At 46.7% G+C, this 72,089-nt stretch overlaps 1 protein-coding gene across 1 annotated transcript; it reads right to left on the bottom strand.

Annotated features, from left to right (window-relative positions):
* Positions 1-15,089: 15,089 nt before the first annotated feature.
* On the bottom strand, positions 15,090-27,681 carry LOC149449818 (vomeronasal type-2 receptor 26-like). The gene is made up of 3 exons (XM_089692713.1): positions 27,439-27,681; positions 25,039-25,162; positions 15,090-15,994 (listed from the first exon to the last, which is right to left on the bottom strand). Exons 1-3 carry the CDS (start codon positions 27,679-27,681, stop codon positions 15,090-15,092), a joined length of 1,272 nt encoding a protein of 423 aa, XP_089548839.1.
* Between the last annotated feature and the right edge of the window lie 44,408 nt (positions 27,682-72,089).

The raw sequence follows: 72,089 nt of genomic DNA, 5'->3' as shown, positions 1-72,089 counted from the left end.
ATTGTTACTCGCACAGACACAGAATTGTTACTCAGGGCCACAGAACTGTTACTTAGGGACAAAGAAACGCTAGTTAGGGCCACAGAATTCATACTCAGGGACAGACAGAATTGTTACGGAGTGCCAGAGAATTGTTACTCAGGGCCACAGAAACTTTACTTAGGGCCACAGAATTTTTACTCAGGGACAGACAGAATTGTTACTGAGTGCCAGAGAATTGTTACTCAGGGACAGACAGAATTGTTACTGAGTGCCAGAGAATTGTTACTTAGGGCCACAGAAACTTTAATTAGGGCCACAGAATTTTTACTCAGGGACAGACAGAATTGTTACTGAGTGCCAGAGAATTGTTGCTCAGGGACAGACAGAATTGTTACGGAGTGCCAGAGAATTGTTACTCAGGGCCACAGAAACTTTACTTAGGGCCACAGAATTTTTACTCAGGGACAGACAGAATTGTTACTGAGTGCCAGAGAATTGTTACTCAGGGACAGACAGAATTGTTACGGAGTGCCAGAGAATTGTTACTCAGGGCCACAGAAACTTTACTTAGGGCCACAGAATTTTTACTCAGGGACAGACAGAATTGTTACTGAGTGCCAGAGAATTGTTACTCAGGGACAGACAGAATTGTTACTGAGTGCCAGATAATTGTTACTTAGGGCCACAGAAACGTTATTAGGGCCACAGAATTGTTACTCAGGGACAGACAGAATTGTTACTGAGTGCCAGAGAATTGTTACTTAGGGCCACAGAAACTTTAGTTAGGGCCACAGAATTGTTACTCAGGGACAGACACAGAATTGTTACTGAGGGCCACAGAACTGTTACTTAGGGCCACAGAATTGTTACTCGCACAGACACAGAATTGTTACTGAGGACCACAGAACTGTTACTTAGGGCCACAGAATTGTTACTCGCACAGACACAGAATTGTTACACAGGGACACAGAACTGTTACTGAGGGCCACAGAACCGTTACTTAGGGCCACAGAATTGTTACTCGCACAGACACAGAATTGTTACTCGCACAGACACAGAATTGTTACTGAGGGCCACAGAACTGTTACTTGGGGCCACAGAAACGTTAATCAGGGACACAGAATTGTTACTGAGGGCCACAGAACTGTTACTTAGGGCCACAGAATTGTTACTTGCACAGACACAGAATTGTTACACAGGGACACAGAACTGTTACTGAGGGCCACAGAACCGTTACTTAGGGCCACAGAATTGTTACTCGCACAGACAGAATTGTTACTCGCACAGACACAGAATTGTTACTCGCACAGACACAGAATTGTTACTCAGGGCCACAGAACTGTTACTGAGGGCCACAGAACTGTTACTTAGGGCCACAGAATTGTTACTCGCACAGACACAGAATTCTTACTCGCACAGACACAGAATTGTTACTCAGGGAAACAGAACTGTTACTGAGGGCCACAGAACTGTTACTTAGGGCCACAGAATTGTTTCTCGCACAGACACAGAATTGTTACTCGCACAGACACAGAATTGTTACTGAGGGCCACAGAACTGTTACTTGGGGCCACAGAAACGTTAATCAGGGACACAGAATTGTTACTGAGGGCCACAGAACTGTTACTTAGGGCCACAGAATTGTTACTCGCACAGACACAGAATTGTTACTCAGGGACACAGAATTGTTACTCAGGGACACATAATCGTTTAATTAAAGAGTATGTCAGACAACATGCAGAGGAGTGGCAGAGGAGGCAATGTTTTAGGAGCGAGCAGACGTGGCAGCAGAGGAAGGGGTCGAGGCAGCACTATTCGCAGCCAGAGGCCAGTGCTCCCGGTGTCATCCAGCAGTCGTGTCTCCACCGACAACCCTGCCGTCGTCGATTGGTTGGCTCGGTCGTCTTCCTCTTCCCAGGTCACCTCTGACACCTACAGCCAACGGTCGGTGGGTACGTCAGACACAACCGTTAGTTGGCATGGCCCGGGACCAAGCCCACTGAAATCACGTGTCCTCTACCTGCCCCTGTCCTTTGGTGTTCCCTCACCAAGCGAAGTATCGCATGCTGTGGGCTCAGCCCCACTGTACAGTGAGGAAGAGCTAACAGAGGGCGGTCAGGAACGGGGGGAGACATCCGCCTTTTCAGCAGCCAGGCGAAGAAGTAGTGGCGAGGAGAGTGGCTCGGTAGCCGGTCTAGAGACAGGTCTGTCTCCTGACCCACACGCAGCCGAGGGGGCTAGTAGTGAGGCGGAGACCCTACTTGATGATGAGGAGGTTGATCGCACTTGGCAGCCTCGTCGTCATCAGGCAATTTCTTCCGCATCATCAGGAGAAGAGGGTGGCAGCTTGGCAGCGAGCAAAACAGTCGGTGGGTTGCCCAGGAGACAGCAGCAGGGTCGCAGCAGTGTCAGTGGAGCCAAACGGCCACGGAGTAGAGCACCAGCTCCACTGCAGCCTACCACCACGGCCAGTAGTGGTGCCGGTGTGCACGGAGGAAGCAGCAGTCAGCCAGTGAGGAGTATCGGGGGCAAAGTTTCCTACTCGGCGGTGTGGCAATTTTTCGTCAAGCCGCCCGAGGAAGTAAACGTAGCCGTATGTCGACTATGTGGGCAGAAAGTCAAGCGTGGCCAGGGGGCCCATGTTGGGACTACAGCGTTGCGGCAGCATATGCAGCGTCGCCATTTGGTGGCCTGGGAAAACCGTGATAAAGATACGGCGGTTCTGCCCGCCCCAGCCCCCGCTCCATCACCCGCTCCGTTACTTGCTCCGCCACCCGACGTCAATCGCCCTCCATCAGCCAGTCAAGGCTCCAACACCTCTGCTGAGGGGAGTTGTCGCTCGTTGGCATCTTCCGCTCGTTCAGATGCTCCTTCTCCTGCTACTCCTCTTCACGGATTCCGTCAGCAGTCTTTCTTGGAATCCGTTTCCAAGAGACAACAGTTTGCGAGCACGCACCCGACGGTGCAAAAGCTGAACGTCCTCCTGTCCAAGTTGCTGGTGCTGCAGTCCCTCCCTTTCCAAGTGGTGGACTCAGCACCTTTCAGAGAAATGATGGCTTGTGCCGCGCCGCGGTGGAGAGTGCCAAGCCGTCATTTCTTCGCCAAAAAGGCAGTGCCAGCCCTGCATTCACATGTAGAAGACATGGTGGGCCAGTCTTTGAGCATGTCGGTCTCTGCCAAAGTGCACGGCAGCGCCGACGTGTGGAGCTGTAACTATGGTCAGGGACAGTACATGTCATTTACGGCCCACTGGGTGAACGTGGTGCCGTCACAGCCGCACCAGCAACTTGGACAGGTCACGCCGCTTTTGCCTCCACGTTTGCACGTCCTTGGTCCGGCAAAGATGTCCGCCTCTACCACCTCTTCTTCCGCCGTGTCCTCAGCCGCCACCCCCGTGCCAAGTCCCATTACCCGACCGGCATATCACATGTGCAGGGCGCAACGGTGTCACGCTGTTCTGCACCTGGTATGCCTTGGCGAACGTAGTCACACAGGGGAGGAACTTCTGAGTGTAATGAACAGAGAAATCGACAGATGGCTGTCTCCGCGCAAACTGAAAATCGGAACCATGTTGACCGACAACGGAAAGAACATGGTGTCTGCTCTGCGTCAAGGAAGGTTGTGCCATGCGCCATGCATGGCTCACGTGTTCAATCTGGTTGTCAAGCGGTTCTTAAAATCCACCATCCCACTGCAAGACATCCTTAAAATGTCACGTAAACTTTGCATGCATTTCAGCCATTCCTACACCGCAAAGCACACCCTCCTTGAGCTGCAGCGGCAGAACGGAATTCCACAGCATCGCCTGATCTGCGACGTTGCAACAAGGTGGAATTCAACCCTACACATGTTAGACCGCCTTTACGAACAGCGAAAGGCCATCACCGATTTCCTGATGTTACAAGCGGATAAAGGTACTCCCCTGTGTAACTTCGATGTCAGCCATTGGCAGCTCATGCGTGACACCTGCCGCTTGCTCAGGCCCTTTGAGGAGGCCACGCTATTCGTGAGTCGGCAGGACTATGGGATGAACGACGTCATTCCTCTGTTGCACGTCCTTGAACAAATGCTGTTAACAATGGCTGGTCAGGGTGCGGTAGACGTGGCGCACAGATCTCAACGCCACATGACCCCTGTGGGGGCAGGACAGGAAGAAGAGGAGGAGGTAGAGGAGGACATTTGTGCTCAGGAATTATTGAGTGAAATGGGTGGTTTTTCCACTCAGCGGACAGGAGTGGAGGAGCAGGAGCATCTGGTAGAGGAGGAGGAGGAGGAGACAGAGGACCCAGACGCACCGTGGCAGTATGCTGTGGAGATGGAGGCAGGGAGTCCCTCGCATTCCTTGGCACAAATGGCCCATAGCATGCTCGGTTGCTTGCGTAGCGACAGCCGAATAATAACCATCAGACAGAGGGATGACTTTTGGCTGTCCACCTTGTTGGACCCTCGCTACCGTTCAAAAATGGTGGCCTTTTTCACACCTGCTGAGAGGGAGGCCAAAATAACGTACTATAAAAACCACCTATGTAGTCAGTTGGTCTCTGCCTTTCTGCGCCAACGTCCATCCTCAGACACTGTGGGCCCTGTGCGCTCGCGTTCCGCTGCCATGGCAGCAGGGGAGGGGTGGGGTGGTAGGAGCAGTGGCAGCTCCACCAGCAGCGGCTGCCTCAGTCTGCAGTCGATGATGAGTAGCTTTCTTCACCAGCGCAGTGAGGAAACTACTAACCAGCCGCAGCAGCAGCAGCAGCATCAGGTGGACCTGGAGCAGGACCTCAAACAACAGGCTTGGGCCTACTTGGACAGCACCCTGCCAACCGAGGTAGACAATCCCCTTGACTACTGGGCAACGAAACTTGACCTTTGGCCCCAACTAGCTGAATTTGCCCTTGAAAGGCTGTCATGCCCGGCCAGTAGCGTGGCATCGGAGCGCGTGTTTAGTGCGGCAGGAGGTATTGTAACTCCGCGGAGGACACGACTGTCCACCCAAAGTGTGGAGAGACTCACGTTTGTGAAAATGAATCAGGCGTGGATTAGTCTGGATTTCAAACCACCAGTTCCTGACACAATTGACTAAATCCGCCATGAATCATGCCTCAAACATATGCCACTTTGAGGTCTCCTCACACACTGCTGGTGTGTTGAATTTTTTGACATAGGGTGCTGGCAGATTATGGGCCTCCTATAGCTGCTGCCAGGCCCCTAATCTGCCATAGGCCCCTATATACCGCTTCCTCATGCTGCTGCCAGGTCCAGAGTCTCTCATGGGTCCCTGTACGGCCTCCCATTGCTGCTGTCTCCATCGCCACACTCTGCCATGTGCCACTTTCAGGTCTCCTCACACACTGCTGGTGTGTTGAATTTTTTGACATAGGGTGCTGGCAGATTACGGGCCTCCTATAGCTGCTGCCAGGCCCCTAATCTGCCATAGGCCCCTATATACCGCCTCCTCATGCTGCTGCCAGGTCCAGAGTCTGTCATGGGTCCCTGTACGGCCTCCCATTGCTGCTGTCTCAATCGCCACACTCTGCCATGTGCCACTTTCAGGTCTCCTCACACACTGCTGGTGTGTAGAATTTTTTGACATAGGGTGCTGGCAGATTACGGGCCTCCCATAGCTGCTGCCAGGCCCCTAATCTGCCATAGGCCCCTATATACCGCCTCCTCATGCTGCTGCCAGGTCCAGAGTCTGTCATGGGTCCCTGTACGGCCTCCCATTGCTGCTGTCTCCATCGCCACACTCTGCCATGTGCCACTTTCAGGTCTCCTTACACTGCTGGTGTGTAGAATTTTTTGACATAGGGTGCTGGCAGATTACGGGCCTCCCATTGCTGCTGCCAGGCCCCTAATCTGCCATGGGCCCCTATACCGCCTCCTCATGCTGCTGCCAAGTCCAGAGTGTGTCATGGGTCCCTGTACGGCCTCCCATTGCTGCTGTCTCCATAGCCACACTCTGCCATGTGCCACTTTCAGGTCTCCTCACACTGCTGGTGTGTTGAATTTTTTGACATAGGGTGCTGGCAGATTACGGGCCTCCCATTGCTGCTGCCAGGCCCCTAATCTGCCATGGGCCCCTATACCGCCTCCTCATGCTGCTGCCAAGTCCAGGGTCTCTCATGGGTCCCTGTACGGCCTCCCATTGCTGCTGTCTCCATCGCCACACTCTGCCATGTGCCACTTTCAGGTCTCCTCACACACTGCTGGTGTGTAGAATTTTTTGACATAGGGTGCTGGCAGATTACGGGCCTCCCATAGCTGCTGCCAGGCCCCTAATCTGCCATAGGCCCCTATATACCACCTCCTCATGCTGCTACCAGGTCCAGAGTCACTCATGGGTCCCTGTACGGCCTCCCATTGCTGCTGTCTCCATCGCCACACTCTGCCATGTGCCACTTTCAGGTCTCCTCACACTGCTGGTGTGTAGAATTTTTTGACATAGGGTGCTGGCAGATTACGGGCCTCCCATTGCTGCTGCCAGGCACGTAATCTGCCATGGGCCCCCGTACCGACTCCTCATGCTGTGACGTTGCAACAAGGTGGAATTCAACCCTACATATGTTAGACCGCCTTTACGAACAGCGAAAGGCCATCACAGATTTCCTGATGTTAAAAGCGGATAAAGGTACTCCCTGTGTAACTTAGATGTCAGCCATTGGCAGCTCATGCGTGACACCTGCGCTTGCTCAGGCCCTTTGAGGAGGCCACGCTATTCGTGAGTCGGCAGGACTATGGGATGAACGACGTCATTCCTCTGTTGCACGTCCTGGAACAAATGCTGTTAACAATGGCTGGTCAGGGTGCGGTAGACGTGGCGCACAGATCTCAACGCCACATGACCCCTGTGGGGGCAGGACAGGAAGAAGAGGAGGAGGTAGAGGAGGACATTGGTGCTCAGGAATTATTGAGTGAAATGGGTGGTTTTTCCACTGAGCGGACAGGAGTGGAGGAGCAGGAGCATCTGGTAGAGGAGGAGGAGGAGGAGGAGACAGAGGACCCAGACGCACCGTGGCAGTATGCTGTGGAGATGGAGGCAGGGAGTCCCTCGCATTCCTTGGCACAAATGGCCCATAGCATGCTCGGTTGCTTGCGTAGCGACAGCCGAATAATAACCATCAGACAGAGGGATGACTTTTGGCTGTCCACCTTGTTGGACCCTCGCTACCGTTCAAAAATGGTGGCCTTTTTCACACCTGCTGAGAGGGAGGCCAAAATAACGTACTATAAAAACCACCTATGTAGTCAGCTGGTCTCTGCCTATCTGCGCCAACGTCCATCCTCAGACACTGTGGGCCCTGTGCACTCGCGTTCCGCTGCCATGGCAGCAGGGGAGGGGTGGGGTGGTAGGATCAGTGGCAGCTCCACCAGCAGTGGCTGCCTCAGTCTGCAGTCGATGATGAGTAGCTTTCTTCACCAGCGCAGTGAGGAAACTACTAACCAGCCGCAGCAGCAGCAGCAGCATCAGGTGGACCTGGAGCAGGACCTCAAACAACAGGCTTAGGCCTACTTGGACAGCACCCTGCCAACCGAGGTAGACAATCCCCTTGACTACTGGGCAACGAAACTTGACCTTTGGCCCCAACTAGCTGAATTTGCCCTTGAAAGGCTGTCATGCCCGGCCAGTAGCGTGGCATCGGAGCGCGTGTTTAGTGCGGCAGGAGGTATTGCAACTCCGCGGAGGACACGACTGTCCACCCAAAGTGTGGAGAGACTGACGTTTGTGAAAATGAATCAGGCGTGGATTAGTCTGGATTTCAAACCACCAGTTCCTGACACAACTGACTAAATCCGCAATGAATCATGCCCCAAACATGTGCCACTTTCAGGTCTCCTCACACTGCTGGTGTGTTCCATTTTTTGTCATAGGGTGCTGGCAGATTACGGGCCTCCCATAGCTGCTGCCAGGCCCCTAATCTGCCATGGGCCCCTATACCGCCTCCTCATGCTGCTGCCAAGTCCAGAGTCTCTCATGGGTCCCTGTACGGCCTCCCATTGCTGCTGTCTCCATCGCCACACTCTGCCATGTGCCACTTTCAGGTCTCCTCACACTGCTGGTGTATTCCATTTTTTGTCATAGGGTGCTGGCAGATTACGGGCCTCCCATAGCTGCTGCCAGGCCCCTAATCTGCCATGGGCCCCTATACCGCCTCCTCATGCTGCTGCCAGGTCCAGAGTCTCTCATGGGTCCCTGTACGGCCTCCCATTGCTGCTGTCTCCATCGCCACACTCTGCCATGTGCCACTTTCAGGTCTCCTCACACTGCTGGTGGGTTCCATTTTTTGTCATAGGGTGCTGGCAGATTACGGGCCTCCCATAGCTGCTGCCAGGCCCCTAATCTGCCATGGGCCCCCGTACCGACTCCTCATGCTGCTGCCAGGCCCGTAATCTGTCATGGGCCCCTGTTGTCGCTTGTTGGCATATTCCGCTCGTTCAGATGCTCCTTCTCCTGCTACTCCTCTTCACGGATTCCATCAGCAGTCTTTCTTGGAATCCGTTTCCAAGAGACAACAGTTTGCGAGCACGCACCAGACGGTGCAGAAGCTGAACGTCCTCCTGTCCAAGTTGCTGCTGCCAGGCTCGTAATCTGTCATGCGCCCCTGTACCGCCTCCTCATGCTGCTGCCAGGTCCAGAGTGTGTCATGGGCCCCCGTACCGACTCCTCATGCTGCTGCCAGGCCCGTAATCTGTCATGGGCCCCTGTACCGCCTCCCCATGCTGCTGCCAGGTCCAGAGTGTGTCATGGGTCCCTGTACCGCCTCCCATTGCTGCTGCCAGGCCCGTAATCTGCCATGGGCCCCCGTACCGACTCCTCATGCTGCTGCCAGGCCCGTAATCTGCCATGGGCCCCTGTACCGCCTCCTCATGCTGCTGCCAGGTCCAGAGTGTGTCATGGGTCCCTGTACGGCCTCCCATTGCTGCTGTCTCTATCGCCACACTCTGCCATGTGCCACTTTCAGGTCTCCTCACACTGCTGGTGGTTTCCATTTTTGTCATAGGGTGCTGTATGGCCTCCCATTGCTGCTGCCTCCACCGCCACACTGTGGCTCCACACTCTGGTTTTGGCCCCGTGACTGCCCAAATGAGTGAAGTGTGCGGTGATTCTAAGATCGACGGCACTCATCTGCATGTCATACTGACTGACAGTATTATTTCTCTTTCCCAGCAGACTCCAAGGGCATTTAAATTAAAGGTACAGTGTTCAGCACTAATATTAAGTCTCTCTGAAGCCTAGAAACACCCTTTTTTAAGTTAAATTCACAGCGAATATATTCGACTCGAATCAAATTTTTTCCACGAATTCGCCGAATCAGTCGAATCGAATTTTTGAATACTTCGCTCATCTCTAATTACGGCCATTAATGACTCTCTCTCATTCCGTATCCTATCACAGACGGCGGACCCACAAGGCCGCTACCATATATTGGTGTGTAAAATAAACGACAAGACCCATACTTTAGTGAATGTCTATGGCCCGAACTGCTAACAGCTACGTTTCTACCGTAGACTCTATAAAGTCATCTCTCCACTTAAACAAGGGAAACTCATCATTGGTGGAGACTTCAACATTGTAGGTAACTCGGACATAGACTCGTCTTCCACCTCGAAATCCACAAAACCGACCCTTAACCAATTTCTTCATGACAATGACTTATATGACATCTGGAGATGTCAGCACGGCTCTGAAAGAGACTATACCTACTACTCTCCCCCACATCTCTCGTACTCACGAATAGACATGTTTATGACGGACAAATGGACATTACCACATGTGACGTCATCCAAAATAGAGACTATAACCTGGTCCGACCATGCCCCAATCCAAATATCACTAGATGATGATCAAAATATGGCGATCCCACCTATTTGGAGACTCAACTCCTCACTCCTAACGTCTCCGGAGAATCAGAAGCATATTCAAGAAGCTCACAAAATCTTTTTTGATACCAATGTCACCCCTGATATATCCATCACCACACTTTGGCCGGCTTACAAGGCCTACATGAGAGGTATCCTCATACAATTAAACTCCCGCACTAAGAGACAACGATCTCAACAAGTCGACCAACTCATGACCTCCATTCGCCTAAATGAACGACTCAATAAACAACATCCAACTCCCTCCATAACCACAACACTAAACTCGGATAGAAATAAATTATGCACCATTTTACTACATACATACGACGCCAATCTGCAAAGATCGAAAGCCAAATTCTATGCACTCGGTAACAAAGCAAACTCGCTTCTTAGCAAGATCATTAAACAAAAACGACTTAAAACCAAAATACCCATAATTCGACACCCTACTTCGCACGTCCCCTTGACAAACCCCCGAGATATAGCCAATGCCTTTGCGACCTACTATCAGACACTATATAACTTAAAAGATGACACTAATACAACCCAACCAACAACACAATTAATAGAACAATTTTTACATAACACTAATCTCCCACGCATAACTCCCTCTCAACTTGAATCTATATTCGTACCGATTTCTCCTGATGAGGTTGGGAAAATCATACGTACCCTTCCTTTAAACAAATCACCAGGGAATGATGGTTTCACAAATGAATACTACAAAACATTTGCCCCAAATCTTAACTCACACTTATCTGTCCTATATAACCATGTCGCCTCCTCCGGGGAATTCCCCCAAGAAATGCTACAGTCAATAATTACTACCATTCTGAAACCTGGTAAAGACCCCCAACTAGTACAAAATTACAGACCAATCTCGCTTCTTAACACGGATATAAAAATATACGCTAAGATAATCGCCCTCAGACTACTCCCCCACCTACCAACCCTAATTCACCCAGACCAAGTGGGATTTATTCCTGGTAGACAGGCGCCTGACGCCACTAGACGCATCATATCCCTAATACACCACCTTGAATCAGATACCCAACCTTCGCTTCTACTATCGCTTGATGCAGAAAAAGCATTTGACCGAATCCATTGGCAGTTTATGTCGCATACACTCCAAAAATTTGGAATATCTGATTGGATGTTATCAGCTATTCTGTCCCTTTACTCTAAACCTTCAGCCAGAGTTCTAACCAATGGCACACTATCTCAACCCTTCTACATCTCCAACGGAACTAGGCAAGCATGCCTGTTATCCCCTATAATTTTTGCCCTACTCATTGAACCACTAGCAACCAACCTTAGAAATGATCCTAATTTCACGGGAATCAAATTTCTAAATTCCGAACACAAGATCAGCCTATTTGCAGATGACATTATCCTAATGGTCACTAATCCATACAATTCCCTCAAGTCGATACGAACGCATATTCAAAATTACTCATCCACATCTTACTACAAGCTCAATGAGCCTAAATCATCCATATTGAACTTACACACGCCTGAGATCACCCAAAGCCTACTCTCTAAACACTTCCCTTTTACTTGGGAAAAACTTAGCATCCCATATTTGGGAATTAAACTTACTGCAAGGACAAACCAACTCTATAATGCTAATTTTAAACCACTACTTGAATCTATTCCGCAAGAGATTAAAGGATTACACACCACTACCCTCTTGACATTAGGTAGAATGGCGACAGTTAAAATGTCTATACTACCCAAGATACTCTACATCTTTCACACTCTCCCTATCCCAGCCCCTCACACTTTCTTCACGAAACTCCAGGCAATATTGAACAAATTCCTTTGGAACTTGAAAAAGCCCAGGTGTGCCACAAACCTTCTAATTCGTCCTCCCTCCAGAGGCGGAACGGGTCTCCCACATGTGAAATCATACTACCATGCCACTCTACTTGATCAGCTCTTCTTTTGGAGGCAGCCCACAATAAGTAAAACCTGGACTCTGATGGAAACTTCCCTGTTCCTACCGCACACCTTGTCAGATTTATTATTTGTACCCCGTGAAGCACACCCTACAAATTTACACAACCACCCTTGCATACAAGCTTCCTTAATAGCTTGGTATGACTTTATTGCCCATAGCCACTTACGCAAAGATAACCTTCAAATTCCCACTCCGCTTTCATCCCTACATTTCCTTTCCCCCCATTTAAACCTAACTCTATGGATAAACCATGGAATACTGAATATACAAGACTTATACTCTAACAATACATTAGATTCCTTTCAGACTATTCGAGGAAAATACCAAATCCCGGCCACTGAACATTTCACCTATATACGTATAGCCCATATCCTGTACAAGGTACATGTACCACTCAACATAAAAATCCCAGCAACAGCACAACAATTCTTCCAAAGGACAACTTATCCAAAAAAAGGTATATCAACTTTTTACACAGCTCTAGTTGAAGCACAATTTACCACATACACATCATCCCTAGCGAACTGGGAAAAAGTAATCTCCCAGCTCATATCTCCCAATACGTGGGAGAAAACTTTCACCATCACTTTCAAGGCTTCAAAGTGCAGCTCCCATTGGGAAACATATTTGAAAATAATTCACCAATGGTACTTAACTCCCGTTAAACTGTCCTTATTCTACCCTCAGCATTCCCAAACTTGCTGGAGACATTGTGGTGAAACAGGCTCACTTCTCCATTTAATGTGGGCGTGTAAATCCCTCACCTCCTACTGGAACCAAGTTTTCCAGATAATCTCCTCCATCACAAAGACATCAGTTACTCCAAACCCTGCTCTAGCGCTCCTTCATATCGGCATAGACAAAATACCACTATCTTCACGCATTATTACCATACACATCTTGTCAGCTGCAAAGCTCAATATAACCAGGTTGTGGCGATCTATCACCACTCCCTCTTTACACCGATTACTAACTGACCTTAACTTTCTGTGCGAGATGGAGAGAAGAACAGCCCTCCATAATTCCTCGTATCATAAATTTGAGACTCACTGGACTCGCTGGCTACAGAACCCCAACTGCGTAATAAAATGATCTTATAACATCCAAGTTACATGATTCCGATTATTTAGGTGCCCTCACTTCCCCCCCTTTCCCCCTTCTAATTTCCCCATATAAATATCTACCAAAGTTTCAACAAGGTTCACAAAATTAGAGCATACCTCTCATGTAACCAAGACGAGATTTTAATATCTACCCCGGCCAGTTGGTGGGGTACCTCCACTCCATCTTTTCCTATCCATATAATATCTATATTAATTGTGAACCTTGTATACCATTGTTCTCTGTTCTCTGTTATGTTGTATGTTTCAAAATTTCTCAATAAAAACATTTAAATATAAATTTACTTAATGAATTGGTCCTTCTTTAAAATGGGTGATTGCGGTTCTCGATTGCTGTGAGTTTTTTTGCATTGTGAACTTTGAACAATTAGGTACTACTTCTTTGGATATATAGATATATTTTAGTAGAATGTACAATGTATCCTGTTTTATATTTTCTGTTTTTTTTTTCTTTTTGTTTACTATGGTTCTGCTTATGATCCTAGAGATTAATACTAGACCTCCCTGAGGAAGCTGGCTTTGCCCAGTGAAACGTGTCAGTGTTTTATACATCAAAATGTAATCTCTTCACTGGATTAATATACAACCGTGGAGTTATTTACATCCAGCTTAATGTCTCTATTGTTACAATACGTAGTTGTATATGTTTTCAGAGAGCATGTTTATGCTTAGCTTTTGTACTACAATCATGTTTTTTAATTTTGTATAATAAAGCTCATTTTTATATAATATTTGTGATTGTTATTGGTATGATACCTTAAAATTCCCAATATTTTTCTTTTTGGTTAGGGTTTTGTCAGTGTCTTCTTGTGCAGTACTGTATTGTTCTAAGCTTCTAACCCAGCCCTTCTCAACCTTTTCAACACAGAGGAAGTTTTGAAACAGCTTTCCAGGCTCAGGGAACCCCTACTAAAAATCACTATATCTACAACTCATGATACATTAGAATTATATTCAGTGGGAAGAATGCTCCTTTCACTTGTGGTCATTGGGTCATTGTACCTCTTACAAAAAGCTAAAAATATCAATGGTGTCAGTGGGACTTTATCTGAAAGGCAGAAATTGCTCATTGCTCAATGAACCCCTAGCAACTTCTGGAGGAACCCTAGTTGAGAAACCCTGTTTTAAGCAAAGTTTTTTTCTGTTGTTTTTTTACTTTTTTTTTTCAGGTGGGACAGCAGAGCCCAGGAAACATGAGGGGGGGGGGGGGGGCACACTACTGGAGGTCCATGGAAGTGATTTCACAGTTAAACAGCTGCCTGATCACTTCCACCTGACAGCCAACAATTGACTTGTCAGTCAGGAATGTGTGTAAATCCCACCACTGCTGCTGACGTATGACATGTGGTAGCAAAAGGGTTAAAATGAAGTGATATATCTCTTAAAGTGTGAACTTATTATGAGTATGATTGCATCAACTTGAACTAATATTAAACATTATTTTAGAATACACAATAGCAAACTGCATTTGTTAATATAGTCAGATACATCTACATACAATATACACGGCTCAAAAAAAGTAAAGGAACACTTTGACAACACATCAGATCTCAATGGGGAAAAGTCTCCTGCTACATATCTATACTGATATGGACTGGGTAAAGTGTTGGGAATGTAAGGATGCCCCATCGTATGATGGAAATGAAAATTATCAACCTACTGAGGACTGAATACCTAATGGCAGTCAAGGTGCCATTGTCTAGTCTGTAGAGGTCTGTGCGACCCTCCATGGATATGCCTTCCCAGACCATCACTGACCCACCACCAAAACGGTCATATTTAAGGAAGCATTTTGTAGGGCTCTGGCAGGGCTCATCCTGTTCCACCTTGCACAAAGGAGTAGATACCAGTCCTGCTGATGGGTTAAAGACCTTCTACAGCCCTGTCCAGCTCTCCTAGAGTAACTGCCTGTCTCCTGGAATCTCCTCCATGCTCTTGAGACTGTGCTGGGAGACACAGCAAACCTTCTGGCAATGCCATGTATTGATGTTCCATCCTGGAGGAGTTGGACTGCTTGTGCGACCTCTGTAGGGTCCAGGTATGGCCTCATGCTACCAGTAGTGACACCAACCCTAGCCAAATGCAAAACTAGTGAAAATTAAATTGTAATGTTAACACAGTAATTTTCTATTCTATCTCTCTCTTTATATTATATAAAACACTAAAAATATATATTATCCTCTGTTTTCAAGCAAACCTGCTTTTGTATTCAGGTCAGGTCTGAATAGAATTATGTAACATTTTTGGAAAAATATACAACCAAGAAGTCCAATACTTGATGCCATTATAGCAAAAATCTGCACAGCCACCATGTCTTTCCCTTTAGTGCTCAGATAGGCCGGAATCATGGCAATCCAGACACTGCAGAACACCAGCATGCTGAAGGTGATGTACTTGGCCTCATTAAAACTGTCCGGTAATGTCCTGGCTAAAAAAGCTATAATGAAGCTCAAAACTGCCAGAAGCCCCATATATCCCAGGACAGAGTAGAAGCCGATAACTGAACCCTCATTACACTGAATGATGATCTTTCCCTGATAAGAGTGAGTGTCCTGATCCTGGAAGGGAGGAGAAATAGATAACCAAGTGACACAGATCATGACTTGAACAAGTGAGAACACACAGATTATAAGATTGGGCAGTTTGGCTCCCACCCATTTTCTCCAGGGACTTCCAGGTTTGGTGGCTTTAAAAGCAATACACACCATGATACTTTTGGCAAGTAGGGAAGAGACAGCAACTGAGAAGATGACTCCAAAAGAGGTTACACGCAGCATGCAGGTTATATCTACTGGACGGCCGAAGAACAAGAAGACACAGAGGAAGCTCAGCATGATGGAGACCAGGAGGAGATAGCTCAAGTTCCGGTTATTAGCTTTAACAATGGGGGTGTCCTGGTAATGTAGAAATAATCCCAATATTAAACCAGTCAGAAGACAACAGAAGATGGAAACAGCTGAGAACATTGCAACAATTGCATCCTCAGTGTAGGAGAGAAATTCCACCAATTTTGGAACACACCGATCCTTCTTCTCATTTGGCCATTCATCATCAGGACATTTCATGCAGTTTTCACTGTCTGCAGGAAGATAAATACAAATACAATGATCATCTGTGTCAAAGTTTCTAAGAACAAAAACATATGTACTGTTTTGCCTCACAGCTAGCAATTTGATTTCCAGTTCATTGTGGGAGAGTGAATTACATTACATTACATCGAGTTTATATAGCTGCAAAGGGTTTGCTCAGCGCTGTACAATAGAGGGGGGGGACAATACATGAAACATTACAGCAACTACAAACAGCACAAGAGGGGTTATAGGGCCCTATTCTTTCGAGCTTACAATCTAGGAGGGAGGGGGTAGTGGTACAGGAGGAAGTGGCTGTGGGGGATGGAGTGGTAGGAGGAATGAAGGAGAGCAGCAGTTAGGTGAGGGTGGGGTAGGCTTCCCTGAAGAGGTGGGTTTTTCAGGGAGCGCCTGAAGGTGAGGAGGGAAGGTGACAGTCTGATGGATTGGGGTAGTGAGTTCCAGAGGATGGGGGAGGACCTGGAGAAGTCTTGCAGACATGCGTGTGAGGAGGAGACCAGGGAGCAAGATAGAAGGAGGTCCTGTGAAGAGCGAAGGGTTCGGGTAGGGTGGTACTTGGGAATCAGGTTGGTTAGGTAGTTAGGGGCAGTGTTGTGAATGGCTTTGTAGGTCAGAGTGAGTAGTTTGAATTTAATGCGTTGAGCGATAGGGAGCCAGTGGAGGGATAGGCAGAGGGGGGTGGCAGAGGTGGAGCGGTTGGTGAGGTGGATGAGTCTAGCCGCTGAGTTCAGGATGGTCTGAAGCGGTGATAGCCTGCACTGGGGTAGGCCGGTGAGGAGGGAGTTGCAGTAGTCAAGGCGTGAGATAATCAGGGAGTGTACGAGTAGTTTAGTGGTGTCTGGGGTAAGGAAGGTGCGTATTTTGGCGATATTGCGGAGGTGGAGCCTGCATGTGTTTGTAAGTGATTTGACATGAGGTTGGAAGGAGAGGTTAGAGTCCAGAATGACTCCAAGGACTTTGGCTTGCGGGGTGGGATTGATGGTGGTGATGTTAGTAGTGATGGATAAGATGGGGGCGCGGGCAGGGGGGAAGACGAGAAGCTCGGTTTTGGAGAGCTTAAGCTTGAAGAAATGGAGCGACATCCAGTCAGAGATGTCGCTTAGGAGGTGAGTGATGCGGGCGGAGAAAGTGGGGGTGAGGTGGGGGGTGGAGAGGTAAATTTGAGTGTCATCAGTGTAGAGGTGGTAGTTGAAGCCGTGGGAGTGTATGAGTTTGCCAAGGGAGGAGCTGTAGATGGAGAAGAGAAGGGGTCCAAGGAGAGAGCCCTGGGGGACCCCAACAGAGAGGGGGAGGGAAGGGGAGGTGGAACCATTGTAGGAAACGCTGAAGGAGCGTCGGGATAGGTAAGAGGAGAACCAGGAGAGAGCGGTGTCTCTGATGCCAAGGGAGAGTAGTTTATTAAGGAGGAGGGGGTGGTCAACTGTGTCGAAGGCCGCGGAGAGGTCCAGGAGGAGGAGGACAGAGTAGTCGCCTTTGGCTTTGGCGGTTAGTAGGTCATTGGTGATTTTGAGGAGGGCGGTTTCGGTGGAGTGTAGGGGACGGAAGCCGGACTGTAGTGGATCAAGGAGGTTGTTGTCAGTTAGGTGGACTAAGCGCTCCAGGAGTTTGGAAGTGAGTGGCAGCAGGGAGATGGGTCTGAGGTTGTTTGGGTCAGAGGGGTCCAGGGAGGGCTTTTTGAGTATGGGGGTGATGTGCGCATGCTTTGGGGGGAGGGGAATACACCGGTAGAGAGGGAGAGATTGAAGATGTGGGTGAGGGAGCAGATGAGGGAAGAGGGGGGTGACCGGAGGAGTCGAGAGGGGATAGGGTCCAGGGGGCAGGTAGTGAGGCGGGCTTCTGAGAAGACCCTGGTGACTTCCTCAGTGGTAGTGGGGCTGAAGGAGTGCAGAGCTGAGGGGGTTACGGTAAGCGGGGTCTTGGGTGTGGAGGGGGGCAGTGCGGTTGCGAGGTCAGAGGAGGGAAGAGATGAGGGGGAGATAAGGGGGGGAGGCTAGGTGGGGAGGTAGATTGCGAGTTGACTATGTCCTGACGGATTGCATCAATCTTGTTGTGGAAATGAGTGGCAATTTCGCGGGCGGTGAGTGAGGTACTGAGTGGAGGAGGGGGGTGAGAGAGTAGGGAGTTGAAGGTGGAGAAGAGTCGGCGAGGGCAGAAGGAGAGGGTGTTGATCAGGTTTACGAAATAAGCCTGCTTGGCGGCGTGGAGGGAGGAGGTGTAAGTGAGGAAGGCAGATTTGTAGAGGGAGAATGAACGGGGGGACCTGGTTTTGCGCCATAATCTCTCTAGCGCGCGACTGCGGCGTTTGAGGCATTTAGTGTGGTCGTTCGGCCATGGTTGGAGCGGTCTAGGTTTGATGTAGCGTGTGGTTAGGGGTGCCAGAGAGTCTAGGGTAGCTGATAGTGAGTCGTTGTACGTGGTAGTGGCTAGGTCAGGACATGACAGTGGAAGGATGCTGTGGTGTAGGCGGTCGGCAGCTGAGTGGAGGGGGTTCAGGTTGCGGAGGTTGCGGCTGGTGATGGTTTGGCGCTCTGGGGGGGGGGAGTTAGGGGAAGGGGAGATGGAGAACGTGAGGAGGTGGTGGTCGGAGAGAGGGAAGGGGGTGTTAGTGAAATGGTTGAGGGTACAGAGGTGGGAGAAGACGAGGTCCAGGGTGTTCCCAATGATGTGGGTGGAGGATTGAGTGTGCTGTGTGAAGGAGAAGGTTAGGTGGAGGAGTTGGGAAGTAGCCGGGCTGTTGTCGTTGATGGGGATATTGAAGTCCCCAAGGATGATGGTCGGTAGCTCAGAGGAGAGAAAGAAGGGAAGCCAGGCGGCGAAGTCATCCAGGAAGCGGGGTATGGATCCGGGAGGCCTGTAGATCACTGCGATCCTTAGGGGGGTGGGGGTGAAGAGCCGGATACAGTGAGCCTCGAAGGAGGAGAAGGTTAGGGAGGGGGGGTTAGGGAGGACCTGGAAGGTGCTCAGCGGTGATAGGAGCAGGCCGACACCACCACCTTTGTGACCGCTCAGTCTTGGTGAATGGGACCAGATGAGACCTCCATAGGAGAGTGCCGCAGGGGAGGTGGAGTCAGTGGCCTGTACCCAGGTTTCGGTGATGGCTAGGAGGTTAAGGGAGTGGGAGATAAAGAGGTCATGGATGGCGGTAAGCTTGTTGCAGACCGAGCGGGCTTTCAGGAGTGCAACCGAGAGAGGGGGGATGGATGCGGGGAGAAGGGGCACAGGTATGAGGTTGAGGGGGTTACGGCAGCTTGCAGCAGCAGGGGGGTCCCTAGAGGGGTGAGGTGGTTAGGGGCCAGGGTTCGGGGAGATGTCCCCAGCGGATAAGAGAAGGAGAAGGGTGAGGAAGGTGGCATGGGAAGTGCAGGAGCGTGTGGGTCTGATAGTGGTGGCACGTGGGTCGGGGGGGAGTGGAGTAGCAGGAGGAGGTGGTGAGTGCCGTAGTGGGGAGAGGGGAGAAGTGAAGGGGCAATGTAGAGCTGTTTTTGGGGGGTAGGCGGGTAGAGGGAGGTGATTTTTGGGATGGTGGAGAGGAAAACGAGGAGGAGGAGTGCAGGTGGCATGATGGGGTGGGTGGAGTGATGGTTGGGTCAGGGGAGGTGAAGGGATACAGGTCAGGGCAAGGTGGTGTGGGGAATCTGTATCACCGTAGGAGAGTCATTTGAGTCCTTCTGTAGGGGTAGAGTGAGGGTGGAGGGTGGCAGCTGGTTGGCAGCAGTCTGTGGGTGCAGTAAGCTGGCGACCGTGGGTGCTGTGGCATGTCTTCAGTGGGGACGGTGGTTCGGCTAGCGGAGGGGTCGTAGGGTGCGATGACTGGGGGTGTTGGTAGGCACGGCGACTGGTGATGCTGGCGGCTCGGGTTGTTGAGGCCAGGCGTCGGATGCTGAGGGCTCGGCGTCGTGAGGCGCTGAAGGTGTTGAAGGGCGCAGCGTCAGGAGGTGTTGAAGGATCGTCGTCAGGGTCGAGCGGGGCATTGCGGTAGCGATCGTCGGCCCTGCGTGGTTTGCGCCCACCTGTGATCTGTTGCGGCCGGTAGGAGAGACCGTGGCTTCAAGGGTCGTGGTGGGCCACTAGTCGCCGGGGCTTCGCCAGAGGGAATAGCGTACCGGAAGGCAGGGTGGTGGGCGAGCGGTCCCTGGTGGGGTGGCTGGCTGGTAGTCCCAGGTGGGGTGGTGGGCAGGGGATCCCTGGTGGGATGGTGGCCTTGCTATCCCTGGTGGGGTAGTAGCGATCCCTGGAGGGATAGTGGCTTAGGGTCCCTGGTGGTTTGGGGTTTCCAGTGGATGGTGGGATCCCTGAGTGAGTCCCTGGTGGCTGGCGGTGTGATGGTGGTTGGGCTCCCTGGTGGGTAGTGGGTGCCCCTGGTGGAGTACCTGGTGTCCTGGGTCCTGGAGCATCGGGGTGGAGGTGAATCCCTCCTAGGTTAGCAGGACCGTTGGTGGTGGTGGTAGCTTCCCGGAGGAGCGTAGGCATCCCGCCGCGGCCGCAATTCCTGCCTCAATTCCAGCCACGGCTGGCAGGAAACACCGCGGCTTTGTGTGCCGTGGTAGGCCTCAAGCCGCTTCGAACCGCCGGAGCTCCGCTTTGAGGGACGGAGTGTCTGTGGGGGTTGGTGGAGACCTCGGCAGCAGGCACAGGGGCCTGGATGGGCCCGGATGGCAGCGGAAGGGGCGCAGGGGCGCCGAAGCTGACAATCCAGTGGCTGCTCTGGGCGATCTGGTACCCGGTGGTCGGGGATGGACCCAGAGTCGGTGAGGGGGGCCCTGGGGAGGCTGGCTGATCGGTGGGGACCGAGGAACGGAGCGGCAGCAGTCCGGGCTGATGTCCGGCGATCCTGGTCGGCAGGGCCAAAAATCGAGGCCGCGGCTTCAGGTCCCGGGTAGGCCGCAAGTCCCGGAGCTTCGGGAGAAAGGTCCAGTGGCCTTCCCTGGCTGGTGAACAGGGACCGGAGGGTCGTGGGGCCCTCGTCAGGGTCCGCTGCCGCCCAGATGGCAGCGGATTGGGGCCGGGGGAGCAGGAGCTCGCCGAGACACGTCCGTCTCGCCGAAGTAACCAAGTGTCAAGTGAATAGTATTTAAATGTTAGTGTTAAGTTGTATTGTAGATTGATGTTTTGTTTTATTTTTTCTCTGGTTCTATAGCTACCATGTAACATAAAAATAGGATTGCTGGACATCCTTGTATGTAGAGACTGGCTATGGCCAGTAGTAAAATATGAAAACATGATTGATGCTTTTAAGAAATTGCAAAGTTTGTAAAAAAAGAAGAATGTAGAGGAATTTTTAACACAATGGTCTCTTTCTCCTACACCTGCTACTCCACCCCCCAACTGGACCCACCATGGAGTTCTGCAATATTCAATTTCTGATAAGTATGGTATGACTTCATTGTTGTAGACAAGAGTACTACTGCACTGTCTGTGATGTGTGATGGCAGCTACTTTGACCTTGGGCTTTTTTTTGTGGATAATTTTTATTTCAGTTAAACAACAAAGACATACAATATATTGCCATAAGTATAGGGACACCCCTGCAAATCATTGAATTCAGGTGTTCCAATCACCTCCATGGCCGCAGGTAAATAAAATCAAGCACCTAGGAATTCAGACTGCTTCTAAAAACATTTGTGGAACAATGGGTCGCTCTCAGGAGCTCAGTGAATTCAAGCGTGGTACTATGATAGGTTGCCACCTGTGCAATAAGTCCATCCATGAAATCTCCTTGCTACTAAATATTCCACGGTCAACTGTTAGTGGTATTATAACAAAGTGGAAGCAACTGGGAACAACAGCAACTCAGCCACGAAGTGGTAGGCTACGTAAAATGACAGAGTGGGGCCAGCGCAGGCTTGAGCACACAGTTGCCAACTGTCTGCAGAGTCAATAGGTAAAGACCTCCAAACTTCTTGTGGCCTTCAGATTAGCACAACGACAGTGTGTAGAGAGCTTCATGGAATGGGGTTTCATGGCTGAGCAGTTGCATCCGAGCCTTACAAAACCAAGTGCAATGCAAATCGGCGCATGCAGTAGTATAAAGCACGCCACCACTGCACTCTAGAGCAGTTCTCTGGAGTGACATATCATGCTTCTCAGTCAGGCAATCCAATGGACGTGTTTGGTTTGGTTGCCAGGGAAACGGTAATTGTCTGACTACATTGTGCCAAGTATAAAGTTTGGTGGAGGGGGGATTATGATGTGGGGTTACCTTTCAGTGGTGGGGCTTGGCCCCTTAGGTCATGTGAAGGGAACTCTTAAGGCATCAGCATAACAAGACATTTTGGAAAATTTCATGCTCCCAACTTTGTGGTAACAGTTTGGGTGTAGCCCCTTCCTGTTCCAACATGACTGTGCACCAGTGCACAAAAAAAGGTTCATAAAGACATGGATGAGTGAGTTTGGGGTGGAGGAACTTGACTGGCCTGTACAAAGTCCTGACCTCAACCAGATAGAACACCTTTGGGATGAATTAGAGCGGAGACTGCGAGCCAGGTCTTCTCGGCTGACATCAGTGTCTGACCTTACAAATGTGCTTCTGGAAGAATGGTCAAACCTTCCCATAGACACCCTCCTAAACCTTGTGGATGGCCTTCCCAGAAGAGTTGAAGCTGTTATAGCTGTAAAGGGCGGGGCCAACTCAATATTGAACCCTACAGACTAAGACTGGGATGCCATTAAAGTTCATGTGATGGAAAAGCAGGTGTTACAATACTTTTGGCAATATAGTGTATAAGCTTTATGTTTATGTTGCCCTATGGGATGCTCCAAAGTGGCATCTTTCTGTTGAATGACAACTTTTAATTATTTTTCCTTTGATACATGTTCCTCCGGTCAGTGCCCAGCCACTATGCCCTTTTTTGGCAATCTCTTGACTTCTAGCTTAGAAAGTGGCCAATACTGAAAATGACGGTTTGGCTCCAAACAATTTCAGTTGGGTTCAGATTCCAAATCTGAATTTCAATATTTTTTGCTATACATTGCTCAAACCGAACCCCGGTACATTCGGCTCATCCCCAATTAAGATGTTGACAAAGGTTGTGCTATGATCTCAGTGAGATGTTAAATATCTATAGATGTTACCCTTTACACGTTACCAGCAACCATGCACATAACATGAAATAAAATATCTAATGCATGGTCCACTTTATAACATTTTAATCTTCATTGGTTGGATTTTTTTCCAGGTCAACGATTTACAAATAAGTGAAACCAGAAATTAATTAAAAACTCTGCATCTGGAATGTTTAAAAATTAAGTCAGTAAGGGCTGCTTCCATATTTCTATCCTCACTATACAAGTTTGAAATGTGATATAATTTTATTATTAAAGTTATAGATTTCTCAAGTAATGATGAGCTGAATGTAATTTCTCAGGGCAGTACCCAGCAGCACCCCCTCATGCCATTTACTTGACAATCCCTTGTCTATTAGCCTAAAAAATGGCCATGACTGACTTCTAATTTTTGGCTCCCATTGATTTCAATAGGATTACATGTTGGCATCCAAACTTAGGCAAAGTTTGCAGAGTGCACAATGGACCGAACTCAAGTGGGTATGGCTCATCATTACTTGAGAATTTTAATAGAATTTCAGATTCGGCACCAGAACGTTAGCTAAGTTCTTAGATCCTGCTTCAGACTGAACCTAGGTACGTTCATCCCTATCCACATAAATCCATTGCCAGTCACATTATCCAATGCACACAGTCCACCAACATGATCCATTCCCAATGACTTCTCACCAAGAATTATGTTTTTGAAAAGTGCAAAAAATACCTTTTGATTCCGCAGGAAATAAAGAGTTGTCCTATCCCAGTGTTATCTCAACCCTCCCAGTTCTTGACTAAGATTACAGAACAATTGCTCTCTATATTTAAAAGATGGGGAGGGATTTGGTTGTTCAGTAAAGTAGCAGTAGCAAAAGATGATTGGGCAGAGCTGACACCATTTATTTTTATTGCGGTGTACAAACTCCTGAGAAAATGAGCTTACCTTGTAGTAATGTACTGAGTATTTTTTTTTACCTTGATGTACTTTAATTGCTTTCCCACCACCCTATAGTAGAACTACTGCTACAAGGTGGTAGGGCTGCGCAAAATCAGGTATTATACGTGATTTGCATTCCCGGGCAGAGGACACGCACGTGCAGCCTACCTGCGCCACCATTGGCGGCTAGGGATGTCAATCACTGGATTTCCACTGGCACCTGGCGATTGCAAAGTATCACTGACAGGGGAGAGACCTGTGTGTAAGAAACACAGATCTCTCTCCTGTCAGCAAGGACATGCTGCTGTGTATTACTCTGCACATCAGAGAAATACACAGCAGCATGTCTTCCTAGTAAAACACACATTGCACATCATGTTGAACAGCACACAGCACACTGTTAATTTTGATCACCCCACCCCTTCCTGCCCAGTGTCATTAGTACAGTTTCAGTGCTTTTTATTAGCACTGATCACTTTATTAGTGTCATTGGGATGTCAGTGTCAGTTAGTCAGTTCCCACCCAGTGTCAGAATGCCTGCCGCAGTCACGCTATAAGTCGCTGATCGCTGCTGTTACTAGTATAAAAAAACTAAAAATCTCAGTATATATACCGCCATTTGTAGATGCTATAACTTTCACGTAAACCAAATAATTTACACGCATTGAGATTTTTTTTTTTTTAGCTAAGACATGTAGCAGAATACATTTTGGGCTAAATTTAGAAAGAAATTTTACTTTAAATTCGTTTACTGGATATGTTTTATAGCAAAAAGTCAAAAATATATATATTTTTTCAGAGTTGTCAGTCTTTTTTTGTTTGCAGCGCAAAAAATACAAAACACAGAGGTGATTAAATACCTCAGAAAGAAAGCTCTATTTGTGGTAAAAAAATGACATAAATGTAATTTATGTACAGCGTTGCATGACTGCACAATTGTCAGGGAAAGTAACACAGCGCCGTAGCGCAAAAAATGTCCTGGTCAGGAAGGGGGGGGGGGGGGGGGGGAGGGCAATAGTGGTAATCTCTATCCAGACCAAAACAAATCACAAACTCTACCGGAAATGTTGGATATCTCTTCTTCTGGACATGGGACACACTCATAGCAGCATTTGTGAACAGAAGATCCAACCTTTTTTCTGCAGCCAGGTAAGCAGGGCTCTGAGCATCGAGATACTGGGACCTGAAATTCAGATATTATTATTATTAGTAGTATTTTGTATAGGTCTATCACATCCCAGGAGACTATTATCCCATGGTAATTACACTGTGTGCAGCCCGAACAAACGATCCTGTGTGTGGAGGAGCGCTGCACTGACAGGAGGACACAGCACAGCCTCTCTCCTGTCTCCTGTGGGGGTGGGGGTGGGGGGCTTACAGATGGGGAACATAATGTGAGGGGTTGGAGGGTTAACTTGTGCTCGTAATTTGTGCTTGGAATAAAAAGGTAGAGGGATTGGTGAATATTTGTTCTGGGGAGGTGATTGGGGGGGGGGGATATTTGCTAAAAGGGGTGATTGGGGTGGAAGGATATGTGCTATTAGGAGGAATGAGGGGGATATGTGCTAGGAGGGGGGGATGGGGGCATATGCTAGGACTAGGAGGGGGATTGGGGGAGATATGTGTTTGTAGGGGGATTGGGGGAATATGTGTTTGTAGGGGGCATTGGGAGGATTGGGAATATGCTAGGACTAGGAGGGGGGATTGGGGGAGATGTGTGTTTGGAGGGGGGAACATATTAGGAGTGGGGATTGGGGGGGTATGTGCTAGGTGGGAGGATTAAGAAGGAATATGTGCAAGGAAGGAGTTTGGTTGGATATGTGCTGGGAGTGGGGATTGGGAGTGGAGGGATTTGGACTAAGAGGGGGATTTTTTTCATGCAGGGGGTGGGGGTTTGTGCTAGGAGAGGGTAGGGGAATTTGGGTTAAGAGGATAGGGCTGGAGAGGATTTGTGCTGGGAAGAGTAATTTGGAGGGGGTTTGTGCTAGGAGGGGGAATGACAGGGTATTATGCTAGGAGGGGGGATTTGGGGGATAGGATTTGTGCTGGGAGGGGGGGTTTGGCAGGAAGGATTTCTGCTAAGATGGGAAATTTGAGGATAATATGACGTACTCTAGGAGGGATGATTTTTTTGGGGAGTGAGACATGATATGAGGGCACTTAACAGATCCTCATAGCACATAGCTGATATTTGCTTGAATTTCCTTACAGACACAGCCTCAATCTGTAGCCAGCCACACACTGTGCAGATGGATGCTGTGTCTGTAAGGGAATCCAATCTTAGCTATGTGCTGTGGTGTGGAGGAGCTATGAGGCTCTTCTCTGTTGACCATTGTCTTCTGCCCTGCTGACCCCCTTCCTCTGCCCTGCTGACCCCTTCTCTCTACACTGATGACCCCTATCCTCCATCCTTGTGACCTGATAACCCCTTTTCTCCACCCTGCTGATCCTTGTCATATGCTCTGTTGCCCCTTATCATCTACTCTGCTGACCCCCTGTACACTACCATACTGACTCTTGTACATTGTCCAGCTGCACACTGTCCTCTTCTCTGATAACCCCATGTACACTGTCCTACAAACTAATGGCTTCTATAGACTGCCCTATAAACTGCTGATCCTATCCTCTGCCCTACTGACCCCCTGTATACTACCCTACAGAATATGCAGAATACCATATCTGAATGCACAACACATCAAACTTTGAAGCAGATGGGCTACAGCAGCAGAAGACCACACCAGGTGCCACTCCTGTCAGCTAAGAACAGGAAACGGAGGCTACAATTCACACAGGCTCACCAAAATGGGAAAATAGGAGATTGGAAAAACATTGCCTGGTCTGATGAGCCTCGATTTACGCTGCGACATTCAGATGGTAGGGTTAGAATTTGGTGTAAATAACATGAAATCATGGATCCATCCTGCCTTGTATCAATGGTTCAGGCTGGTGTTGGTGGTGTAATAGTGTGGGGGTATTTTCTTGGCACACTTTGGGCCCCTTAGTCCTAACTCAGCATTGTTTAAATGCCATGGCCTCCCTGATTATTTTTGGTGACCGTGTCAATCCCTTTCTGATTACAGTGTCCTCATCTTCTGATGGCTACTTCCAGCAGGATAATGTCACAAAGCTCAAATCATCTCATACTGGTTTCTAGAACATGACAATGAGTTCCCTGTACTCCAATGGCCTCCACTGTCACCAGACCTCAATCCAATAGAGGACCTTTGGGATGTGGTGGAACGGGATATTCTCATCATCTATGTGCAGCCGACAAATCTGCAGCAACTGCGTGATGCTATCATGTCAATTTGGAACAAAATCTCTGAGGAATGTTTCCAACACCTTGTTGATTCTATGCTACGAAGAATGAAGGCAGTTCTGAAGGCAAAAGGGGGTCCAACCCGGTACTAGCAAGGTGTACCTAATAAAGTGGTTGGTGAGTGTATATCATGGACTTACCTCATTGCCAAGCTTCCATGTTATGGCTTTAGTATTCATTTGTAATTGCTGATCTTCTGGTGCCCAGGATGTAAAATTTCCCACATCATTATAAATCATAGTGTGATAATCCTTAAATACCCAATTTGTAATTTTGTAATGATAAACAAATTCTCCGTATTCATTAAAAAATGATCTTGGCTCGAGTAATCCAAATTGATATTTAATTTTTTTTAAAAGATGATACAACTTCAATTTGAACATAGAAAGATAAAATGTGTTAAGTAAAGAAAAGTAACAGGACAAAGGGAAATCAATATTTATATCCAGCCTCCAGTGTCCATCAGATTATTTCTTGATATTGTATGAAAATACTCAATATACTTAGTTGTCACAAACTGAGCATAGTGGAGTGACCTGGACCCTACTCTGACTATGTCTGGGTTCCCTGAGGAGTGGAGTCTGAAGAACGGGCAATATTCACTAGGGACCCCTCACAGAGGTTTGGACTATTTCCTAAGGTTGCTTCCCCAGATACTAGCAGACTGAGGAGGAAGAAGCCATAGGACCACTAGCAGGGACCACTAGCAGAGACGATCAGAACACTAGAGAGAAAACTGAGATACTGGTGGACAGTCATATATCATATTAGGGACAGATCAAGCAGTGTTTGCAGGGAGAGCTAGTTGCTGCTGTTGATTGCTGAAATCTTATACTGTATATTTACAGTAAGTCAGACACACCTAAAGGAATTCATAAAGAGTGTTTATGACACCAGACAGCCTTCTTATGGCTATAGAAACTGCCCGATTCTGATATCAATCAAAAGTAGAAAGTGGACATGTGGGGGAACTAGTATCTCAGCGTCTCCATCATCCACTGTGGCATCATTTCATATCTTCGGCGTTCATTTCATATATGTGTTGGTGCGGGTGGATTAGAAAATATTTTGCAGGTTTTTTTTAAAGATTGTTATATATTGGTTTTTGGCTGGATTCGTTATTCATATATGAATTTTTTCAAAGCTAAGAATTGCATTAGACTGTGGAACTGAACTGACTGACTGTGACAATTACAAATTCAATTTAAATCCTAACTTTACTTCAATCTGAATTATCGAACAAACTTGAAAATTGAATTTGTTACTATCATTGTAACATTTTTCGGACTCATTGACGCGTTATTATGTCTCGTCAGAGACTCAAATACATTGGAATCTCCAAAAATCAAATTTTTGTCCAAAAATTGATTTGTTACAAAACTAAACACACATGTCTAGTCGCCTGTAAAGTCAACAGCATCATTAACAACCAGTGACAGGTAGAAGGGGAGGCAGTAGATGCAACAAATCTGCCACTCGGCTACACAGCAGAGGACAGAGACAGACACAAGTCTTATACACCTCCACTTTCATTATCTACAAACTGAAGGAAATTACTTGTTAATTGTAAAACTGTCATTATTATTAACTCCCTGAATCTTCTGCACATGTTGACAACGCTATCAAAACAGAAGGCAGGGCTTTTTGTAGCAGCCACAGGATATTTGAAGGGGTTGTATGTCCGGAAAAGTGTCAGTAGGCATTTGTTGAGTCCTGTAGCAGGTCTTATGGCCTGGTATGATACAGGAAGGGGAGGGGGAGGGCACACATTTGTTCCCCACTTTTCTGGCCATCCAGACTGCTTGATCTGTTTAAGGCTCTGCTACGGATTTTTAAGGCAACTTCACACTTTTTTTTTTTTGTTTTTGTTTTTTTTTGCATGAGAAAATCTATACCAGATCCAAAGAGTGTGTTATGGATTTCCTGGGAACCCTCATGCATTTGTTTATTTTATTTTTTAGTAGCCCTTTTAAAATACCAGACTCAGAGTATGTTTCTTATGGCTTTTTTTAAAATAACAAACATATTACACTTAACTTCTCTCTACAATTGCATAGAGCAGCCCCAATCCTCCTTTTCTTGGGTCACTTGCTGCCGAGTGCCCCCAGAGCAAGCCACTTGCTCTGGGGACACTCATGCATGCTCACTCCAGAGCCAGCCCTGTAAGTCCATAAGACACACAGAGTTCAACTTGGCCCCGCCCCCAGATCCCTCCTGGCTGGCTGTGATTGACAGCTGCAGGAGCCAATGGCTCCGCCTGCCTTGCCTGAGCAATGAGGAGGGAGAGAGCTAGGAGAGCAGCTGCTCTCATGCACATATCTGGATCGAGATTGGGCTCAGGTAAGTATTGGGGGGTGAGGGGGGAGCTGTACACTGAATTTTTCTACATTCATGCATAAAATGCTTAAAGGTAAAAGACCTTCAACCTTTAGAACCAGTTTATTTGCTGAAAAATGACTTTTGATTACTGGCTTCCTTAACCACTTCAAGTCCGGACACTTTTATCCCCTTCCTGTTCAGCTTTCAGTGCTATTACACTTTGAATGACAATTGCACGCCATGTACCGATATGAATTTTTTAGCATTTTTTTGAGACAGATAAAGCTTTATTTTGGTGGCATTTATTCACCACTGGGATTTTTATTTTTTTTTTCATGTAAATGAAAAAGTCAAAAAATTGTGAAAAAAAATGTTTTTCTTATAAAAGTTTGCAAATAAATAATATTTCATCATAAATCTTGACCACAATTGATTCCGTTATCTTTTTAGTAAAAATAAAAATTACCTAAATTATCATTTTTATATTCAAATAGTTTTTATTGAAGAAATTTTCAACAATTTACCACAACATATTACACATATATAAAACGAGCAAAGTTCACAATAAAAAATGTATAATCAAGAAAACAAGTAATTATTAGAGACAACAATTTCCCATTATTTAGCTGGGAATGGTGTAGCAGGGCCTCGGATACTTGAGAGGTATGCTCAGAAGATTGTGAACTAAGTGTGGATGAATATGTGATAAACCGTAGAGGGGAGAAGGGTTAGAAGGGAGAGAGAGGGGGGGCACCAGTCCAATGTGTTGACTACAGTATGGTGATATATTATTGTAGTTGTCACTTAACAGAGCAATTAGGGTCTTGAAGCCACCGAGACCACTGAAAGCAGAATTTGTGGTATGAAAAATTTTGGATTGCTGTTCTCTTTTCCATCTCACAATGGAGATTAAGCTCTATAATGAGGGTTGTGAACAAAGGGAATGTGGTAGATTTCCATAATTTAGTAATATTGTTTTTTGCTATTGCTAGTATATGAATTATGATAGTACGAGAGTCCACAGGAAAATTTTCTATTCCTATATGAAGGAGAGCTATAACTGGGTTTGGTTTCCACGATACTGCCTGACATAGATTCCTTCCCTGCGTCAGACCAGCCGCTGACGGAAATCTCCATGAAAAACATGCTGACCCTATTGCGGCAAACCTTACATAACGACATCTCGGTATCGCTAAACCAAATTACTAATGCGGTACAAAAACAAGAGCGCAGAATACGGCACATCGAACTTAATATGGGGGATGTAATATCAGCACATAATGATTTGATCGATGCTCACGCGGACCATTCATCTGACATCGAACAAATTAATTTAAAACTAGCTGACCTGGGAGATCGTTCGCGTCGCAACATCAAATTCAGAGGGATCCCTGAATCAATCACAGGCGAGGCGCTATTGCCCTATATACAGCAGTATATCCAACTTCTTATCCCATCACTTCCTAATCTGGAGATGGCGATAGATCGAGCCCACTGGCTACCAAAACCCTCATTTCTGTCAGCATCTATTCCAAGAGATGTATTGGCCCGTATCAATTTTTACCATATTAAAGAAAAAATTATGACGGCTGCTAGGAATCCACCCCCGCTCCCACCATCACACGCAAATCTCCGACTGTACGCAGACCTATCCAAAGCCACACTTCTCAACAGGAAGAAAATGATTTCCATTACCAAAGCTTTGAGAAATCATGGCATAGCGTACCAGTGGGGTTTCCCCACAAAGCTAACAGTAAGACATCAAGGAAGGATCTACACGATTAAATCCCTGGAGGCTGGCCTGGACTTACTCAAAGTATGGAACATCCTACCCGCGGATGCGCAGGAAACGACATCCGCCTCCATTTTACCTATGGAGGCAACATAACCACCTTAATGTTACACTTTACGCTTTGACATGCCTATACTTCTCCCTAGAGGCCACTCTTTTGCATACCACCATCTGGCGATCGGCCATACCTGATGACTCGTGTTCTACAGTTTCTACAGTTGACATGACCCCTTCGGAGGTCGAAGCCGGTTCAAAACCCCTAGTTATCAAGTAGCAGTTGCAGCTACTTGGTCTACTTGCATTGTCTGCAAGTCTTTTTTTATCCTTTTTTGTGTCCCCCCCCCCCCTTACCCCAGCACCGCCAGCTACTTATTTACATCCTAAGATTTGGAAATCCTACACATCCAGGGAAAACGCACTCCAAATCCTCCATCGAGCCTAACCCGCAATACGATAATGTCACATCTTTCCTCCTCCAGAAGACACCCACTAAGCCACGATCCCCCCAAATAACAACGCTACTATGCAAACACCTGGGGAAAACATGTACAAATGATTAATATCACATCCCTAAATGTACGAGGCCTAAACTCCCCATTTAAGAGATCGATGCTCGCCAAAGAAATCCGGAAGTCCCAGGCCGATGCAATCTTTATACAGGAATCTCATTTTGCTACAGACAAAACCCCCAAACTATACCTCCACCATTTCACCCAAATATTTATGGCAACAAACGACAAGAAAAAGAATGGAGTTATCACTGCCATAAATGACTCTATTCCACTCCACATTATTTCGGAAACAGCTGATCCGCAAGGACGCTACCATATCCTGATATGCCAAATAAACGACATAACCTACACCTTAGTGAACATCTATGGACCAAACAGCAAACAGCTGAGCTTCTACCACAAACTATACAAGATCATTGAACGGTGTAAACAAGGTAGACTTATTACACTGTTCAACAGGTAAAAAGTTTTGGGCATAAAATTAGCTAATCTTACATAATTTTGGGGTGCTGAAAACGAAAATGACCCTAAAAAATGTTGATTGGCTCTAGTTTCCATGATATATTCACCCATCTAATGACGTAAGCCATTCAAAATTATGATGCAACTTCAGCTGCATATTGCGCAATTGATACTGGTGACCAATAGAAAATTGCATGTATACTGAGATGATGCAATATTAGCCTTTAATTGCATCACTTCACTCCATAAAAGCTGCACTATCTGTAGCTGATTGTAGTTCGACAGCGTCTTTACATTTCGTTTTATGCTTATATAGGTTACTCAGTAATGCCTCGAACTTGTGTGAATAAAGCAGATAATTTCTGCTATATCTGCGGTGAAATAACTTTTATCTCACAAAAAAGGAGGATAACAGGAATGATTAAGAAAGCCTACAACTTGTATTTTGGCTGCAAGATAGGAGACCAGGACAAGAGCTGGGCACCACATACATGCTGCAATTCTTGTGGGACGGCACTGGAGCAATGGTTGAATGGAAAAAAGGCATCTATGCCTTTTGCTGTGCCAATGATTTGGAGAGAGCCAACAGATCATGTTAGTAATTGTTACTTTTGTATGGTGCCTCCAATTGTAAAAGGGCTAAATAAGAAGAAAAAGTTATCTGTGCACTATCCAAATATTCCATCGGCAATACGTCCAGTTCCTCATGGAGAGGGGCTACCAATTCCTAAAGCACCAGAATCTTTTGTGGTTGAGTCAAGTGAGGAAGAACCTGAAGTGTGTAGTCACGGGCAGTTGTAAGAGATAGCCCTTTCCTCGAATACAAGAGAAAAGCCAAGAGAAGCAAAACCGACAAAAAATGAAGACAAAACTAGTGAGAATCCTAAGTATTAAAATGATTCAACTTAGCTTATGGCTATAATTTTTCTTGGTAATCCTATGCAATATATTATGCCATTTAGGCTTTGTTATGTAGTCAATATCACTTGCTTTATATTTGTGGAAAGACATCTATCTATATAATTATTGTGCATTATGTAGTCATTACGCCTATAGTAGAAAACTTTCCGTTTACAGAAAAACTAGAGCCAATTGACAAATTTCATTGTTATATTTGAACTCAGAATGTGAAATTCATTAAGAAATGGATCCTTTTGTTTCCAAAACTGGCAAAAAATAAAAATTTGTTGAACAGTGTTATCGGTGGCGACTTTAATGTCCTGAATAACCCTTCCTTAGACTCCTCCTCCAGCCAAAGATCCTCCAAATTAAACCTCAATCGCTTTTTGCATGATCACGATCTATACGATATCTGGAGATGCCAACACGGCACGGAAAGAGACTATACATACTTCTCCCCTTCCCACCTTTCGTACTCAAGAATCGACTTTTTCATTACTGACAAGTAGACTCTACAACATGTAACGTCGTCCAAAATCGGTACTATATCCTGGTCTGACCATGCCCCAATCAACATATCCTTGGACAGCAAACGACGATCGGCAATCCCGCTTATATGGAGACTGAACTCTACACTCCTGAAAAATCCGGAGAACCAGAAACACCTGCTAGAAGCCCATAATCTTTTCTTTGAAACCAATTCTACACCTGATATCTCTATTACTACGCTCTGGCTAACATACAAGGCCTACATGAGAGGTATCCTCATACAGCTCAACTCACGCATTAACAGGCAACGCACACAACAAATTGACCAACTACTCAGTTCCATCCAATTACATGAAGAGATCAACAAAAAAAACCAAAACCCTTCCACATCTGCGGCTCTAAACACAGATAGAAACAATTTACGCACCATTTTACTGCACGAATATGACATCAATCTCCAAAAAATGAAAGCCAAATTTTATGCACTCGGGAACAAAACGAACGCATTACTATCTAAAATTGTTAAACAAAAATGACTTAAAACTAAAATTCTTACAATCCAACACCCCGTCACGCGTCCCCACTAATAAACCCACAGGATATAGCCAACGCATTTGCATCTTATTACCAATCATTATATAATATTAAAGACGACCAAATACAACCCAACCAACAATTGTATCTATTGAAAACTTTCTATCCAATACCAATTTACCCCAAATTACCCAATCTCAACTTGAAACCATTTCTGTGCCAATTTCTCCCATGGAAATTGAAAAAGCCATAAAAAGTCTCCCCCTACACAAATCGCCAGGGAATGACGGCTTTACAAACAAATTTTATAAAACATTTGCACCCAGTCTAACGCAACATTTAGCTACCCTATACAACCTTGTTGCCTCTCGTGGGGAATTCCCCCCTGATATGCTCCAATCAATAATCACTACAATCCCAAAACCGGGCAAAGATCCCGGTTATATACGCCAAAATAATAGCCCAGAGACTCCTTCCTCACTTACCTACACTGATTCACCCGGATCAAGTGGGGTTTATACCGGGAAGACAAGCCCCGGACACTACCAGACGCATTATATCCCTTCTACACCATCTCGAAACTAATAAGAAACCATCCCTCCTACTGTCGTTAGACGCAGAAAAAGCATTTGATAGAATACATTGGCAATTTATGACACTTACACTCCAACAATTTGGAATAACAGACTGGATGTTATCGGCAATTTTATCACTCTATTCAAACCCCTCAGCTAAAGTCCTAACTAATGGCACGCTCTCACAATCCTTTTCTGTATCCAACGGGACCAGACAAGGCTGCCCACTATCCCCTATTATTTTCGCACTACTCATTGAACCGCTAGCTTCAAACCTTAGAAATGACTTAAATTTCACAGGCATCAATCTTCTCCAGAAAGAACATAAAATTAGTCTCTTCGCAGATGATATTATTCTAATGGTTACAAACCCATCCAAGTCGCTTCAGGCAATCCGTACACAGATTCATAGATACGCGGCAGTCTCCTATTATAAGCTTAATGAACCCAAATCGTCTATATTGAACCTCTACACACCCACAGGAACACAAAACGTTCTTTCCTAACGTTTCCCGTTCCCTTGGGAAACGCACAGTATCCCCTACCTGGGGATTAAACTCTCTACCTCAACTAACCAACTTTACAACAATAACTTCAAGCCTCTACTTGAAACTATACCACAAGAGCTCAAATACCTCCGTACGACTACATTATCGACACTTGGCAGAATAGCCACTCTAAAAATGTGCATACTACCCAAAATTCTTTACATATTTCGGACACTCCCTATCCCAGTCCCTTCCTCCTTTTTCTCTAAACTACAAGCAATATTAAACAAATTTATGTGGAATTCAAAAAAACCCAGATATACTACGAACCTACTCATACGTCCACCCTCGAGGGGAGGAGCTGGACTCCCACACCTGAAATCGTACTATCAAGCTGTTCTGTTGGACCAGATTTTCTTTTGGTGGCATCCTTCCGCTGAAAAGATCTGGTCCACTATGGAAACATCCCTATTCCTACCTCACAAAATAACTGACATACTACTCATACCACAGACGGCACAATCTAAACCTCTACATAAACACCCCGGCATACAAGCCTCTTTGTGTGTCTGGCTCGACTTTTTAAATCATAATCAGTTAAATCAAAATACAGTGCGAACCCCGGTCCCACTGTCCTCCCTACACCGCATCATCCCACAACTAAACCTAACAAGGTGGAAAGCTGCTGGCTTACTACATATTCATGATATCTACACTAATCATAAGCTTGACTCATTTCCCACTATCCAAAAGAACTTCCATCTTCCAGACATGGAACAATTTACATACATGCGGATAGCCCATGTACTACAAAAAAAACCCATACCATCAGAGGTAAAAGTCCCGGTATCTACGCACCAATTCTTCCAGATGTCCACTTACCCAAAAAAAGGAATTTCAAATTTTTACACAACTATAATTGGAACTCTATTTTCCACAAATACCACCTCAATAGCCAACTGGGGAAAACACCTTCTTCCAATAGCTCCACTTACCTGGGAAAAAAAACATTCACTATTACTTTCAAAGCCTCAAAATGTAGCTCTCATTGGGAAACGTATCTAAAAATTCTCTATCAGGGGTACCTAACCCCTACCAAACTATCCCTCTATTACCCCCAGCTTTCGCAAGCATGTTGGAGACACTGTGGAGAGACAGGCTCACTACTTCACTTACTCTGGCTGTGTAAGTCCCTCAAATCATATTGGAACAAGGTGTTCCAGATAGTCTCCTCAATTGCGGAAACACAAGTATCCCCGAACCCAGGACTAGCCCTTCTTCACATCGGGATTGATAAATACCCTACGAACTCACGCATTATCATTATACACATTCTAGCAGCCGCTAAAATTAACATTACCAAACTATGGCGATCCACTACAACCTTTTGTCACGCCTCTTTTCTGATCTGTATCTCCAATGTGAGATGGAAAGAAGAACAGCCCTGTACAACTCCTCCTATCACAAATTTAAGACTCAATGGTCTCGATGGTTAAAAAATCCTAATTGCTCAATACCTTGTTGATTGATGATGATGATTACTAAACAAAGTTCATATATCTTCCACACCCACTGAATAGGTGCTTCCCTTCCCCTTCCCCCCCCTCATACCCACTTTGTTCTATCTTACTACACATCTGCTACTAACAACCCAGTAAGGTTCACATTACATTGAGTATACCTCTCATGTACATAATACAAAATCCCCTAGATCCCCGGCCAAATGGTGGGGATCCTCTATTCCTCTCACTCATTTCCTTTCCCTTCGTTAAGCAATGTTCCCCCCAATTGTGAATCTTCTCATGATGATGTTTGTTCTTTTTCTTATGTATGTTAAACATTTCTTTTTTTTTTTTTCAATAAAAATAAAAAATATTTGAATATAAAACTTAACATCAAGAGGCGTTCCGTACATGAAGCAGTTATTTTCACAATCATTTCAGTTGCATTGAATGAAATGCATTTTCTCATTGGCTTTATTTGATTAGAATTTTGCACATGACGGCTTAGCATCTACCTGTGTATATCCATAGATTCCCAGTATCTCTGCCATTGGAATTGTTGTCACTGAACAAAGATCTCCAATGAAACCCACCAGTTCAGCTTCTTTAGAACATGAATAATTAGGGACTGTCTTCCGTGGTCCAGATAAAATCCTTAGAACATTCCTTACAGCAAAACTAGGATGCAAATATGAATCTAGCACACGAAATCCAAGTGTAATATTGGGCAAAATTGTTGGATTCTCATTAACATCGCGTATAGCAGAAAGAAAAGCGAGAACATTTATAATTGCAGCAGATTCAAATCTGTAAAGAAAAACATATTTGTATTGAATAAGCATACATTTTACAATGGACTTACACCAACTGGCCTCTGATGGCCTCTCCTACATCTCTGACAAAACAAACACTCGTCTTGGTGGCACAGAGACACATTAATCACTTCCCATCCGGCCGTTGTATACAAACGGTCGGACGGTGGCAGTGCAGGGTCAGGTGGCCATTTATAAATGGCCTCCCCGCCCCCTGCTTGTGCGCGCTCCCTGGGAGCGTGCAGCACCGCGATCCGGTGCCCGCTGTGTCCTCCGGACACAGTGGAACACCGATCGGCAGACGGGACCTCTGTGCAAGGTCCCAATCATATGATCACTGATTGGCCAATCAGTGATCACATGCAGAGTAGTAAGCAAGATGTCACTTGTGACATCATTACTTACTACGTGTGAAATCTGTGAATGATCACAGAGATCACATGGTACAGGGCTCTTCACAACAGCCTTGTACCATGTGACAAGCTGTGACCAATCACAGCTCACTCAGTAGTTCTCAATGGCTGCAAGATTGCAGCTAGAGAGAAGGAGAAATGATTGCTTTTACAGCCTTTATGGGTATAAAAGCAATCAGTGTAAAAAAAAAAAAAAATCTTCATCACCCCCCACAAGTAGTACAGTATGTAAAAAAAATTAAAAAAAAATTAAAAAATGTAAAAAAAGTTTAAAAATATAATTTTGGGGTATATACTAATTTGGGTTATTTTTTTTTACTAAAAATATAACGGAATACATTTTGGCCAAGATTTATGATGAAATACTATTTATTTGCAAAAGTTTATAAGAAAAACACTTTTTTTCAAAATTTTTGGATAAAAAATCCCAGTGGCGAATAAATACCACCAAAATAAAGCTTTATCTGTCTCAAAAAAATGCTAAAAAATTCATATGGGTACAGTGTTGCATGACCGCACAATTGTCATTCAAAATGTGATAGCGCTGAAAGCTGAAAATTGGCCTGGACAGGAAGGGGGTAAAAGTGTCCGGACTGGAAGGGGTTAAGCTATACGCTAGTAGACTTTCAAGCAATGTTTGAAAACAAAAATGTGTTAAAAAATTCTCGGGAGGGGGGGGGGGGCGTGACTTGACGCCGAGTGGAATGGCCGCCTAATCCCGAAGGTCCCGCCGGCCGGATCAGCCCGCTACACAGCACGGGCAGGTGGGGTAAGGCAGACCCCCCACACCATGGGGAAACAGGACCGGATGCATTCCGGTACCCGATCACAGTCACCAAGGGGCCCTAAGCCCGCAGGGAGACACATAAAGGAGCTGTTCCGCTCCCAGTCACAGAGAGCAGGGCCGCAGCCTTCTCCCTCTCTCTCTCTCCATCCCCCTCTCCTCCTCCCCTTCCCTCTGCAGCTACAGCCTCTGACACAGGCTGCTCGTCCTGCATGGCTATGCAAGCAGGGACTGACACAGTGCCACAACATGATTTTTCTGCTGCCACTCAGTCCCTTTCATTGAAGGATTTACATGCCGTGGCCACTGACATAAAGGCCTCTCTAACTACTACCCTGACCACCGAATGTCTCATTTCTCCCAACCCGTTCTGCACTGGACTTCCACTCTTTTTGAAACACCATGTGTTCACTTAGTTGGGACTTAACTCCTCAGGGTTCTGACCAGCAGTTACTGAGCGGAACGCAACCGACTGGCCCCTCCCATGTATCCGTGCCTCACCGACCGCAAAGTACGTTGCTTGTGTTACCCGGTTACTTCTCCTTGGCCTGATGCCCTGACCTCCAGCTCGCTCTCCGCCGTTGGGACCTAGCTCCCCGGAATTCCCAGCAGACCCTGTGCCTCCACCTCACTTGGAACCCGCCCAACGATCTGGTCCCTCATACACCTGACTTGCCTGACAACTTCCGGACCATTGGTCCTCCATTTGCGGATTCCTCCCTGTACCCACAGAGACTCATCCTGCCTCAATTATCGCTGTCCTGCTACATCTGAGGAAGCCTCCAGTCGAGCTGAACCTCTCCTCGGCCTACCGCGATTCGCTATTCTCCATCGACTTCTTCAGAGGGGAATCCAGTGGACTGTGTAATGTATACATCTTGGGACAGTGGCGGGGGCCTGGTGCTGCGCTGTGCGGGGGTGAGGGGTGGGTGGGGGGTCGTGGTTTCTGGAGGAGCGGGTGTGGGGGCTATGGCTTACTGTTTGTGGTCAGATGAATGAGCATCACTTCTCCCTGCTCCCTAATGGGCTGTCCCATCTGGACATGCCTCTTTCTTCTTGAACTTGCTGTGAAGACGCACCTGGGGGTGGTCGTACTAGCGATACATCCCCGAGGTCTGCTTTTCCTTTGCCTTTAAGGTCCCGGTGGCCATACTGTAGCGTGAGAGGTGATGCTCATTCTTTTTTTTTATCATAAGGGCCTTAGATAATGTATTTTTACCCACTTGCATATTACTATCACTTGCATAATACTGTCATCTCTAGGTTTTGTGACGTTATGTCTGGTTCTGCCCGGGGATGTTTTGTTTGCACTTGCTAACTACTTGGGGCTCAACAGTGCTGTTGCCTGTTAATGCATTGATTTTCACTTGTTTTGCCTAGGTTAACCCGTTGATGATTTGTTTCTAAGTTAATGAGATGCTTGTAATATTCGTCGAGGCCTTCCACACTTCTGCGCCTAGTCTTCCCTAGTTGCAGGTCTTGTGACCGTCCCAACAAATTTTGACCCGTCTCACACATTTGTCTTTGCTATACCTCGACATTCCAGGCACAGTCTGCGTAGGGGTAGTCTTTGACCGGACTTCAACCACTTATATTGTATCCCAGTCCCTGCTGGCGCATTTGTGTCCCACATATAGTTTACGCCTTACCGCCTCATGGTGATGGTTTGAGCTCCTCGCTATGTATCATACCCCTGGAATCCCCTGCAACTTATTTCACTATCAAACTCCCCCCTCCTCAAATTATTTTTCACCATTTGATTACATATTTTGGTGCGGCCACCGGCCGGCGGTGGTGTTTATTCTAGTCTCAGCGTCTCCTTCGTTCCCCACACAGTGGGCTCTGTGAGCTCCCACTGAACATTTGTACGGCGCATATCATTACATTGACTGTCTCCATTTCCTGTCTTTTTTTTTTTTTTCTTCTTTCTCTCCTTATTTCCACCTCTTTTATACACCTCCTTTTAGTATTCTTCTCTTCTCTTCCTGTGTTTCCCTCTTCCCTTCTAGTCTCCTCCTATCTCACGAGGAATAGCAGGTCTCTTCCTCAAGCCCTTCATTCTAAATACTTCTTTCTCTCGAACTCATCCCTCCTTTTAAAAAAAGTCCCCCCTCTTTTTTTTTTCTTCTTCTTCCCTCCTTCCCCCCCACTCCCCTCATCTCTTGTGCACTATGGCTCTAGATTTTTGCAATACTGACAGGTTATCATGCCGCCCTCCATCTCAGTCACGGGACCATTGTCTTTGAAATGCCTTTCACTCAATGCCAAGGGTTTGAACGCACCTGAAAAGCGTTCCATGTTGCTCTCCTATCTGCATAAACAAAAAGCGGATATAGTCTTCCTCCAAGAGATGCACTTTCGCCAGAATTCTATTCCCAAGCTTTTCAATTTCCATTTCCCCACAGCCCTCCACGCCGCCAATTCTCTGGCCAAATCAAAGGGAGTAGCCATTTTATTCGCTAGACACTGTCCTTTCACTATGTCGGACTCCCTTGTAGATCCGGAAGGCAGATACCTGTTTGTAAAGGGCTTTTATGCCAATCGACCCGTTACACTGGCCAATATTTATGCTCCTAATACTAAGCAGGTTTCTTTCATGCGCTCAATCACCACCGCCCTAGCGGCGTTCCAATCAGGTATTTTGATACTAGGGGGTGACTTGAATATCCCACTAAGTCCACTGTTAGACTCCTCCTCAGGTAGCTCCTTTCTACCGTTCAAGGCCCTTAAGCAAATACGCATACAATTACAACATTTACAACTGCATGACTCCTGGAGAACCCTCCACCCCTCTGTGAAGAACTACACTTTTTATTCAGCACCGCATAATAAATACTCCAGGATAGATTATTTCTTCCTGTCGCAATCGGATCTTCCTCTCCTCCATGCTTCTTCTATAGAACCAATGGTCCTTCCTGACCACCACCCCATCACCATGACCTTACGGTTCCCAGATAAATACATTCGCTCGAAATTTTGGTGCCTAGATGCTTCCCTTCTTGCAGATTCTGCTATCACACAGGAGATCCACTCCAATTTGACAGAATACTTTTCCCTAAATACCTCTCTGGATACCTCCCCTCTCACGCAGTGGGAGGCCCATAAGTGTGTTATCCGTGGCTTCCTCATTGCAGCGGCGACGAAGCACAAAAGAGACAGACAAGAGCTTCTGAGATCCCTCACGGATAAGATCCATTCCTTAGAGAGGGCGCATAAGCGGTCTCTGGCTGCGTCGACCTTATCCGAACTTATGAACACTCGCTCACAACTTCTTGCGGAACTGGGTAAGATGGTTAAGAAAAGGTATATTCTTTCACAAAAACTATACTATGAATTTGCCAATAAGAGTGGAAAGTTCCTTGCTAGAGCTCTCCGCGAGAAAAGATCCAGTATGACAATGCACAGAATCAGGGGTTCAGATGGCACTATAGCCATTTCTAACCCTGATATTGCCACCCACTTTGAACAATTCTATGCGTCTTTATACAATCTCCCTCCTGAACATCCCCCTTCGCATACTGATAAATCAAGGGCCTCCCTGATTTCCGATGGCTTTTCAGCAGCCTACTATAAATCCTTCCTTGATATCCTGGGTGTTCCTCTCCACTCGGCGCTAAACACTTATTCTCAATCTCCTCAACCTCAAAATCGACTGCTAGAAGCCCATATAACAGTTATCCCCAAAGGTGACAAAGACGCTACACAGGTTTCCAACTATAGACCCATTTCCCTGTTGAATGTGGAAATCAAAATCTTTGCGAAGATCCTCGCTAATCGACTTCTTCCCCTGCTCCCCTCCTTGATAAATTTGGACGAAGTTGGATTCATTCCAGACAGGGACAATACCATTAAGGCCCTCAACCTCCATCATTGGCTCTGTAAATCAAACTTTCCTGGTTTTTTCCTTTCCCTGGATGCAGAGAAGGCCTTTGATAGGATTTCTTGGGATTATCTGAAGGCGTCTTTGGTGATATTGGGTTTGGGGGAGAAAATGCTCAACTTTATAATGACCCTGTACTCAGGTCCTACCGCACGTGTCCGAGTTAACGGGCATCTGTCAAACTCTTTTCATTTGGGAAATGACACGCGACAGGGTTGCCCCCTTTCCCCACTCCTGTTTGTCCTATCCCTAGAGCCCCTTCTACGGAAGCTATGCTCTAACCCCGACATCAAAGGGATCAAGGTATCGGACAAGGAATACAAGCTTGCGGCCTAAGTGGACGATATCCTTCTTTTCCTTGCCGATCCTCATACCACTTTGCCAAATTTACTGAAAGAATTTGCCTTCTTTCGATTCCTGTCAAATTTTAAGATCAACTTTTCCAAGTCTTTCGCTCTCAACATCACCATGCCTTCGGAAGTAGTTTCTGATTGCGAGTCGCGCTTCCCGTTCCAATGGGAAAGGGACTCCCTTTCTTACCTTGGTGTACAGCTTACTTGCAACCTAGGCGATTTATATGCAAAAAATTTCCTACCCGCTCTTCGTTCTCTCCAAGAGGATCTTAATAAATGGCATCATCCTTGCTTCTCATGGTTTGGAAGGGCAGCGATAATTAAAATGAACATTCTTCCCCGCCTCCTCTATCTCTTTCAAACTCTGTCCATCCACTTACCTCTTGCCTTCTTTAAATCCTGCAAAAAATTGTGTTCCCTATTCTTATGGAACCATAAACGTCTGCGCATCGCTTACTCTCAGTTGATTCTCCCCAAACTTAACGGTGGCATTGGGCTCCCTGACCTTCACCGTTATTACTCGGCGTGCCACCTCTCCCGTGTAGTGGATTGGCACATTCACACGGCCTCTAAAGACTGGGTACAACTAGAACATGCCTTCTCACCCTCACCCCTGATTTCGATCCCATGGTTTCCACCAAAGCATATGCCTCAAGTCCTTCTCACTCACCCTTTGGTGGGCCCCACCCTGAACACCTTTCCGCATGACTTGCAAATCAGCATCTATTTCCGAGTTACCGAATCCTCTAACATCCATCAGACTCAACCCTGACTTCCCCCCTGGAATGTATAAAGATTTCTTGTCTGAACATTGGCCGTATGATCAGGTCCTAGCTAAACACTTTCTCCACGAAGGCAAGGTGAAATCACTTCACGATCTACGTGAAGGCCTGGGTACCCGTAATTTTCCCTTCTGGGTTTACTTGCAGATAAGGCATTTTCTGCTCTCGCATAAACCTTTCCATAATTGGACCCGCCCTCCTACCCCTTTTGAATGTTTGTGCTCGAAAGGTGAACCTCGTAAGCATTTGATCTCGGAGATCTATCCCCTCCTCGTTGAGAGTAGGGCCTATAACTCTCTACCTTCATGCGGGGCTTGGAATAGAGATTTGGACGATAATCTATCGGTTTCCGACCGGGCACTGGTATTTACGTATTCTCATAAATGCTCCCTCAACGTCTCGACGCAGGAAAATGGCTACAAATTGGTGTCGAGATGGTACCGCACTCCTTCGAGAATCTCTCTTTTCAACCCCACCTATCCTAATAAATGCTGGAGATGCGGGACTGCAGTTAATTTCTTCACATTTGGTGGTCCTCCCCGAGCATTCAATCATTCTGGCAGGAGGTCCATAGGATTGTAGTTTCGGTAACCACTGTACCTGTAGCCCTGTCCCCAGCCCAGTTTCTTCTCCACCATTCCTTCCTCCCGAGGAGTCAATACCATAAATCATTGACCATGCATATGGTCAACGCAGCCAGACTCTGTCTTCCCATTTTCTGGGGCTCCTCTCGCCCCCCCCCCTCCATCCGTGATTGGCTTACACGCGCAGGCAAAATAGCAGATATGGAGGAACTGATTGCGACTGCAACTGACACTCCCACTAAAATCTCACATATGGGCCTGCTGGACTTATTTCATTACTACCCCTACATACAAGTCTCTTATGGACCAATCTGTCTGACTTAGTTCTGCTGTCCTGTCGATGCGTTTCCATTACAATAGTTCTTACTGCGGGCATTGAGTCTTCCATCGAGAATGTATCCCTACCAACTTGGCTCTGGTGTTAGCTCAACTCCTGACCCCATACATGATTTACCACAGGTATTGCGATTGCCACAAACTTTGCTTGTTTCCCTCCCACCCCCTCCCCTTTTTTTTTTTTCTCTTTCTCCTCTCCTCCCTTCTCCTCTTTTATCCTTTATCTTCTTCCTCTCCTCTCTCGTTTTTTTTTTTTTCTCTCTCTCCTCTCATTCTTTCGCTCACACCCTGATAGTCTTAGACCATACTCGTTGAAACACTGGACATGCCAATTTCTCACTCTCCCCACTGTCATCAGCAGACCCTACGACAATTTAAGCTGACTTCCAGTTACCTCTATTGTCATGAGCTTTTGGCCTTTCCTTACGTGCAGGCACCGCATCCACCCTCCCTCCTGCTACAATCTTGCATGGCGAAGCACAAGTATAGGAGGTTTAATACAGCAACGTTCCAGATTGCATTACAAAGGCGCATGATTATTACGAGCATAACATTGTTGTAGCCTTGTTCTTTACTGTTGCATGTGTTTGCGTATTTGACTTATTGCTATATTGCTGTATGTAGTGCCTACTGTCTTCTTTTTTGCAACTTGTGCATGTCTTTTGTACCATTATGCACTTTTCAATAAAGGCTTTCTTTTCAAGTAAAAAAAAAATAAAAAATCTCAGTACATTTATTGACTTGGTGAATGTTGTTCGAAAGTAGTTGAAAATTTCTTTTGCTTTTAGCATTCTATTTTGTAACAAATAGACTTTATCAAATGAAAACCACATAGCCATCATTGTGGTTAAAAACAAACATCGATTTGACCCCATTAATGATTAGAAAATCAAAAAATGTTCTTAAAATTTAATTTTCTATTCTAATTCTATTTGTGTATATCTAGCTTAAGTGTCTGGCTTGTCAAAGGTGCTGGTGGGGAGGAGAAATTGTAGGCCACTACACACATGTTCACTAAATGTTGTCTAACACTTTTAAGTATAACTAGATTTAAATTCAGATTATTTTTTATGTTCAGTATGGGATAAATAACCACTTCAAAATAGATCTTGACTTACAAGATTTAAAGAGTGAAAAAGTGAAGTGATGTGGCAATGATGGGGTTGGTGGCTTAGCAGTCTTACTATCTATAAATGAAATAGAAGCACTCACCAGAAAGCCTCCTGGTTCCAAGTATACCAACTAGCCTTCAGTTTTGCCTCCTCCCAAGCCACACCCCAATAACCTGTTTCACCTGGTCATGGGCCTAACCTCTACGATGACATGATCACAGGGTCCCCCCTGTCTAGTTTTATTTGTGTGCCATATATTAAGCAATGGTAGCTAAGACTATGGTATTGAATGGTATTTCCCATTGAGATCACATATATGGCAAAAAATAATGGTGACAGAGATGAGTGTATCCCTGCAATGACCTTTAGTGATTTCCCTGACAAGATGGGTTTGATGCAGCTAAGCCCCCTAGACCACAGATCATATATATACACTACTGTGTATACATACACACACACTATATATATATAAATATTGTACTATAAGTATTGTATTATACCGTATATATACTTTGAGGAAACTAATTTCAGGCATGTTTGGTATTTTCTAATTTACAGTATTTCCTATCAAGATGGTAGGAGGAGGGGGGTGGAGCATGACCATGGGACTTCATGGTTGCATGATCTAGAAGCTTCAGTGGGGATCTGCAACACTGCTAATAGCTCCAGATTCAGCCCACACATCACTCCCGAGCAGCAGGATGTCTACAGGCACATTGACCCACCAGCCAGAGGGACCAGAACACCTGAAGCGGCTCCCTGACTTCTTTCAGGGGAAAGACATGATGGCGGCTCAAGATGGAGGAGAGGAGGTTGACATGATGCACTCCTAGCACCCAGAGCATAGATACCTCTGCAAATTCTGTAGAGAGAAGACAAAAGCACCTGCTGTCTCTCTTGCTGCTTCTCCCGACTCCAGAGGGCCAGTGAGTAAAGAACAGATGACCTCAGCTGATGACACAATTACAGACACACATCACACAGCACAACAACCTTTGGCAGAGTTTCCTGCCACAGACCAACCTGCTTTATAATCCACAATTAAAAAAAATGCTGACCTCCTTAAAAAGTAACCCCCAGGCGGATCTCCACAAATTCACAAACTGATCAACTGGAGGAAAGAGCTGATATTGTTGAAAGAAAATTAGGGGGATTTGCAGATACACACAATAGCTTAGTAGATGGCTTTCATGATTACAACATGGATATCCAGTGGCTAAAAAACTAAATAATTTTAAATTCTGAGGAAACCCGGAATCTGTCACATCTTCAGAACTCATTCCATATCTGCAGCAGTTGCTAAAAGCCTTTGCTGTGAAAATCCTAAAGATTGTATTATTGACAGAGACCATAGATTGGCTAAACCTGCTGTGTTACCTGACTTGATTCCTAGAGACGTAATTCCTAGAATTCATTTCTTCCATACTAAAGAAAGGGCCTTTGTAGCTGCCAGGAAACTGAGGAAACTCCCAGACTCCTTTTTGAAATTTCAAGTCTTTACTGACCTGTCTGCCACAACTATGCAGCAATGTAAAAAATTAACTTTCTTAACTGGTCACCTGCAGGAACGCAACATCTCCTATCAGTGGGGATTTCCTACCAAAATAATCACCAGGGCCAAACATGTATCCTGCACTCTTCAGAAGATGAAGCAAAATTACTGTCTCAATGGGGTCTTATCATCAATAACATATGCAAACCCAGTCACTCTATACTTCCTAAATGATTCTCAAGAGATTGGTCCTCTGTTGGATCCATGTGATGTGTTTCCTGCACTACATAATCCTAATCCTTCTTAAATTTCTTTTACAAAGAATTTTATTGCAGAATAGATAACATCAGAGAATCAGTCAAAAACAGATGCACTGACCGACAGGAATAAAACATTTTTTTCTGATAAATAATACAAAGTATGTACTGATGGAAAGACAAGAAAATAAACTTTGTACACAAGTCATGTATATAAAAAAGGAAAACAAAACAATAAGTTGCAAAAATGGTAGACATTTAGACACCAATGACATAATAAACTAAAAGATAAAGTTGTCACTATATCTGCATACAGAAGGCGGGGGAGATGGAATATGGAGCCTCGCTGAATGCATATTGGTACTCTATATTCAGGGCTCCCGATGGAGTCTGGCATGTGGATATAATATTGCTGGTACGATACTCAAGGCAGAAATCACAATCAGCACAAATATCATAAGAACAGACTAAACAGAAGGAAAGAGAGGAACGAAGAGAAAGGGGAAAAAAAAACAAAGAAAAGGGCTCCAGGGGGACCGCAATGGAAAAAGAGAAAAAAAAATTATAGTATGTAAATCTTGTATCGACAAGAGGGACTGGTCAAATGTCAATGGTTGGGCTATGTCAAGCCATGGACGCCAGGTCTACAGGAACTTTGTATGGGTGTCTAACAGTATAGCCGTCAGCTTTTCATTACCCATTATAAAGTCTTCTTAAGTTTCTTCAGGCACATCTTACTTATAACCATGATCCCAATAAGCTGAGCTCTACTGAATTCCATATCCCCCACTTGCATGAGTTGCATAATTCACATTATTCTTGTACTCTGCAACCTAAGATACCATTTAAAGTTCTTATTAGTGGATATTTCCTGCTAATTATTTTTCTTTTGTTTATCTACTTTTTTGTTTCTTTTATGAAGACCGAGTACACTAGAATTGTTATTTACTGGTGTTCTACCTCTATGATTATTACTATCTCTGATGCCATACAACTGACTATACTGTACATCTATATGACTGGTTGATTGCTATCTCCCCTTTTGAGTTGTTCCAAGCTTCTAATGTAATTTCAATATGTGCTTTAAAATTACATCCCATAGCATAAAAAAAGGCCTTAATAGGCCATATAAGTGATCCATGGTGTGGAGGAAAGCTCTCTCTCAAAAATGCAACATTTTGGTATTATTATTCAACACATTAACATGGAGATGCTTTGAGGGGAGTGGTGACGGCTCTAGCTCATGGCTGCACACTATAAGAGCTCCGCTCACAGAAGGAAAGGCTCCTTCCCCACCGCTCACACAGCCACTGACACTCCAGGATGTCTTCTCAGCGAAAAGAGTGTCCTCAGCCTCAGAAACTGTCCACTTTCTTCCCACAACAAAATGGTATAGGCAGGCGCACACAGGGCACACATGCTGTGGCTTCAGCTTCTCCTGGACACTTCCCAGGCAGTGCTAAGAACCCTTAGCCCCCTCCAGTTCTATCATCTTCTGGCTCCTCCACTCCTTCAATCCAGAGCCCAGTGAAATCCAAGGCTCAGTTGTCACAGAGCATAAGTCCTGCCTGCAACTCTGCATCTATGAAGTTGAATGACAGACAAGAACATAAGGGCAGTGTTACTCCTCTTTCAGATCCTATATCTGAGTTCCCTTTGTCCACTCAACCATTTCTGGACACCACATTGAAGGATACATTCTTATCCATTAGATCCTTTCTGCAGACAGACATTTTGACATGTATGCAATGATTTAAGGAGGACATCAGGAGAGAGAATAGGTCAGATTGAATGCCTTGTGAGGGAGCTTGCTTCATCCTTCATCAATCTCCTAGACTCCCATAATGAACACACTGACATATTGTCCTGGTTACGATCTAAAATAGTGGATCTGGAGGAATGAACCCGCCACAATCAATTTTAAATAAGAGGCATTCCTGCTACAACTCAGTGGGACAAACTACCTGCCTATGTCCATGACCTTTTCCACTCTCTCCTCTCTACAGTGTGGATGCAGAAGTCTCAGTGTCCCAGTGATTGACAGCTGCGGCTGTGAATGTGCCACGGTTAAGGTGCCTGTGCAATAATATAGTCAACGTCCTTCATATGACAGTTCAAGAAAGAATATTAGTGCTTAGTTCAAAAAGTGCCACTTGTCTGTGCGGAATCCTCCACCACTATGCTCCTCACCAGAAGGCTTGCTGGTTATCAGATTGTGATACAATATACCTGGAACCTCCGTCTCTGACTCTTAGAAACCACTGATGATACAACCAGGAGCCTGAGATATATCTCAGGTGAGCTCTTCTTCTCAGGCTCCTGGTCGTGCCATCAGTGGTTTAAAAGAGAAAGACGGAGCTTTTGGGTTTACTCTATTGATATATCTCAGGCTCCTGAAAGAACACTTGAAAGAAGGACTTTTATTCCTCTATTTCCCAGATTATGTATGTGAAGGATTAGGATACAGGCTTGTTTTGTCATTAATGATTCTTTACTTTATAATTCATTTTATAAGTGATTGAGTTTATTGTTTAAAACTGGGTGGTGGTACTAATTATATTTATATCCACTTGTGGACCACCAGCAATGTACTGCGGACGGGCGGCCCATACAGGCAATGCAACGTACCTGTACACCGCTGGACTCTTCCACCTACAAGGTGAATGTGCGCACCCCCGCCCGCCGATTGTACACAGTGGAAGTTTGTCAGCAGGTCCCAGCCAATGATTCATGGATGGGACCTGCTTGACAATCAACACGGGGCTCTGTACAGAGGGAATGATCTCTATACTTCTACTCCCTACAAAGCAGGGAGAAGAATCAAAGAGATTTATAGTAAAAAAGCTGCACACATTACACAAATTAACATGTATTAGACACACACTTTACCTCTTGATTATCTAAGATGTTAACCCCTTCCCAGCCAGTGTCATTAGTACAGTGACAGTGTATAGTATAGTATTATCACTGATCACTGTATTAGTGTCACTGGCAGCACTATCACAGTCCCACTAAATGTCATGATTACCACCATTAGTAGTATATAAAAAAGAAAAAATCCAGTATATATACCATAGTTTGTAGACACTGTGGCTTTCACGCAAACCAATCAATATACACGTATTGGGATTTTTTCCAAAGACATGTAGCAAATACATTTTGGCCTACATTTATGAAGGAATTAGATTTTCTATTGGATATGTTTTATAGCAGAAAGTAGAAAATACTATTTTTTCTAAATTTTTAGTCTTTTTTACCCCCTTCCTGTCCAGGCCAATTTTCAGCTTTCAGTGCTATCACACTTTGATTTGGTATTTATTCACCACTGGAATTTTTATTTTGTTTTGCCATATAAATGAAAAAGTCCAAAAATTTTGAAAAAAAGTTTTTCTTATACAATTTAGCAAACAAATAGTATTTCATCATAAATCTTGGCCAAAATGTATTCCGTTATCTCTTTAGCAAAAAAAAAAAATAACCAAATTAATTTATAACCAAAAATTATCATTTGTAAACATTTTTTTTATATTATTATTTATGTTTTGTTTGTTTTTTTACATACTGTCACCCTAGCAGTACAGTGTCACCATGGTGACACTGTACTATTTGTGGGGGGTGATGATTTTTTTTTTTACACTGATTGCTTTCACACCCATAAAGGCTGTAAAAGCAATCATTTCTCCTTCTCTCTAGCTGTATTCTTGCAGCCATTGAGAAATACTGTGTGAGCTGTGATTGGTCACAGCTTGTCACATGATACAAAGCTGTTGTGAATAGCATTGTACCATGTGTCCTCTGTGATCATTCACAGATTTCACACGTAGTAAGCAATGATATCAGAAGTGACATCTTGCTTACTACTTTGCATGTGATCACTGATTGGCCAATCAGTGATCACATGATTGGGACCTCGAACAGAGGTCCCGCCTGATGAACGGTGTTCCACTGTGTCCGGAGGACAGAGCGGGCACCGGATCACGCACAAGCAGGGTGTGGGGAGGCCATTTATAAACGGCCACCCGAACCGGCACTGCCACCGTCCGGCCGTTTATATACATGGGCCGGACGGGAGATGGTTAATACATATGCTAAAAAATAAAAACCCAGTGTTACTCAAATGCCACAAAAAGAAAGCTATATTTGTGTGAAAAAATGTATATACATTTAGTTTGGGTACATTGTTCAGTGGTCTATTCTGTGATTGTGCTGCTCTAGGCAACACAAAAATCGGGTGCCCCCCAAATAAAAAAAAAGGGAGAGAGAGAAAAAGCAGCTAGCCATCGCCAAAGCCACAGACAGAGAGAAGCATTCTTCCAGCACTCACCTGCACCTCTCCAGAATGAAAGCAGCCAGCCATCCCCAGTGTTGCCCTTAAGCAGGAACGAGTCGCCCTTTACCTACACCCTCCAGAAGCCCGCAGCCTCTCTCAGATCCCATGGCAGAGCTCAGGCAGTGCCTCACCCGGTGCCCATCATCTGTCACCTGCCATGTTAGTCTTGTCTTCCATGGGGCAAATGCCTTTTTTTGCTTAGCTGTAAATACGCCCCTGATAGTGTTGCATGACCGCACAATTACCAATAAAAGTAGCATAGTGCTGAATATCAAAAAATGGCCTGGTCATGAAGGGGGTAAAACCTTTCAAAGTTGAAGTGGATATAGAAAGTGCTGCATAATATTAATATGTGCATCCTGCATAATTATTCAAAGTCATGGACCGTCTAGCCAATGAATAGAGGATCAATATCACAATGACAAAACTTCTGCCCTAAAGGAAAACTGTATTCCTCTGGACCAATACATCCTGAGACAAAAACAAGCCTTCAGATTAGGAAAGTCAGAATTCTGGAGCCTCATTTTGTCCTAGGCCTGTGATCAAGGAAGGACTGAACCTGAAGGATCAGCATGTTGGCCAAATAATTAATATTTTTTTTAGGAAGGTCACCACAGACAGTCTCATACACTTCAGTACAGGTTTTCAAACAAGTCATCAGAAACTCCTATATTTCTATCTTCACAGAATCCCTTTAATTTTTTATCACTGGTATCAATGGCAATTCCCTGACATGTCATCTACTGCATTCAACAAAAAAAAAAGAGAACAATGTAAAACAATTCTGTAAAATGCTACTTACCCAAATCTATAAATGATTAGGGTATTGTTTTCCACCTTTGGTACAGCCTCTGCAGATATTGTTAACACTCCTCCAATAATAAGGTCACCATCTTGATAATATCCAGTCTCATCTTCCTCATACCCGAACTGGACTTTAAAGAATGGTGGTAAACTGTGAGTCTTGGTGATAAATAATGTCATCCACAGGACAATCCAGAAAAGCAGACTTTTATAGAGATTACATGAAACTAAGATTCTGATCTTCATAGAAAATAAAGCGATCTCTGGTATCAATATCATGGATGTGGAGATGATACTGAACATTGATCAGTGACATGCCCTCAGTAAGTTACTGACAATGTCATCATCTCTCCTCTCTCCTCTCTCTTTATACATTTCAGTGTAATAGATTTCTCATTGTTCTGAATATGCTATTTTTTTCTGTATCTACTTTCAGTTGTTTTCTTTGATAAAAATGAACACGTTTTACTAAGAAACATTTTTTATAGAAAGCTCAGCAAAGATACAAATATATTACTTTTTTAACACTAGCACCAAAATATATTTTAAAATGTACAATTCTATTGTTTATGCCACAATTATACCACTTCAGTTCTTCAGTCTCCAACAATGTGGTGTTTAAATGTTGGAATTATATTATTATTATTAATATTATTATTATTTTTATTATTATCACCTCGATTTGTACTACAATTCAAACCCATAGCCCGAAACGGTATGCTGCATATTGTCAATGACGCAACGGGCAGGCACTAGGACCCAGGCGTGCCTGTTGGCGCTGGGCGGGCTATTTAAAGAGCACCTCAGTGCTCATTCAGTGCTGACTGGTCTTCAGCTTCCCCCAGTGTCCTGCTTGTTTCCTTTGCGATCCCTTTGGTGCTGACCCGGCTTGTTCCTGACCCGACTCTGATTACTCTCCTGCTCCTGGTTCCTGACTTCGGCTCTGTTCCTGACCTTGGCTTCTCCTACTGATTCTGTACCTTTCTGCCCGACTGTTGATGACCTTGGTTTCCTTTGACCCTGCCCCGGTTCTGTGTCCTGGCTACCTACTTGCTCTGCTGCACATCAGGCATTACCCAGAACCTGCTCTGTCTGCTACTACAGTATTCTAATCAGAGGATACACTGCCTTTCCGAGCCATCATCTGCAAGAGCCGCAAGCAACAACACTGGCGCTCTTGTCCCCCTGGTCCCTAGACTCCCTCTGTTCCAACATCAGCAGGGTCAGGGCTAGTGACACAAGTGAGACCGACCTCATCAATTCAGTCTCCTATCAAGTATGTGACAGAGAGAGGGAATGGATGAAGAAATAGGAGGGAAGGAAAGAGGGGTGGGAGTAAAATAATAAAGGGAGGGGATGGAGGAAGGAAGGGAAAGAAGAAGAGGGTGGGAGGGAATGGATGGAGGAAGGAAGGAAAGAAAGAAAGTGGATGGAGGAAGGAAGGAAAAAGAGGGAAAAAGAGGGAAGGGAGGATGTTAGGAAGGGAGGGAGGAAATGGATGAAGGAAGAAAGGGGAGTGTAGGAAGGAAGGAAGGGGAGGGGAGAAAGGAAGGAAGAAAAGGCAGGGAATAGATGGAGGGAGGAAAGAAAGGGAGGGAAAGAAGGAGGGAAGGAAGGAAAAAGGAGGGAGGGAATGGATGGTGGAAGGAAGGAAGGGAAGGAAGAAGGGATGGGAGGAAAGAATGAAGGGAGGAGATGGGGGAAGGAAGAAAAGGAGGGAGGGAATGGATGGAGGAAGGAAGGAATGAAGGAAGGAAAGAAAATGGTTGGGAAAAGTAATGAAGGTAAAGGGAGGGAGGAAGGGAGGAAGGAAGGAAGGAAGGAAGGAAGGAATATATTGAGGGAGGAAAGAAAGAAGGAAGGGTAGGGAGGGAGAGAGGAAGGAAGGGTAGGGACGGAAAGAGGAAGGAAGGGGAAGGAAGGGAGGAAGGAAGCAAGAAAAGGGAGGGAATAGATGGAGGGAGGAAGGAAAGAAGGAATGGTAGGAAGGGAAAGAGGAAGGAAGGGGATGGAAAGAGAGAGAGATGGAAGGAAGGAAGGAAGGAAGGAAGGAAGGAAGGAAGGAAATTAAAGGAGGGGAGGGAGGAAAAGATGAAGGGAGCGGATGGCGGAAGGAAGAAAAGGGAGAGAGGAAATGGAGTAAGGAATGAAGGAAGGGGAGGGACGGAAGGAAGAAAGAAGGAAAAGGGAATGGATAGAGAAAGGAAGGAAGGAAGGGAAAAGAAGGAAAGGGAAGGAAGGAAGGAAGGGAGGGAGGGAAGAATAACGGGAAAGGATGGAAGAAGGAAGAAAAGGGAGGGAGGGAATGGGTGGAGGAAGGAATGAAGGCAAGGGAGGGAAGGAAGAAGGGGAGGGAGGAAGGAAGGGAATGAAAGGAGGGAAGGGAGGAAGGAAGGAAATGGAAGGAGGGGAGGGAGGAAAGAATGAAGAGAGGGGATGGAGGAAGGAAGGAATGAATTAAGGGAGGGGGAAGGGAGAAAGGAAGGAAGGATTGAAGGAAGGGGAGGGAGGGTTGAAAGGAAGGAAGCAATGATTGAAGAAAGAGGAGGGAGGGAATAAAAAATTAAGGGACAGGATGGAGGAAGGAATGAAGGTAAGGAGGAAAAAGGGAACAAGGGAATGGAGGAAGGAAGGAAGGAGGGGAGGGAAGAAGGAAGGAAGAAAAAGGAGGGAAGAAATGGATGAAGGAAGGGAGGAAGTAAGGAAGGAAAGAAGGGGAAGGAAGGAAGGAAAGAAGGGGAGGGAAGGAGAGCGAAAAGAAGGAAGGGAGAGAGGGAGGGAAGGAAGGAAAGAATGAAAGGAGGGGATGGAGGAAGGAAGAAAAGAGAGGGAATGGATGATGGAAGGAAGAAAAGAGAGGGAATGGATGGAGGAATGAAGGAAATGCACCGAGGAAAGAGAGAGAGAGAGAGAGAGAGGGGTGAGAGGGGGAGATAGGGAGAGAGGGGGGGGGGAGGGAGAGAGAAGAGAGAGGAGAAAGAGAGAGAGATGGAGAGAGGGAGGGTGAGGGAAGGAGAGAGAGGGGGGAGGGAGAGGGGGAGAGAGAGAGAGAGAGGGAGAGGGAGAGAGGGGAGAGAGGGGGGGAAAGAAAGGGAGAGAAGAGAGAGGAGGGGGAGTGAGAGAGAAGAGGGAGGGAGAAGAGAGAGGAGAGATAGAGGGGGCGGAGGCGGAGAGATAGAAAGAGAGAGAGAGATGGGGAGAGGGAGCGAGGGGGAGAGAGAGGGGGGTGGAGGGGGAGGGAGAGAGGGAGGGGGAGAGGGGGGGAGGGAGAGGGGGGAGAGAGGGAGAGAGAGGGGGGAGGGGGAAAAGAGAGAGAGAGAATAGAGAGGGAGGGAAAGAGAGAGAAGAGAGAGTAAGGGAGAGAGAGAAGAAGGAGGGAGGGAGAGAGAGAGAGAGAAGAGAGGGGGGAGAAGAGAGAGGGAGAGAGGGGGAGAGAGGGAGGGAGAGAGAGAGAAGAGGGGGGGGGAGAGGGGAGGGGGGATAGAAAGAGAGAAGAGAGAGGAGGGGGAGAAGAAGAGAGGAGGAAGGAAGGAAGAGAGAGAGAGAGAGAGAGAGAGGGGGGGGGATAGAGAGAGACATGAACCTGGTACATACAGAAGCATCACAGAGTGGCCGGCTGATCTGGACAGGGGAGGCAGAGCAGATCCTCTCTCCTCTGCTCTGCCGAGGAGGATGGAGAGATGGGCTGGACACTGTCAGAGAATAAGAGGCATCAGAGACCTGCGAGGGGGGATCTGTGGAGCACAAAGGGGGACCCAGGAGGGAAATCCAATGCACAGTCAGGGATGATCAGTGCAGGGGAGGGACAGTGACAGCATTGATCTCCCTGCATGGATCTCAACGAGGCAGCTGGAAGCCTCTCCATCCCATGGCTTTTAGCTGCTTCCTTGAAATCCATGCAGGGATATCGGTGCTGTCACTGTCCCTCGCCTGCACCGATCATCTCCGACTTTGTTCCTCATACAGATCATCCAGGGGGGGGGGGGGTGCAGGGTGTGTGTGGTGAACACCCCACACCCATGCCTCTCACCTTTCCACCTTCCCACCAGCTCTATCACCAGCACAGTGTCCGGACCCATCACCCGACTCACTCTGCATCCACTCGAAGTGACAGGTGAGCTACTTCTGGGTCGGGATATGACACTGCCTCCTCCTCCGCTCCCCACACCGTCACTGGACAGTGATCCTCTCATGGGCCCTCTACTGATCCAATGCCTGAATGGTCAGTCCACCCCTGCTGACTGGCACTGTCAAGCTGCACTGATAGGCAGCACTGATGGGCACTGATAGGTGGCACTGATGCACACTGATAGGTGGCACTGACTGGAATTGATAGGCAGCACTTACTGGCACTGATAGGTGGCACTGATTGGGAGCACTGATAGGTGGCACTGACAGGCATGATAGGTGGCACTGACTGGCACTGATGGGGGACACTGAAAGGCACCTCAGATGGGCAATGATATGTGGCATTGGTGTGCACTGGTAGGCACCGATATGTGGCACTGATGCTGCACTGATGGGCACTGGCAGGTGGCATGGATGAGCACTGACATCTGGCAGTGATGGACACTGACAGGTGGCACTGTTGGGGCTACACTGATCATCAGTGTCCTGATGAGCAGTGTACATGTCCCCTCTGAGGGATGCCGATTACCGGCTGTCCTCCCCTCTGTCAGCGTGACAGCTCGTGAGGAGAGAAATGCCGATAACCGGCATTTCCTTATTTACATGCGATCAGCTGTAATTGGACACAGCTGATTACATGACCGAGCCGACATCTTCGGCTCTTTCCGTCGATCGGTGATCCGCTGTGTCCGAGGGACATAGCGCACCGCCGATCACCGTGCTGCGTGCTCCCGGAGCCGCACATGCACGGTTAGAATGAGACGACGTCATATGACGTCGTCCCAGAACGAGAGAAAGGCAGTTAAATAAACCATAATAAATGAGTGAAAAAACAACACATATATAGCGTTGACCAGAACCGGAAGTTTCAGAAATCAACAATCCAGCGGTGGTGAGAGCACCTACGGTCTATTGTCACTTCAGGTTTATCCATGTATATGATACCGGGCTTTTTACAACTGTTTGCTTGTGAGTAATGTCCATTTGAACAACTAAAGGATCTTGGTTTTAATACTACACCATTGGAGTGCCTCTCTGCTATTTGTTTTACGTGATAATCGTGAGAAAGAGGAATATTATGATTATTATTATTATACAGTATTTATATAGTGCCAAAAGGTTTCCTCAGCGCTGTACATTATAGTGGGGGAGTATATGAGACAGTACAGTAACAAAACAATACACGAGGGGTTTGAAGGCCCTGCTCTTTCGAGCTTACAATCTAGGAGGGAGGGGATAGTGGCACAGGAGGAAGTGGCTGTGGGGGATGGAGTGGTAGGAGGAGATCAGCAGTTAGGTGAGGGTGGGGTAGGCTTCCCTGAAGAGATGGATTTTCAGGGTGCGCCTAAAGGTGAGGAGGGTAGGTGACAGTCTGATGGATTGGGGTAGTGAGTTCCAGAGGATGGGGGAAGTCCTGGAGAAGTCCTGCAGTCGGGCGTGGGAGGTGGAGACCATGGAGCTAGAAAGTAGGAGGTCTTGTGAGGGGTGAATATTACGGGTTGGGTGGTATTTCGGTATCAGGTCGGTGAGGTAGTTTGGGGCAGCATTATGAATGGCTTTGTATGTCAGTGTTAGTAGTTTGAATTTGATGCGTTGGGCAATCAGGAGCCAGTGGAGGGAATGACAGAGGGGGGTGGCAGAAGCAGAGCGGTTGGTAAGGTGGATGAGTCTGGCGTTTAGGATAGACTGAAGCGGGTATGGTCTGCGATGAGGTAGGCCGGTGAGAAGGGAGTTGCAGTAGTCCAGGCGTGAGATAATAAGGGAGTGATCGAGTTGTTTAGTAGTGTCTGGGGTTAGGAACGTACGTATTTTGGAGATGTTACAGAGGAAGAGCCTGCATGAGTTTGCCAACGATTGGACATGGGGTTGGAAGGTCAGGTTTGAATCTAGAGCGACACCTAGGACTTTGGCTTGCGGGGTGGGGCTGATGGTGGCGTTGTTGGTCATGATGGAGAGGGTGGAGGGGGGAGCGGGCTGGGGGGAAAATTAGGAGCTCGGTTTTTGAAAGGTTCAGTTTGAGGAAGTGGAGCAACATCCAGTCTGATATGTCATTCAGCAGGTGGGTGATACGGGCAGAGACTAAAGGGGTGAGTAGAGGGGTGGAGAGGTAAATTTGCGTGTCATTGGCGTAGAGGTGATAGTTGAAGCCGTGGGAGTATATCAGTTTGCCAAGGGAGGAGGTGTAGATGGAGAAGAAAAGGGGTCCAAGGACAGAGCCTTGAGGGACCCCAATAGAGAGGGGGAGAGAAGGGGAGGTGGTAGCATTATAGGTAACGCTGAAGGAGCGTTGGGAAAGATAGGAGGAGAGCCAAGAGAGAGCGGAGTCTCTGATGACGAGGGAGTGTAGTTTATCGAGGAGGAGGGGGTGGTCAACTGTGTCAAAGGCCGCGGAGAGGTCAAGGAGTAGGAGGACGGAGTAGTGGCCATTAGCTTTGGAGTTAGCAGGTCATTAGTGATTTTGAGTAGGGCGGTTTCGGTGGAGTGTAGGGGACGGAAACCAGACTGTAGTGGATCGAGGAGATTGTTGTCAGTGAGGTGGGAGCTTAGGCGGTTATAGATTAAGCGCTCAAGGAGCTTGGAAGGGAATGGCAGCAGGGAGATGGGTCTAAGGTTGTTCAGGTCAGTGGGGTCCAGGGAGGGTTTTTTGAGTATTGGGGTGATGTGTTCATGCTTTAGTGGGGAGGGGAATACGCCAGTAGAGAGGGAGAGATTGAAGACGTGGGTGAGGGAGCATAGGATGGAGGGGGAGGGTGCCCGGAGGAGTTGTATAGGGACAGGTTCAAGGGGGCAGGTAGTGAGGTGGGCTTCTGAGAAGACCTTGGTGACCTCATCAGTGGTGGCAAGGCTGAAGGATCGGAGTGTTGGGGGGGTTATGGTGTGCGGGATGTTAAGGGTGGTGGGGGGCAGGGCGGTTGCGAGGTCAGAGGAGGGGAGAGTTGGAGGGGTTGTAGTGGGAGGGAGGCTAGGTGGGGAGGTAGGTGGAGCATTGGCAATGTTCTTACGGATTGCGTCAATCTTATTTTGGAAGTGAATGGCAATCTCGTGGGCGGTGAGCGAAGTAATGGGTGGGGGTGGGGGGGAGAGAGTAGGGACTTGAAAGTAGAGAAAAGCCGGCAAGGACTGGAGAAGGTATTGAGGGTTACGAAGTAGGTTTGTTTGGCGGCGTGGAGGGAGGAGGAGTAGGTGAGGAAGGCGGATTTGTAGAGGGAGAATGTTAAGATGTTTAGTGTGGTCGTTCTGCCAGGGTTGAGGCTGTCGGGGTCTAATGCTACGTGTGGTTAGGGGTTCTAAGGAGTCTAGGGCAGCTGATAGCGTGTTGTTATACGCAGCAGTGGCCAGGTCAGGGCATGACAGTGGAAGGATGCTGTCATACAGACAGTCAGCTGCAGAGTGGAGAGGGGCTGGGTCCAGGTTGCGGAGATTACGACTGGTGAAAGTTTGACATTTGGGGGGGAGGTGTTGGAGGACGGGGAGATGGAGAAGGTAATGAGGTTGTGGTCAGAGAGAGGGAAAGGGGTGTTAGTGAGGTTGTGGGGGGTGCAGAGATGGGAGAAAACGAGATCCAGGGTGTTCACGTCGGTGTGGGTGGAGGACTGCGTGCACTGTGTGAGTGCAAACGAAGAGGTTAGGTAGAGGAGTTTGGATGTAGCCGGGTTGTTGACATTGAGAGGGATATTGAAGTCACCAAGGATGATGGTGGGGAGCTCAGAGGAGAGGAATAAGGGCAGCCAGGTGGAAAAGTCGTCAAAGAAGCGGGATACGGGTCCAGGGGCCCGATAGATTACTGCAATCCTCAGAGGGGTGGGGGAGAAGAGTCAGATGCAGTGGGCCTCGAAGGAGGAGAAGGATAGAGAGAGGGGGTTTGGGAGGACCTGGAAGTTGCTCAGCGGTGACAAGAGCATGCCAACCCCACCACCTCTGCGACCGCTTGGTCTGGGTGAATGGGACCAGACGAGACCTCCTTAGGAGAGTACCGCAGGGGAGGTGGAGTCAGTGGCTTGGATCCAGGTTTCCGTGACCGCTAGGAGGTTGAGGGAGCGGGAGATAAAGAGGTCATGGATGGCGGTGAGCTTGTTGCTGTCAGGGCAGGAGCGTTGGAATGGGCAGGCAGGCCCTATGGTAAGGTCACGCAGCGACTGACGACAGCCACTACCCACAGACCAGAATCCCTCAGGGCGTGGAGTCTAAGCCCCAGGCTGCCCTTCACCAGGGCCCCTGATGGTGGGGATGGACTTGACGCAGCCTGAGACCAGGTCGCGGCCCCTGAGTAACCCCAGCTGCGGTAATGACTGCCGCCAATGGCGTACAGCTGGTAGGAGCTAGATGGGACAACGTGTAGCGTGGTCAGACAGACCGGGTTTATAACAATGGAGCAGACAGTACAAGACAGTAGGCAAAGAATACTCAGGTCACGGGCCGGGTTCAGCAACGGGAGGTCAGGTAAAGGGATAAAGCAGAGAATAGTCTTGTCCAAGTCATGTCGGTTACCAGGAGAGCAACAAGAACAGAACAAGAGCTAGCTGCAAGGGAACATACAGAACACGAATGCAAAGAGCCAATGCAGACAGCAGGCTTAAATGTGATCAGCTACACCCTTCTGGAGGAAGAGCTGCAGAAGCCTGAAAGCATAAAGGCTCCCACCATGCTTTGCAGAAACTCAAGATGGATGCCAGCACATGGAGCAACACAAGCTCTGAGGAAAGGTAGGACCTTGACAGTACCTCCTCCTCAAGGGCCCCTCCCCCTCCGCGGCTCCACAGAAGGCTTCTGAGGAAATCGGGCGTGAAAAGTGCGGAGGAGGGCAGGAGCATGAACATCCGCGGAAGGAACCCAGGAACGCACCTCGGGACCATAACCACGCCAATGGACCAGGAACTGCACCCGACCGCGGACCAGTCGAGAGTCCAGGATGTGGCTCACCTCATACTCCTCATGACCGTCAACCCAGATAGGATGACGCCGAGGCGGAGAGGCAGTAAAGCGATTACAGACCAGAGGCTTCAACAGGGATACGTGGAAGACATTGGAGATACGCATCCCAGGAGGAAGAGCAAGGGCATAGGCAACCGGGTTTATACTGCAGAGGATGCGGAAAGGACCAACAAAATGGGGAGCCAGTTTCGGTGCGGGCACCCGAAGATTGAGGTTGCGAGTGGACAATCACATCCACTCTCCGACCTGGTATGAAGGAGCAGGCAACCGTCTGCGATCAGCCTGGAGCTTCTGGCGCTGTGCTGAGTCCTTCAAGGACCTCTGGATCTGCCCCCACCAAGAACGCAAGGCAGCCAGATGGCTATCCACAGCCAGAATGTCCTGTGGCGAGAACAACTCAGGCAATACAGCGGGTTGGAACCCATAGTTGGTCATGAAGGGGGACATCCCGGAGGAGGAGTTGACAGCCGAGTTCCTCACAAACTCTGCCCATGGCAGGAGATCGACCCAATTGTCTTGATGGTCAGATATATAGCAGCGAAGGAATTGTTCCAGGGCCTTATTGGAACGCTCCGCAGCCCCATTGGACTGCGGGTGGTAGGCCGAAGAGAAGGAGAGCTTGATACCCAACTGGGAGCAGAAGGCGCGCCAGAACCTGGACACAAACTGGCTCCCACGGTCCGAGACAATCACCTTGGGCAATCCATGCAAGCGAAAGATCTCCCTGGCAAAAACCATAGCCAGTTCTCGCGCAGTCGGCAATTTCTTGAACAGAACACAATGGCACATCTTGGAAAAACGATCAATCACCATAAGAATGACCGTATGGCCTTGAGACGCCAGGAGGTCCACAATAAAATCCATGCCTAGGTGTGACCAGGGACGCTCCCCATTGTGAATGCAGAAGACCCAATGGAAGATGCCGAGGAGATTTATTCTGGGCACAGACCGAACATGCCGCTACATATGAGGTGATGTTGGAACGGAGAGACGGCCACCAGAATAACCGAAAGACGACCCAGGACAACTGGTTCCTACCTGGATGGCCGGCAGCCTTGGAATTATGGTAGGTATGTAGCAAGCGGGTGCGCAATCCCTCAGGTACAAAAAATCTACCAGCCGGTCTCTCAGGAGGAGCATCAGTTTGAGCCGCCAAAATCTGCTCCCCAAGGGGAGAAGTCAGGTTGGTACGAATGGCAGCCAGGATCTGGTCCGGAGGTATAACCGAGGTCGGCTCAGAGTCCTCCCTGGACAGCTCAGAGTATTGCCGCAACAAGGCATCAGCCCTGACATTCTTGGAGCTGGGCAAATAGGAGACCACATAGTTGAAACGCGGCAAGAACAGAGCCCATCTGGCCTGACGGGGCGTCATTCTCTTAGCCTCAGAGAGGTATGTCAAGTTCTTGTGGTCAGTGAGAATGAGGACCGGAACCACAGCCCCCTCGAGCAGGTGCCTCCATTCCTTGAGAGCCTGAATAATGGTCAACAACTCCCTGTCTCCAATCTGGTAGTTTCATTCTGCAGAGGAAAGCTTCCTGGAGTAGAACCCAAAGGGAAGTAGGGGTCCATTGGGTGACCGACGCTTAGACAAGAGGGCGTCTACTCCCGTCTCACATGCTTCAACCTCGAGGACAAAAGGCAACCCAGGATTGAGATGAGACAGTATCGGAGCCGAAGTGAAGACAGATTTCAGAGCTTCGAAAGCTAAGATGGCCTCGGGTGACCACTCGTGAGGATTACTGTCCTTCTTGGTCAGATCTGAGATAGGCTTGGCCAGCGTGGAGAAGTTTCTGATAAATTTCCGATAATAGTTGGCGAATCCCAAAAAGCGCTGAATGGACCGAAGACCACTGGGACGTGGCCACTGCAGAACCGCCGAAACCTTCTGAGGGTCCATGGAAAACCCCACCGCGGAAATGATGTAGACCAAACAGGCAACCTGGGATCGGTGAAATTCATACTTCTCGAGCTTACAGAAAAGTTTGTTCTCACGCAACCGTTGCAGCACCCGTTTAACATCCTGGATATGGGACTCCATAGACGCAGAGTAAACCAGGATGTCGTCCAAGTAAACCACCACTTACTGCTGCAACAAGTCACGAAAGACATCATTAATGAACTCCTGAAAGACCGCGGGCGCGTTACACAACCCGAAGGGCATAACCAGGTATTCATAGTGGCCGGTTCTGGTGTTGAACGCGATCTTCCACTCGTCGCCCTCCTTGATCCGTACGAGGTTGTACGCCGCCCTAAGATCGAGTTTAGTAAAGACTGTTGCTCCCTTGAGGCGGTTAAACAACTCAGTAATCAATGGAATTGGATAAGCATTTTTAATCGTGATTCGAATGTGCCCCCCGGAAAGTGCATCCACAACGTACTCCTCCATGGCCTGATTCTCTGCAACTGAAAGAGGATACACCCTACCATGCGGAGGAGTGACACCGGGTTGTAAGGCTATGGCACAATTGTATGGACGTCCAGGTACTCCCCATATTCAGTGGCATACACAGAGTCCGAGGAGGCGCACAACATCTTAACAGGTCCACGGATGCAACTGGCCCCACACTGTGGCGACCCCGAGAGAATCTCGGCTGACCGCCAATTAAAGGTCGGATTGTGCTTCTGAAGCCAGGGATAGCCCAAAACCACGGAGTAGTGCAGGGAAGAAATTATCTGGAAACAGGCCGACCCCCTGTGAACAGCCCCAATAGCTACTTCAACCGGCAGTGTCTCGTGGGTAACCTGCGACGGTTGCAGGGGCCTGCCATCTATCGCCTCAAGGACCAATGGAGTAACTCGAGCCTGCAGAGGAATGGAGTACTGGGCAGCAAACGCGCTGTCCATAAACAATCCGCCAGCACCAGAGTCTACCAACGCTTGGGCCATCACCAAAGACAACGGTGATTAGCGGTTTATCTTTACGGGAAATTGGGGATGAGGAAACTCCACCCAAGATCTGCCCCTGACAGGATCTCAGGTGCGAGCGTTTCCCGGACGGACCGGACAGGACTGCCGAAAATGCCCACCGAGACCACAGTACAGGCAGCGACCCTCCCGACGCAGACAGACCCGCTCCCCCTCGGAAAGGCGAGCAAATCCCAGCTGCATGGGCTCACTACCAGACAAGCCATCCCTAGCAGGTGTGGGAGGAGAGGGAGGCATGGGTGGGACAGAAAACGTAGGCACCAAACGGTTAGGAGGCCTCTGCAGACGCTCTTTAAATGAAGGCCTCTTTCTGAGCCTGGTGTCAATCAACGTTAGGAAGGAGATGAGTGCCTGTAGCTCCACCGGCAGTTCTTTGGCTGCGATCTCATCCTTCAATGCATCAGAAAGACCATGAGAGAAAGCAGCCACCAGAACCTCATTGTTCCAACCCACCTCTTCCGTCATGGTACGAAATTCTATGGCGTACTTGGCAACAGTTCGTGGACCCTGATGCATAGACATGAGCAGCTTGGCAGCAGAGGCGGAGCGATCAGGCACATCGAATACCGTGCAGAAGGAGGAAACGAAACGGGCAAACTCGTGGATCACCGGGTCATTCCTCTCCCATAAGGGATTAGCCCAGGCCAAGGCCTTATCTGAGAGTAGCAAGATTAGGAAGCCCACCTTTGACCTCTCAGTAGGGAAATCGTGAGGTATTAACTCAAAGTAAATACCCACTTGGTTAAGGAAACAACGACACTGACTCGGCTCACCCCCAAAGTGCTGGGGAAGAGGGGCAGAACCAGTCATACCTCTGGGCACCGCGGGTTCAGCAACAGATGCGGAGGTAGGCGCAACAACCGGAGCAGCAGTCAGTGCGTCCACCGGAGTAACCACCGACCTAATAGCCCCAGGAGTAAGGTGCGCTGTGCGTGCCAGCAGAGCCTGCAATGCCTGAGCGAACTGATCCAACAAGAGATCCTGTTGATCAAGTCTGGCGAGTAACATAGGATGCAAAGGCGTACCTGCACCGTCAGGATTCATGGCATTCGTGTAATGTCAGAGCAGGAGCGATGGAATGGGCAGGCAGGCCCTATGGTAAGGTCACGCAGCGACTGACGACAGCCACTACCCACAGACCAGAGTCCCTCAGGGCACGGAGTCTAAGCCCCAGGCTGCCCTTCACCAGGGCCCCTGATGGTGGGGATGGACTTGACGCAGCCTGAGACCAGGTTGCGGCCCCCGAGTAATCCCAACTGCGGTAACGACTGCCGCCAATTGCGTACCGCTGGTGGGAGCTAGATGGGAAAACGTATAACGTGGTCAGACAGGCCGGGTCTATAACAACGGAGCAGACAGTACAAGACGGTAGGCAAAGAATACTCAGGTCACGGGCCGGGTTCAGCAATGGGAGGTCAGGTAAAGGGATAAAGGTGAGAATAGTCTTGTCCAAGCCGAGTCGGTTACCAGGAGAGCAACAAGAACAGAACAAGAGCTTGCTGCAAGGGAACATACAGGACACAAATGCAAAGAGCAACTGCAGACAGCAGGCTTAAATTTGATCAGCTGCACCCTTCTGGAGGAGGAGCCACAGAAGCCTGAAAGCATAAAGGCTCCCACCATGCTTTGCAGAAACTCAAGATGGATGCCAGCACATGGAGCAACACAAGCTCTGAGGAAAGGTAAGACCTTGACAGTTGCAGACCGATCGGGCATTCAGGAGTGCAACCGAGAGTGGAGGGGTGGGTGCGGGGAGGAGGGAGACAGGTATAAGGTTGAGGGGGTTGTGGCGGTTTGTGTGAGTAGGAGGGTGCCTAGTGGGTGAGTGAGAGGCCAGGGTTCGGAGAGATGTCCCCGGCATTGTGGAGGAGAAGAAGGGTGAGAAAGGTGGCGTGGGAGCGGGATGTGCAAGAGCGTGTGGGTCTGTTAGGGGTGGCGTGTGAGTCGGTGAGAGAGTGGAGTATCAGGAGGAGGTGGTGAGAACCGTAGTGGGGAGAGGGAAGTAATGAGGGTCCGATGTAAAGTTGTTTTGGGGGGGTAGGGGGGTAGAGGGAGTAGAGTTTGTGAATGGAGGAGAGGAGTACGAGGACAGGTGGCATATTAAGCGGGGGAGCGGAGTGCTGGTCAGATGAGGGAGATGAAAAGTTTCACAACAGGGCGTATAGATGTGCAGAGTCTATCGCGCAGTGGCAGAGGAGTTCAACAGTGAGAGGGGAGGGAAATTGGTGGGCAGCTGGGCCTGCTGCTAGCTAGTCACGGCAGTCTGTGGGTGCTGTAGGGCACGGCGTCCCGCTGTGTCCGCCAGGCACAGCAGTCATGAGGGGGAGCGCTGTGCCCCCTGTGTTAGTACAGCCAGAGCGACGTACGGGTACATCGCTATGCCTGTAGCTACCGCCTGGCTGCAGCACATTGTGGGCGGGCAGCAGTTAATATGATTATTATTAGAGATGGCTGGTGCATAAATGAATCAAAGATACTACTACTACTTAATTTTAACTAGTAAAAGAAATGGAAAGAAATGATTACACTATGCTTGGCCATTGTTACCTTTTGCCCCATTTCCCCATTGTCATCCCTTTCTCCTACTTTCTAATTTCCTTTATTATGATTTTAAAGCTGTTTCTTCTCTACCCCATGTAAGTAATGAGTGATACCGGTCTGCTTTAATAGTAATTACCACAGAAAGCAAGTTCAATTTGAATTTTAGATTATTTGAAGACACATGATAACAGCGAATCATAGATTAAAAAAACAATTGACTGTTGTATCAAGATTGCACTCTTTCCACAATAACTTATAATGTACATGAATGGTAGTGGAGGGGTGAATCTTTTATTATACAAATCACTATATTAAAAATTCACATTATACATGTACTGTACATATGAAATTAAAACCCAGATAGAAGTTGATGTCCAAAATGAATTAAATCGATCTACGCGTTTCACGGATCACCCTGCTTCCACAGGACCTAGGACACTTATTCTATCAGCATGTAGTTCCCAATATCCTATAATCAAAACAAATATAACAGTCTCATGGGGTAGTATTAAAAAAATCCACATTAAATATAGGCATACAGTACACTCACATAACAGAAGAGATATGCATATGATAAAATCCACCACAAGATCGCCGCAATCCTCAGCATGATGACATCACACATCGTGTAATTCCTAGATGACATTTGACATCAACATGCTGAGGACCGTGCCATCTTGTTGTAGTTTTTATGATATGCATATCTCTTCTACTACCATGTCAGTGTATACATATTTTTAACCACTTTCCCTCCACTCTATAGCAGTTTTACTGCTATTGGGCGGCTCTCCTGTGCAAAATCATGCATGTAGATGTGATTTTTTACTTCCTCTTCATGGAGCTGCTAGTGGATAACTTTTGCTGTGAACTGTCACAGCAGAAGCAGATCTGTGGGTCCCAGTGAACGGATCGGCACTGGTACTCATAGATTGTTAGGCAGGGGGAAGGACACAGCTGTGCCTAGGTTTACAGCTGGGAACATGATCCATCACTTCCCCTTGTACCTGCGCCATCCAGTGTGCACCAAGCTAGGCACATCACCCTAGATGTTAACCCCTTCCCAACCAGTGTCATTAGTACAGTGATCAGTGCACATTTTTAGCATAGATCACTGTATTAGTGTCACTAGTTTCCACAGAGTATCAGATAGTGTAAAAATGTTGCAGTCCCACTATAAATTGCAGATTGCCGTCATTACTAGTTTAAAAACAATAAATAAATAAAAATTTCCAGTATATGTCCCAGAGTTTGTAGTAAAAACATGTAGTAATGTAATGAGTAATACGTTTCAGTGGATTCCCTGTTGACAACTGAAAGTGAAAAAAAGAGCTGCAATTGAAAATTAAGAAAGAAAATGGCATGGGGTTCCCCCACATCTAAACCAAACCCTTCGGGTCTCATATGGATTTTGAGGGGAAGACGCATGCCAAGATAAAAAAAATGGCATGGCCCCCAAAATCCATGCCAAACCCTTATCCGAGCTTGCAGCCCGGCAGGTCAGGAAAGGGGGGGATGAGTGACCGCTGTCACGGATCCACGGTCGCCGCCACCAACATGCGACAATCGCACAACCGCGACTAACAGTAATACATCACGCCCACGGCGTCAGACCCCAGACCTTCTCACCAAACTCGTGACCGAAGGACCGGCCGATCTAAAACCGCGGTGTGACGCACGTAACAAGGCCCCACCCAGCTGCACCCTGCACAGCGATTGTCCAGCTAATGGGCTACAATCGGTGCCTGCAGCCTGAATGCGCTTGCTACTGGGTCAGGTTAATTACACCACTAACCCTTCACACTGCCACCACCATCTTGAAATGTACAGAGAAGACGGACTCTGTCAGAAATACACTATAATGATTGAAAAGTCACCTTTCCAATATGGTCAATTGGGCAGGGAGTAAACAAACACAGTAGCGTCTCTTCAAAAGGCAGGAATTCGTGAATTGCAGGTAAGCGCTTAAAAACAGTTTAACACTTTCAGAAAGAAAGATTTATTACTAAAGGAGTCAAACAGGTGCAATAAAATATTTACAAAGAGATGTCACAAAAGTATATATATATATGTATATAAAGACACAGCAGCAAGATAATAGGAAGGAGATTACAGGGTTAAGTTACTTGCCTTGCCTTGGTTTTGCAGATTCAAGCTGCAGAGCAGGGTGATTCTTTGATCTCCTTTTGTTACGATGTTCGCTGGGAGATCTGTGTGTAAAAAATTAAACTAGCTTGTCTCTTCTTAAAAGTCCCTCTCAAAGGGGAGGGGGGCTCTGACTACACGTTTTGGGAGTGGTCAGTGGGAAACTCAGTTAAAACTAACAGCTTCATAGTCCATGACATGAAACACACAGTTGACCTGAAGAATGTTCAATTCTCTTTTAAGTCCGGGAGAGAAGCTATTATCTGTTTTATGATGTGGGGGCTTACACAGCTTTGGGGTCAGTGCTTCCCAATTCTCTGACAGAAACAATTGAGTACTGTCCGTGATACTTTTTTTATTTGCACTAACATACAATTTTGAGGACAAGCTTTCGGGGTATGTGCCCTTCTTCAAGGTCTAAGCAGTACTATTACAAATTGGTGATTTGCAATAGTACTGCTTAGACCTTGAAGAAGGGGACATACCCCAAAAGCTTGTCCTCAAAATTGTAGGTTAGTGCAAATAAAAAAAGTATCACGGACAGTACTCAATTGTTTCTGTCGCAAATGCACTAATACGGCTACAATCAACCCAATTCTCTGAGAAATACTGGCCTTATCAGAACGTAGGTGAGAAAGGTTATATTTCAGCAGACTGCCTGGTACCTAGACTCAGGATGCTTAACCTGCTTGACCCACACCATCTGTCAGGAGATAACGTTTGCCTCTCAGGACTGGAAAGGGGGGGGGGAAGTGAGGAATGATGGCTGAGGAATTTCCACTAAAAGCAAAGGAAAAGGGGAGCTCCGCTTCCAACTCTGATGAGCAAGTTTGCTACAACCGCCTCAACCACTACTTAGTTACAGCATTCATTTAATTATTTATTTCCCTCTGTAAATTGATTTTTAGGTTTTTTACATGGTATTTCGTGGGTGCCTTTGCTATTTGCGTTAAATACTGCCTACTAGCAATAGTTGATTGACATTTTCAGTATCGCATGCGATATGTGGTCACCTGACCAATATAACACATGCGATAACCTTTCGTGAATTGTCCCCAGTGTACTGCTGTCTCTAGCATACACTGTGGCATACAATGTCATCGGTGCAGCCAGTTTCTCTGATCACCAGAAAGAGCAGTGCAATGTCACCAAAGTGATATTGCATTGCTTATGGTAGATGTGGTCTCTTTTTTTTTCAATCTGATTTCTCATTACAGTGCCAGTTGTTGTAATGAAGATTCTGTTCCAGAAACAGCTCAAAGGTGATTGGCCACAACGATCACATGGTACAGGGCTAATCTAATTGGCTCTGTATTACAATCTGTTATCTGCTGTGTCTGCTGCTGCACACCCTGGAGCACATGAGCAGTGGATGTGGAAGGCTATATATATACCCTCCAAAACTCAGGAAGCACCCCTCTGGCCATTTATGTGCAACTTTCAAAAAGGAAGTGGGGAAATCTATTTGTGTTACTTGACATACTAAACTTTCTTCATAGTGTATACTGAGTTGGATGGAACGTAGTATCTCGATGATCCAGACCCTGTCTACCTAGCAGCAGAAAAAAATGTGTATCTTCAATTCACAAATGCTGCTATGCGTGTGTCCCATGTCCATAGTTACATAGTTAGTTTGGCTGAAAAAAGACAAAAGTCCATCCAGTTCAACCATAGAAAAAGAAAAAAGTTATAATCCTACACCCACAGTTGATCCAGAGGAAGACAAAAAACCCAGCAAAGCATGATCCAATTTGCTCCTTCTGGGAAAAAAATTCCATCCTGATCCCCCGAGAGGCAATCGGATATTCCCTGGATCTACTTTACCTATAAATGTTATATCCAGTTATATTCTGTGTATCTAAGAAAGAATCCAGGAATTGTTTGAAGCAATCCACGGAGCTGGTCAGAACCAACTCTTGAGGGACTCTATTCCACATTTTCACAGCTCTCACAGTGAAGAAACCTTTCCATGTTTGGAGATTACATTTCTTATCCTCCAGATGTAAAGAGCGCCCCCTTGTCCTCTGTGATGACCTCAGGAGGAATAACTCTACACCGAGTTCACTATATGAACCACTGATGTATTTATACATGGAGATCATATCCCCCCTCATGTATTATACATGGAGATCATATCCCCCCTTATGTATTATACATGGAGATCATATCCCCCTTATGTATTATACATGGAGATCATATCCCCCCCTTATGTATTATACATGGAGATCATATCCCCCCTTATGTATTATACATGGAGATCATATCCCCCCTTATGTATTATACATGGAGATCATATCCCCCCTTATGTATTATACATGGAGATCATATCCCCCTTATGTATTATACATGGTGATCATATCCCCCCCTTATGTATTATACATGGAGATCATATCCCCCCTCATGTATTATACATGGAGATCATATCCCCCCTCATGTATTATACATGGAGATCATATCCCCTCTTATGTATTATACATGGAGATCATATCCCCTCTTATGTATTATACATGGAGATCATATCCCCCCTTATGTATTATACATGGAGATCATATCCCCCCTTATGTATTATACATGGAGATCATATCCCCCCTTATGTATTATACATGGTGAT

Source organism: Staurois parvus, unplaced genomic scaffold (assembly GCF_062004578.1).
Source record: "Staurois parvus isolate SC_StPar_1 unplaced genomic scaffold, SC_StPar_1.0 ptg000602l, whole genome shotgun sequence".
Lineage (NCBI taxonomy): Eukaryota > Metazoa > Chordata > Amphibia > Anura > Ranidae > Staurois > Staurois parvus.
This window is presented reverse-complemented; position numbering and strand designations above follow the sequence as displayed.

What these genes read in the sequence shown, in the direction of transcription:
- LOC149449818 (XM_089692713.1), bottom strand. Translation starts at nt 27,681, where the DNA reads ATGTTCAAATTGAAGTTGTATCATCTTTTAAAAAAAATTAAATATCAA. An exon ending in CATGGAAGCTTGGCAATGAG is followed by an intron (nt 25,163 to 27,438) that starts GTAAGTCCATGA and finishes TCTGAATTTCAG; the next exon opens with GTCCCAGTATCTCGATGCTC. An exon ending in AGAGATATCCAACATTTCCG is followed by an intron (nt 15,995 to 25,038) that starts GTAGAGTTTGTG and finishes ATCTTCCTGCAG; the next exon opens with ACAGTGAAAACTGCATGAAA.